Source organism: Petaurus breviceps, unplaced genomic scaffold (genome assembly GCF_028583685.1).
Source record: "Petaurus breviceps papuanus isolate PSGF00001 unplaced genomic scaffold, PetGlider_PUasm1.0 126, whole genome shotgun sequence".
Classification (NCBI taxonomy): domain Eukaryota; kingdom Metazoa; phylum Chordata; class Mammalia; order Diprotodontia; family Petauridae; genus Petaurus; species Petaurus breviceps.
In genome coordinates this window covers 44929004-45001092 of record NW_027185655.1, presented here as the reverse complement: position 1 = coordinate 45001092, position 72089 = coordinate 44929004, and the positions used below count along the sequence as shown (strand labels likewise).

Sequence of the window (72089 nt, the reverse complement as noted above, 5' to 3'; positions counted from 1 at the left end):
AAAATATCAAGGGAATGAATGGAAATAAATGCAAGGGATGGTGGACTGCTATACCAGATTTTAATCTGTACTATAAAGCAGCACTCTTCACAACTACTTGGTACTGGATGAGGAATAGGACAGTGGATCAATGGAATAGATTGGTTACATGAATCTCAGCATTCAATGCCTATAGTAAACTATAGTTTGATAAACCCGAAGACCCCACCTTTTGGGATAAGAACTCACTATTTGAGAAAAAACTGCTGGGAAAACTAGAATATAGTATGGCAGAACATGGGCATAGATCATTTTCTAACACCATATACTAAAATCAAGTCTAAATGGGTGCATGATCTGGGTATAAAGGATGATAATGTAAGCAATCTGGGAAAGCAAGCAATCGGTTGCTGTGATAGTAATGGAACATAAAGATTCCCCTGTATTGGCTTGGTTTTCAAATTGATTGTGTTAAAACCCAGAGCTTGTTAGTCCCACATGGGGGATGGACTTGTTGATGTCAAAAGAAAGTCCTGAACTGGGAGGAGCTGGTGATGTAGATTTGGAGAGACAAGAGAGAGGCAGAAGAACTTTTTGGAAGCAGCACCTGGTGGAGGCAGAGAGAGACTGATAGAATTGCTGGGGGCCACTTTGAATCACCCTGGACTTTTGAGACCTGCCCCCTGAGCTGCCAAGGACTGAGGAGACATGGCTGTTTTGCTGGTACTTTGTCTGTCTGTTTTGATGTTGTTTTGCCAGATTTGTCCAATGGTGAAAGACAGTCCTTTTGTTGAAGAAGTCCTGGAACCTGGCTGTTGGCTAAGAGTTCCTGAGACTGTCCTGCAGACAGAGAGTGAATACTGTCCACTGGTGAAGGACAGTGCTGTTGTTGCAGGGGTCTGGGAACCTTTCTCTTGGTTCAGAAGCCCTGAAGAAGGATTTTCTTGTTGTAAGTTTACAGAAATCCAGGGAGAGGGTTTTGCTAATGTTTTCAGGGGTTCTAGGACTGTTTGACAGACAGAGGATGAATTAATGAAGGTACTGGCAATGTATCTTGTGGCCTTGCTAAGCCTTGTCTCCCCAGGAACTAAGATTGCTGAGAACTTGCCTCCTGTCAAGATGAAGAAAAGACCTCCATTTGGGTATTAAGTGCTGTGCTTAAACTTGATGTAACTCTGGGGTAGATTCAATTGTGATCCAGGGGTGGGGAACTTTTGACCTTTTTGTGCTCTGTGATTGAACAAATGAAGGTACTTTACTTATGTTTGGAAACTAATCTCCATTTGAGAAGAGGGGTTTTGTGGTAGACTAAATGAAGTTACAGCCTAGGGGTGGAGAAGTATTTAGAACAGGGACTTTGTAATTGATTGAACCTGGGGTGGGGTAGTACTTGGAGATTGTTTAATCATGCTTAGTAAATGCTGTATTTTGAATGATGTCATGTTTTGATCTTCTCTGTTCTTGGTTTGTCACTGAATAAAATGGAGAGCACCTATGCTGGTATTTTGAACCTTGGGAAGTTGCCTTTCCTTGGCATTACATTACAGTTGCCTGTCAGATTTGTGGAGGGTGGGAAGACATTATGACCAAATAAGAATTAGAGAACATTATAAAATGCAAAATGATTAATTTTGATTATATTAAATTTAAAAATTTCTGTACAAACAAAGCAAATGTAACCAGGATTAGCAGGGAAGTAGAAATTTGAGAAAGAATTTTTACAACCTATGTCTCTGATAAAGGACTCATTTCTAAAATATATGGAGAATTGAGTCAAATATATAAGAATACAAGTCATTCCCCAATTGATAAATGTTGAAACCATATGAACAGGCAGTTTTCAGAGGAAGAAATTAAAGATATCTATAAGCATATGAAAAAATGCTCTAAATCAGTACTGATTAAGAGAAGTACAAATCAAAACAACTCTGAGGTACCACATATCACCAGTCAGATTGACTAAGATGACAAAACAGGAAAATGACAGATGCTGGAGAGGATGTGGGCAAATTGGAACAGAAATGCATTACTGGTGGAGTTGTGAACTAATCCAACCATTCTGGAGAGAAATCTGGAATTATGCTCAAAGGGCTATAAGTAACTTCATACCGTTTAACCCAGCAATACCACTTCTAGGGTTGTATCCCAAAGAGATCATAGAAAGAGGAGGAAGACCCATATGTACAAAAAAATTTATAGCAGCTCTTTTTGTGGTGGCAAAGAATTGGGAATCAAGGGGGTGTCCATCAATTGTGGAATGGCTGAACATGTTGTGGTACATGCATATAGTGGAATACTTTTGTGGTATAAGAAACGAGGAGCAGATGGACTTCATATTTACTGGGAGAGGCTTATACGAGCTGATACTAAGTGAGAAGAATAGAGACAAGAGAATTTATACACAATTACAGAAACAACATATGTGTAATGACTAACTTTGAAAGAATGGACTTTTCTCAGCAATTCATGGTTATAAGTTAACCCCCAAATTCTCATGATGGAGAAAGATGTCTACATCCAGAAAAAGAACTGAGTTGAATCCAGACTGAAGAAAACTACCTGCTCTATTTCTTTTTCTTGTTTGGTTTTGTTTCCTCTTGCCCATTGTTCATTACATCTGATAAAATCCTTCTTTATAACCTGACTAATGTCTAATATGAAAGTATTTGCAGATATTGCTTGATTGTATGATGCCATGGTGAGGGGTGGGAGGGAGAGAAAATTTGAAGCTCAAGGAATTGTGGAAATGAATCTTGTAAACTAAAAGGAAACAAATTGATAAAGACCAAAAAAATTAAAAAAAAATGAAGTGAATAGAAAAGCCTTAAAAAATTAACACACCAACAAACACACAAACCAACCAACAAACAAACAAACAAATAAATAAATGAATAAATAAGTAAATGAGTACATAAATAAATAAACTATCTGTGCTGAATCTATTTTCCAGGTCAGTGGATTTCCCAGTGATAAATTTCACATTGCCTTATATTTTTTCATTTAATTGGATCTGTGTAATACTCTCTTGATTTCTCACAAAATCACTAGCTTCCATTTGCCCCCCAAAATTCTGAAGGAATGAATGTCTTCAGTGAAGTTTTGAGATTTTTTTTCCATCTGCCAAATTTGGCTTTTTAAGGCATTCTTCACCTAATTACCTTTCTGAGCTTCTTTTGCCATTTGAGTTAGTCTATTTTTAAGTTGTTATTTTCTTCAGTCAGGTTGTTGACTCTCATTTCATAATTTTCTTGCATCATTCTCATTTATCTTCCAATTTTTCCTCCACTTCTCTTATTTTTTTTTCAAATCCCTTTTAAGCACCTCTATGGCCTCTAACCAGTTCATATTTTTCTTGGAAGTTTATGGTGCAGGAATTCTGACTTTGCTGTCTTCCCTTTCCATCCTTTGTTCCTTTTTGTCCCCAAAATAGGAGTCTAATGCAGGATTATTCTGTTTGCTTTGCTTGCTCACAAAACCACTCTATTACTTGACTTTTGAACTTTTCGTCACAGTAGAACTCTGCTACTAGAAAGGGGACCTTTATTCCAAATGCTGGGATTTTTGCAGTTGCTGGAGCTATTATTTGGCTGCCCTCTATGAAGCCTCGACACACTCTGGTAGACTGTTCATGCACCCCAGGACCTCCACGCTAAACAGCAATCCAAATCCAAGAAGGTTAAAGCAATAGTGATTTCCCCTCAGACAGAATGCTTTGTACCCCTATAATCTGTAGACCAGGAGCTCTGAAGAAGCCATGTGGCAGCTGCTGCATGGCTGTGGAGCCTCAGCTGCCACTCACTCTGGGAGCAAAGGCAGAATCTCACTGCCAATCTCCTTATTCCTTCAAAACTGACACTGACCTCTCACTTTGTCTTTGGCAACTATGGGTTGATAATTCTCGAAACCGCCTCAGCTGCTGGTGATCTGAAGTCTGTCCAGCAGATGGCTGGTCAGGCCTCCTCCAGTCTAAAACATCAGGCTCATGCGGGGCTGGGCTAGGCTCCCATAGTGTTCTGCTGGCCCTTTCTTGCAGGCCCTCTGGGCTGTCCTCAGGTGGAGGTTAGGTTCTTTGTGTCATTTTGGGGTTTTTGTAGCTCCAAATTTTGAATATAGTTATATTTTACGTGAATTGGATGTGGTGGGAACTCAAGCTGCACAGAAGTACTGTTTCTACTCTGCCATTCTTGACTCTTCCCCTGAGTCTCTCTTCTTTTCAATTTCCTTTTCTAGATCTTTATCTAGATCACATGTATGTCTCCAAAGACTCTGTCCTCGTCTCTCTTCTTTTTTCCCCTCTACCATTTTGCTTGGGGATTTCATCACCTCCCGTGGATTCAATAATCATCTCTTTCCATATTGTTTTTAAATTTATTTATCTAACTTTGTCTTACCTGAGTTCAGGTGTCATATCCTCCACTGCCTATGTGGCATCTGGAATTTGATATCCCATAGATATCACAAATTGAAATTGATATTTTCTAAAATCTCTTTTCTTCCAAATTCTCTTATTTATGGAGAATACCATCATCCAAAACAGTCACCCAAGTTAGCAGTCTTTTTATCATTCTTGACTCTACATTTTCCCTCAGTGTCCATATTCAATCTATTGACAAATCCTATTGATTGTACATTAGTAACATCTCTAAAATCTCTAGAATAGTCTTATTTTTCTCTCTGATATTAACCACTACTCATTTCTGGACTATGAATATACCCTTCTGCTTGTTTTCTAATCCCTTATGCTTTGTCCACTCCAGTCAATCTTCACTCAGCTACAAGCAAAATCTTTATAAAATGAGGATCTGATCATGTTCTCCCTCTGTCTCTGTCTCTATCTCTGTCTCTGTCTCTCTGTCTCTGTGTCTCTCTGTCTCTGTTGCTCTCTGTCACTCTCTCTGTCTCTATCTCTCTCTCTTTCTCTCTCAATGAATTGTTATTACCTCAAAGATGAAATATACAACATTCTCTTTGGCTTTGAAAGCCCTTCATAACTTATTACCCTCCTACCTTGATAACCTTCCTATAATTTATTCCTTTCCATATACTGAGCACAGTGACACTGGTCTCTTTCCTTGCCCAAGACATTCTTCCCAATTATTCTGTCAATTTTTCCATAGTTTTCTCTCCTCACTCTTGCATCCTGGCTTTTCTGAAATCTTTTAACTCTCAGCTAAAATTCTACCTTCCATAAAAATTCTTGGAAGAAGACTTGTATGGCAGGGATGGAGTGAAGATGGAGGAATAGAAACAGAACTTCCGCAGAGCTCTGGCTTCTACCTCCTACAATTCATGTAAAAAGTGTGTCTGAACAAACATTGGAGCTACAGAAACCACAAAATGACACAGAGAATCTCACCTCCCACTGAGGACAGCCTGGTAGGCTAGGAGGAAGCAGCTAGCAAAGCTCTCTGGGAGCCGACGACATCCCTGCAGGAGCCTGAGGTTTTATCCTCAGGGCAGCCACAACCAGGTAACAGCTTGAGGGACTTCAGGTCACCATCAGCTGTGGCAGTTTCCAAAATTATCAACCCATAGATGCTAAGGACAAAGTGAGAGGACAGTGCAGTGTGTACTTTTGGATCTGGTAGTTTGAAAGTATGGTCCAGCCTTTTCCCCTGGAGGGAGAAGCAGCTGAGGCACTGAGGTCATGCAGCAGCCACCATGTGGCAACATCAGCTCCTGGCCTGCAGATTGTAGGGGGGCCAAGCAACCAGTCTGAGGGGTAATCATTCTTGCTTTATCCTGCATGAATCTGGATTGCTGACTACGATGGAGGTCCTGGGGTGCTTAACCAGTTTGCCACAGTGTGTGGAGGCTTCAGAGAGGGCACCCAACTAATACCATTTGGAGATGAGAAAATCCCAGTGATTGGAACAAAGTTTCCCTGTCAGGTAGCAGAGCCCTACTGTGGCAAAAAAAAAGAAAAAAACCTCAAAATTGCAGTAATCAAGGGGCAACATGAGCATGCAAAGGAAGCAAACTAAGCAGAGCAATCCAACTTTACACTCCTATTTTAAGGACAAAAAGGATCAAAGCACAGAATAGGAGGAACACAGCAAAGACAGAACTCCTGAATATCAAGCAGCCAAGAAAAATATGAACTGATAATATACCATAGAGAACCTTAAGAAGGATTATGAAAACCAAATAAGAGAAGTGGAAGAAAAATTTGGAAGAGAAATGAGAAAAATGCAAGAAAATTGTGGAATGAGAGTCAACAACCTGACTGAAGAAAATAAAACCTTAAAAAATATACTAATTATGATGGCAAAAGAGGCTCAAAAAGGCAATGGGGAGAAAAATGCCTTAAAAAGCAGATTTTCCAGAAGGAAAAAAAGAATCTCAAAAGCTCATTGAAGAGAATCATTCCTTCAGAATTAGATTGGAGCTAATGGAAGCTATGGACTTTATGAGAAATCAAGATATTATTACACATATCCAAACAAATGAAAAAATAAAAGGCAATGTGAAATATCTCATTGGAAAAAACACTGACCTGGAAAATAGTTCCAGGAGAGATCATTTAAAAAACTTATTGGACTACCTGAAAGCCTTGATCAAAAAAGAACCTAAAAATAATCATTCAAGGAATTCTCAAGGAAAATTGCCCTGATATTTTAGAACGAAATGAGAAAATATAAGTTGAAAGTATCCACCAGTCACCTCCTGGAAAAGATACCAAAAAGAACACTACTAGCAATGTTGTAGCCAGGTTCCAGAATCCCCAGATTAAGGAAAAAATAATACAAGCAGCCAGGAGGAAACAATTTGAATATTGTGGAAATACAATCAGAATAACACAGGATCTGCCATCTTCTAAAATGAGGGATTGAAGGACTTGGAATTTGATATTCCAGAGGTCAAAGGAGCTGGGACTAAAACCAAGAATCACATACCAATCAAACCTGAGTATCATGTTTCAGGGGAAAATATGGCCATTCAGTGGAATAGAGGACTGTCAAGCCTTCTTTATTAATAACCAGAGTTGAATAGAAAATTTGACATTCAGATACAAGAATCAAGAAAAGCATGAGAAGGTAAACAGGGAAAAGAAATTATAAGAAACTTATCAAATTTGAACTATTTATATTCCTACATAAAAAATGATAAGTGTAACTTATGAAGCTTTTCTCAGTATGTGAATAGTTGAAAGGAATAGAAATGTGTATGTTTGTATATTTATACATACATATGTATGTCTATATAGGAGCATCTATGGTCATATCTATATCTATATATATATATATGTGTGTGTGTGTGTGTGTGTGTGTATAAATGAACAGGTATACATAGATAGAGGGCACAGGGCCAATTTAGTAGGAAGAGATGATACTTAAAAAGGTGAAATTAAGAGGTGAGAGAGGAATATAATGAAAGGAGATGGGGAAAGACAGAATGAGGTAAACTGTCTCATATAGAAGAGGCAAGGGAAAATGGTTACAATGGAGGGGAAGAATAGGAAAGCAAAAGGGAATGGGTCAAACTTATTCTCATTGAACTTGGTTTAGGGAGGTAATGACATATACACTAAATAGGGTATATCACCCTACAGAAGAGTAGGGGAGAAGGGCATGAGAGGGGGATGATTGAAAGAGGGGCAAGCTGGGGGGATGTAATTTGGAAGCACCCACTTTTAAAAAGGGACAGGATCAAATTAGAGAATAGAACAAGTGGGAGGTGGGATAGGAGGGAGGGAAATATTGTTAGTCTTTTACAATATATCCACTACTGAAATATTTTGCATAGCTACACATGTACAACCTATATTGAGTTGCTTATATTCCCAGTAAGGGTGGGTGACAAGGAAGGAAGGGAATGAACCTGGAATTCAAAGTTTTAAAATCAAATGTTTTATATATACTATTTTTATTAATATTATTTTACATGTAACTGGGAAATAATGTATACAGGCACTGGGTCACATAGATCCACCGAGGATCTAGAAAATAGGAGGGGGTATGGGAGAAGATATGGGAGATAGCAGATTGGAGTAGGGGATATCCAGTGTGATTGCTGTTTTCGGGTGGTGGGTAAGGAAAAAACAGGGAGAAAATCAGTAACTCAAAATCTAGTAGAAATGAATGATGTAAACTAGAAGTTAATAAATCATTTGATAAAGTAAAAAAGAAGACTTTTATAGAGAATAATCACATTTGTTAACTTTTGTAAATTTAAGTTTGGTATCTAATTTATTTGCATTTTGTCAATTTCTAGATTTCTAAACAGTTCAGTTTTCCATTGTATATTTTACTTATGTCACTTACCCAAGATGGTGGCTTGTTTCTCTAAGGACACTGTAAAGCTGTCTCATTAAATGATAAAGGTGGAAGAGTAGGCTATTCCAGTCATTTTCTGTTTTGTTCAGTTATTTCAGTTTTGTGCAATATTTTGTGATGCCACTTGTTTGTTTTTCTGTTTGTTTTTTGGTAAATATATTGGAATAATTTTCATTTCCTTCTCCAGCTCATTTTACAGATGAGGAAATTAAGACAAAGACATTAAAGTGACTTGCAGAGTCACATAGGTAGTAGTATCTGAAGCTAGCTTTGAACTCAGGAAGATGAGTCTTCCTGACTTCAGGGCTGGCACTTCATCTTCTGCCCATATAAAGGCATACCTTCCATCACTGATGCCTTCCCTGATTCTGATGTCAGTTTGGTAACAAGAAAAAAAGAACAGAAAACAACACAGTTCCTTTTGAAGTCCCTCACACATTTGAAAAGCAATTAAAAGAGAAAAATAAGTCAAAACCTCAAATATTGCATATATTTTAGAGCTCCAAGCCTTCATTGAATGCTCCCCAACACTCTCAGCATAATGATTATTCTCATCTATGTGCCTTGACTTTCACAAAATGCCCTCTCATTACCAACAACAGCAGCCTTAATTCAGTCTTTCAATTTTGGTGGCAATCGACAGACACTGGATTCAGCTGCCTCTCCAAACTTAGAGTGGTGGAAAAATGGGATATTGGAAATTTTTGTTCTGTTGGTAGTTCAAAGACCTGCCTAACTTCTCTTATGTCACTATTTCCTGCAGTTCCTTATTCTTCTTACTTTTCTTCCTCTCATTTTTGAAATGGAGAAGATAGCTTTCACATATTTCTGATAAATTGTATCTCAGAATATTCATACATATAAGCACTTCCTTCTACTTCACATTTAGAAACTTTTTAGAAAAAAAACATCCTTTACTACAGCTTAGAATTTTATTATATAATATATGATCTCTTGACTGTTTTATTTAATACATGCTGTCTAAGGAGGATGATGCCTTTACAAGTGATGCCATCCCATCTATAACCAGGCACTTTGTCTTTGTTTGACATATAATTTAAATTGAAGAACTATTAAAAAAGATGAGTAGGTCTATGAATCAAGCCCCTCATAATTTAAATGACTTAGTTCCAGTCTCCCTCGTATATTGATTATACTTGTACTAGCAGAGAAAACTAATAATAAAGCCAATAAGGGTAATAGTTTACATTTCCCAAAGGCATCTTTTGCCTATGTTAAAAGCAAATAATTCTTTTGTACAGAGGAAAATTTTAGAGAACACTATGCCACATTAAATTGATATCTTGCATCTCTATATGTTATGACCATAACAAAGAAAAATCATATATTAAACAATAAGCACATATGATACATTGAAGTTTGTATGGCATTTTATATGAATTATAGTATTTTTTCTTCTGAACAATTTTGTGAGACTATTAAAGATATATTATAATTACTCCTATTCTCCAGATGAGCAAACTGAAACCTGGCAGGGGTATTAGTAATAAGCTCTTTTTTTGTTTGTTTGCTTTATTAGAGGGGGGAGGACAGGGAAATTGGGGTTAAGTGACTTGCCCAAGGTCACATGGCTTGTAATGTAGTTGTAAGATGTATTTTAATTACTCCTATTCTCCAGATGAGCAAACTGAAACCTGGCAGGGGTATTAGTAATGAGCTCCATTTTTTTTGTTTGTTTGCTTTATTAGAGGGGGGAGGACAGGGTAATTGGGGTTAAGTGACTTGCCCAAGGTCACATGGCTTGTAAGTATTAAGTGTCTGAGGCCGGATTTGAATTCAGGTCCTCCTGAATTCAGGGCCAGTGCTCTATTAACTGTGTTACCCAGTCACCCCATGAATTCCCTTTCTTCCCACTTCCTTATTTCCTATTGTTCAGATGCCTTCTGCCTCTATCTCTTCCTTCAGTCCTACCTCATACAAAGAATTAACCTTTCTTCTTACCAAGGCCCAAACCTCCATGTACAAAAGCATTATTATTTCCTCCCATTTCCTTCAAAAAATCATCATTCTGTTATCTCCATTATATGATATCATTAATCTCTCTTTGTCTACTGCCTCTTCCCTTCCCTCCACCCTTTTTTTATTCTTTTGGTTTTATATTATTTTCCTGATTTCTCTTAAAGTCATTTGTTTTTATTGCTCAATTCTAATTTTAAATAATTATTTTCTTTGGCCAATTCTAATTTTTAATTTTTTTTTCCTTCAGTGAAATGTGTGCCTCTTTTTCCATCTGACCAATTCAGCTTTGTAAGGCATCCCAGGGAAAAAGAAAACCCACTTAAATTGTCCTTTATCTCTTCTGCCATTTTTGGCTATACAACTTGAAAAGGCCATCTATACCAAGTAAGAGTGTAGTTCAGTCCAGTGTAGCCCATACTAGGCCAGATCATGCCCCAGTAAACCAGGATTAGGCCTTGGAAGTGATTGAATCAGCAGCATTAGAGGCTTCTTCTGGAGCTCTCAGCCCATAAATGATAAGGGGGAAGGGAGCAGGATTTTGTTGCTTTGGCCATACTTGTATCTGGGTCATATTCCTACTGGTAGTCCTAGGGCAAAGAGGAGCACCAGCACAACAGAGCTTGTAGGTACAGTGGAATAGGGGCACCCATCACATTCCAGGACAGAAAAGAGTTCCTTTCAAACATCAGAACACAATCCAGGAGAGCATTGAGCACACCTCTCCTTAGATCATATCACCTAAGGACTGAAAAATGACATGTCCCAAGTATTAACTCTGATAATAGTTGCACAAAACACCCAAGTCTGGGACAGAGTGCCCTCCACCCTGGAAGCAGAGCCCTACTTTAGTAAAGGGTTAGAAGTCAAGAAATAGATTTTAAAATAAGCAAACAACAGGAAAATAATTCTTACTCTATAGTTATTATTGTGACAAAATCACACACACACCCAAAAGAAGATAATAAAGTCTAAAGTTCTAAATCCAAAAGAATTGAAGAAAAATATAAATTGGTCTCAGGCCATAGAAGAAATAAAAAGGAATTTTTAAAAATCAAATAAAAAGGTATAACAAAATTTGGGAAGATAAAAGTGGTTGATGTAAGAAAATAATGAAAAATGAATAAAAGAAAGTAAAGGAGCCCAAAAATACTTAAGGAAATAACATCATAAAAAAAAAGACCAAGAAAAATGGTAAAGAAGCCATAAAAAGCCAGTGGGGAGGAGAATGCCTTACAAAGTTGAACTGGTCAAATGGAAAAAGAGGTGCACATTCCAATGGAAAAAAAATGAAAAAAACAAACAATTTAAAAAGTAGAATTGGTCAAAGAAAAATGGGAATAGAAATCTATCTTTCCCTACAGAAAGGAAGGAGGGTAAGGGCATAAGAGAAGGGGATAGCATAAGGAAAGGCAGATTGGGGGAATGAATAGTCAGAAGCAAAACACTTTTGAGGAGGGAACACAGGGTAAAAGGAGAGAGAAAATTAAATAAATGGAGCAGGATAGGATGAGGGACAATATAGTTAGCAATAGTGATTGTTGAAAATATTTTGAAACTTTGTTTTCTGAAAAAAGGTCTCATTTCTCAAACATATAGAAAACTGAGTCAAATTTATAAAAAATAAGAGCCATTCCCAAATTTAAAAAATTATCAAATGATAAAAGCAGTTTTCAATAACATAACGAAACATACAATAGTAATATGAAAAAAAAAACTATTCTAACTCACTATCAATTGCAGAAATTCTAATTAAAACAATTCTGATGTACTACCTCATACCTATTATGTTGGCTATTAGAAGCACAGGGGGAACACAGTCTAAAACAGGAAGGATCTCAGCAAGCCTAAAGCATGTTCCACCTCAATAAATTAACACAAGATCCTGAGCCCCAGAGAAGTGGAACAGTTAAATGTTAACAACAGGATGCCACTCTCAAACCTTGTGCCTTAGCATAGCCAGAGGAGCCAGCAGACTCCAGCTTGGAGAACCACCATTTATGCTGGATCAGCCCTGGATAGTCAGGAATTTTCAAGCAGCCAGACCTCCCTGTGCTTCGTGCAGAAGCAGTTAACTCCCATGTGTTTCAGTGAAGCCTTGAGTGGGCAGGCATCCTTCAAGAGTCAGACCTCCATGTGCTTCAGCACAGTCATGGGTAGGCAAATTTGTTCCAGGAGCCAGATTTCCCCATGTTTCAGTGCAGCCCCGGGAAAATGCAAAAGTCCCCACCTGGTCCCAGCACATGCATGTCACCACCAACAGGATCTCAGTTCATCAAGAGATAAGCTTCCAGACCTCTACAGCCTCCAGTAGCCAGAATCTCTGTGCCAAGGGCACAAAGCCCATGGTCAGCAGACTAAGAAGCTTGGAACAGTGTCCCCTATGCTCCAGAAGGAGAGCTTGACTTGACTTTAAAACCCTTGAAATAAGCCAAAAAATGAACAAGAAGCAAAAGTCAATACTGACCACTGACCATTTCTATTGGGACTGGGAAGATTGAAACACAATTTCAGAGTAGAATAACATTGTTGAAATGAACACATACAAACCTCAAAGAGATATGAACTGGTCTTAAGCCAAAAACAATTGTTGGAACAGCGCAAGATAGATTGCAAAAAGTCAAATAAGATAGGTAGATGAAAAATGGATAAAAGGAATAAGAGACATGAAACAGAGAGTCAAAAGTTAGGAAAAGAAAGGACAAAAATTGAATAAAGAAACCAATTCCTTAAAATATACAATGGGTCAAATGGAAAAAAAAATCCACTGGAGAAAGCATTTCCTTAAAAAGCAAAATTGGCCAAAAGCAAAAGGAGGTGAGGAAGGAAATCCTGAAAGGAGGGATAAAGGTATAAACATAAATTACATGTAATAAAGGGCCATTGAAATACAGAATAAAAACGAATTAGGAATTAAATAATCTAATCTTAAAGACTGGGTCAAACAACAAATTTTAGAAACAATCAATAACTTCACCCAAGAGAATGACAATACTGAAGTAACATTCCAAAATTCATGAGATACATTCAAAGCCAGTCTTTGGGGAAATTTTTAACTCTAAATATGTGCATGAATAAAGCAGAGAAAAAGGAAATCAATGAATTAGGCATGTAACTGAAAAAGCTACAAAAAGAACAAATTAAAAACCCAAATTAGAAATTCTGATAATCAAAAGTGATATTAGTAAAATTAAAATTAAGAAAACCACTGAACTAATAAATAAATCTAAGAGTTGGTTTTATGAAAACAAAATGTAATAGATAAACTTTGGATTAATTTGATTAAAAAAGAAGAAAGCCAAAATACCAGTATCAAAAATGAGAAGGGTGAATTCACCACGAATGAAGAGGAAACTAATATTAATAATTAGGAGCTATTCTGTATGCCAATAAATCAGATAATCTTAGTGAAATGGATGAATATTTACAGAAATATAAATTGCCCAGATTAAGAGAAGATGAAAAAATACTTAAGTAATTCCATTCCAGAAGAAGAAATTGTACAAACCATCAATAAACTCTCTAAGAAAAAAATCTCCAGGACCACATGGATTTACAAGTGAATTCTAGCAAACATATAAAGAACAATTAATTGCAATACTATATAAACTATTTGGGAAAAATAAGTGAATAAGGAATCCTGCCAAATTATTTTTCTGCTATGAATTTTGTGATGATACCTAAGTAGAAAATAGTCAAAACAGAGAAAAACATATATATATATATATAAACCAATTTCCTTAATGAATATAAATACAAATATTTTAATTAAATGTTAGGAAAGAGATTACAACAACTTATAATGAGGATCATATACTATGATCATCTGGAATTTATACCAGGAATGCAGGACTGGTTCAATATTAATAAATTATCAGCATAATTGATCATATCAATAACAAAATTAAAAGAAATCACATGACTTTCCCAATGGATGCAGAAAAACTTTTTTTGACAAAATACAGTACCCATTTCTGTTTAAAAAAATACTGAAGAGCATAGCAATCAATAGAGTTTTCCTTAAAATGATAAGGAGCATTTATTTAAAACCAGCAGCATGCATTATATGTAGTGGGGATAGGATAGAAGGATTTGGAATCATATCAGGGATGAAACAAGGATGTCCATTATCATCATTGCTATTGAATATTGTATTATAAATGTTAGTGTTAGCTAAAGGAAAAGAAAGAGAAATTGAAGGAATTAAGATAAGCAGCAAAGAAACAAAATTATGATTATATTAAGATGATACGGTGGTATCTTTAGAGAATCCTGGAAAGTAAAATAAAATTACATTAAATAATTAACCACTTTAGAAAGTTCCTGAGTATGAAATAAACATATGTAAATTGATACCATGTCCATGTATTGCTAACAAAGTCCAGAAACAAGAGATAGAAATAAAAATTCTATTTAGAGTAACTATAGACAATATTAAAAAAAATTAGTCTCCCTGCCAAGACAAAACCAGGCACTATCTCAAAACAGTTACAAAAAAATACTTTTCACACTAATAAAGTCAGATATAAATAAATGGGAAACATAAGTTCCTCCTGAGCTAATATAATAAAAACAACTATTCTACTAAAGTTACTTTACTTATTCAATGCCATACCAATCAATCTACCAAAAATATATTTTAGAGCTAGAAAAAAATAGTAAGAGAATTCATCTGGAAGAATAAAGATATAGAATATCAAGGGGATTAATGAAAAGAAATGTGAGCCTAGCCATACCAGACCTAAAACAGCTTTATAAAGGAGCAATCATCAAAATTACTTGGTACTGGCTATGAAATAGAGTAGTGGGTGAGTGGAAAAGGTTAGGTATACAAGACACAGTAGTCAATGACTACAGTTTTCTTTTTGATAAATCCAAAGACTCCAGCTTCTGGTATAAGCACTCACTATTTGACAAAAACTACTTGGAAAACTAGAAAACAGTACAGCAGAAGCTAGGCATAGACCAACATCTCACACCAAATACCCAGATAAGGTTAAAATGGGCACATGACTTACATATAAAGTGTGAAACTATAAACAAATTAAGAGAGCAAGGGATAATTTACTTGGAGAATGAAAGAATTTATGGTCAAACAAGAAATAGAGAATATTATGAAATGCAAAATGGATAATTTTTATTTCATTAAGTTAACAACTTTTTACACAAAGGCAATGCAATCAAGATTAGAAGGGAAGCAGTAAGCCAGGAAGCATTTTTCCAGCCAGTGTCTCTGATAAAGAACTCATTTCTAAAATATATAGAAAATTCAGTCAAATTTATAAGAATACAAGTCATTCCCCAATTCATAAATGATCAAAGGATATGGATAGGCAGTTTCAAAGGAAGAAATTAAAGCTATAATATCCATGACAAAACTCTCTAAATCACTATTGATTTGAGAAATGCAAATCAAAACATATCTGATGTACCACATCACAGCTATCTTTTGAATAACTGTAATGGTAATGAAAATTGAAGATCCCTTTGTATTGAAAAGTCAAGAGGTACTTACCACCTAGTTTCAAATTAAGGCTAGGTTAACAAAACAGAATGTATGAACCCTTGTTGCTGATGTAACAGGAAGGGGCTGAAGAGGGAAGAGCTATACCATATTTAAGAAAGACAACAAACTTGAGAGTCAAAACTTCTTTTGATGAGCATCTGAAGTCCTGGCTGCTAAGGCTGGACTGGAACATTCATGGAGAAAGTGATTTTGATTTTGCAAACAAAGCTGCTGAAGACTTCTAAGGGCCAGCAGCAGCTGCTGAGGATTTCCAAAGGCCAGCTGGAGCTGATGAGCATTTCCAAGGGCCAGCCAGAGCTGCAGAAGAGTGAGGAAGCATGACTGTGTTGCCTGTATTTTGTACAAATGTTGTTGTGGTTTATTTTTAATATACATTTTATGTTTATTTTTACTTTAAAATATTAATTTCCACAAGATTTTGAGTTAAAAATTTTCTCCCCATCTTTCCCCTACCTTCTAGCCCAGAACAATGATCACACTGAATACCTCCTCCCCCAAACAACTCTCTCCTATATCCTGCTCCATCCCCCCCATATATATATATATATATATATACATACATACACATATATGATTTTTCTAAACATTTGATTTTAAAACTTTGAGTTCCAGTTGTTGTTTTTTCCCTTCTTGCCTTTTCACCCACCCTTGTTGGGAAGATAAGCAATGCAATATAGGTTGTACATGTGTGGTTACGCAAAACATTTCCATAGTGGGTGTATTGTGAAAGAGTGACTATATTTCCCTTCATCATATCTCACCCCCCACTTGTTAACTTTCTACATTGTCCCAGTCTCTTTTCAAAAGTGTATGCTTCTAAATATCCTCCCCTACCAATCTGCCCTCCCTTCTATCAGCCTCCCTCTTATACCATCCCCACCTAATTTCCTATAGGGTAAGATACCCAATTTAGTATGTATGTCATTCCCTCCTTAAGCCAAATTCAATGAGAGTAAGTATGACCCATTCCCTATGGCCTTCAAGTTCTTACCCTCCATTGTAACAGTTTTCCCTTGCCTCTTTTATATAATTTACCCTATTCTGTCTCTCCATATCTCTTCTCATTATATTCCTCTCTCACCTCTTGATTTTATTGTTTTACATATCATCCCTTCCTATTCAATTCATCCTGTGCCCTCTGTCTAGGTATACCTGTACACATATATACACACACTCACATATGTATTCATTCACACATATACCCTCCTACATATACACATATGTATGTATGTATGTATACATACACACATCTTTATATTCCTTTCAACTATCCTCATACTGAGAAGAGTTTTATAAGTTACAATTATCATTTTTCAATGTAGGAATGTAAACAGTTCAACTTTGATAACTTTCCTATGATTTCTTTTCCTTATTTACCTTCTCATGCTTCTTTTCCTTTATGTATTTCTTCTTGGCTACTTGTAATATTTTCTCCATGACCTGGGAACTCTGGAATCTGTCTATAATATTCCTATGAGTTTTCTTTCAGGCTCTTTTTCAAGAGGTGATTGGTGGATTCTTTCAACCCCTACTTTGACCTCTGCTTCTAAAACATCAGAGCAATTTTCCTTGAGAATTTCTTGAAGGATGATTTCTAGGTTCTTTTTTTTAACCATGGCTTCCAGGCTGTCCAATAATTTTTAAATGATCTCTCCTGGATCTATTTTCCATGTTAGTCATTTTTCCAATGAGGTATTTCACATTGCCTTCTGTTTTTTCATTTGTTTGGATCTATTTAATAGTATCTTGATTTCTCATGAAGTCAATAGCTTCCATTTGCTCCAATCAAATTCTGAAGGAATGATTCTCTTCAGTGAGCTTTTGAGATTCTTTTTCCATCTGACAAATTCAGCTTTTTTAGACATTCTTCTCCTCATTTGGTTTTTGAGCCTCTTTTGCCATTTGAATTAGTCTGTTTTTAAGCTGTTATTTTCTGCAGTCATGTTCTTGACTCCTTTCATGATTTTTTTGAATCATTCTCATTTATCTTCCCAATTTTTCCTCCACTTCTCTTACTTGGTTTTCAGAATCCTTCTTGAGCTCCTCTATGGATGGTTACCTGTTCATATTTTTCTTTGAAGCTTTTGGTACAGGAGTTCTGACTTCATTGTCTACCTCCCATTCCATGTTTTGATCCTTTTTATCCCCCCAAAAGGAGTTTGGGGTTTGACTGCTGTACTTGCTTTGCTTCCTTTGCTTCCTCATTCTTCCACTAAATTACTTGAACTTTGAGCTTTTTGCCACAGTAGAACTCTGCTTCCATAGAGGAGAGATATTTCCAATATTACTGTGGTTTTCAAAATTGCCAGAGCTATTTGTTGGGTGCCCTCTCTGAAGCCTTTACAATCTGTGGTACACACACACCAGCATGTCAACCAAAGACAGCTATGCAGATCCAAGTAGGTTAAAGCAAGAGGAGTTACCTCTCAGAATCGTCACTTGGTCTTCTTACAATCTGCATACCAGGAGCACTGAAGTAGCCACACAGTGGAGGCTGCATGGCCACAGCACCACCACTGCTTCTTGCCTTCTCACCCCTGGGGGCCAAGGCTGGACCACACACATGACCCCCTTGTTCCCAAATTCCACACTGACCTTTTACTTTGCCTTTGGCATTTATGGATACAAATTTTTCAGATTTATAATTCTGGTAACCCCCCATCTGCTGGTTATCCACTCTCCTGAGGTCCTCTCCAGCTGCTGCTAGTCAGGGCTACCCAGAGGCTAAAAAATGTGGAATCATGCTGGGCTGGGCTAAGCTCCTAGCTCTCTGTGATGGATGCTTCCTGCCAGTATGCCAGGCTGCCTTCATTGAAAAATGTGTTTCTCTCTGTCACTCTCTGGGTTCTGTAGCTCTAAGTTTATTTAGAATCATATTTTACAGGTTTTTGAGATGCTTCTGATGGTAGCTCACAGAGTTTTCCTGCTTCTACTCCGCCATCTTGGCTCATCCTTCTGTGGTTTTGTTAATGTGTATGGATGTTTTTGTAGCTTTTTAAAGATTTGTTTTCCCAGGAACAGAGACTGTAGGGGGTTTGGGATGGACTGGACTGTGTGAGCTTCGATAGGGAGCAGGAAATGCACAGAGAGTTGGACAAGAAATTGGGAGCTGTCTACCTTTGAACCCAGGTGACAGTTGGTTAGATTTGGGTTGTACCTGGGACCATGTGCCTCTGGTCAAGATGAAAAATCATCTTCATGGGTACTGAGAAGAGATGAAATTGATGTTAACTTGTGCCTGATGGGTAGATGGCCTGTGTATTTTCCACTACCCCATAAGAAGGTACTGAGTAGTGACTGATGGCTGAATTGTGACTGATTTGTAACTTCATGTGCCCCATGGGTGGAAGACTTTGAAGTTTTGTACTTTATGATTGAATGATTGAGTTACTAAGTGTTTGATTACTTAAATGATTATATTTTGTTCAAAACTATATGATCACTTTGGTGAAAACTGTGTGGCCATTTTAGTGATGAGTTGTTATTATGTCATTGTGAATGCTGTATTTTGATTTTCTGTGAATGCTTTCCTCTGGTTTGTTACTGAATAAATAGTGTTCACTATACTAAGTAATCACAGTCTTGAAAAATATTCACAGAAGTCATTCCCTGGAAAGCTGCTTCTGCTTGGCTTTATACTGGCATGACAGAACATGAAAATGATAAGTGCTGGAGAAGATGTGGGACTATGAGAACACTACTTCATTGTTGGTGGAGATATGAACTGATCCAACCATTTTGGAGAACAATTTGGACTATTCCCAAAGTACTATTAAACTGTGTATACACTTTGATCCATCAGTACCACTACTAGGTCTGTATGCCAAAGATCTCATTAAAACAGAAAAGGACAAACATGTATAAAAATGTTTATAAGAGCTATTTTTGTGGTGTTGAAGAATTGGAAATTGAGAGTATGCCCATCAGTTGGGGAATGGCTAAGCTAGTTGTAGTATATGAATTGAATAGTACTGTTCCATAAGAAATGGTTACCAGATAGACTTCAGAAAAACTTGGAAAGACTTGCATGAACTGATGCTGAGTGAATTGAGCAGAACCAGTAGAACACTGAACATCATTAACAGTCACATGGTGTGATTATCATATTTGTTAAACTTAACTCTTTTGAGCAATGCTATTTTCTAAGAGGATTCCAAAAGATTCATGATGGAAAATGCTACCCATATCTAGAGAAAGATCTATGGAGTCTGTTTTTCCATTGTTCTGATTCTTCTTTTATAACATGAGTAATGTGGATTTATGTTTACTATATTCATGAACATAAAGCCTATGTCAGATTTTGTGCTATCCTCAGGTGGGGGGATTGGCAAGAGATGGTAAAATTTAAAACTCAAAATCTTATAAAAGTGAATGTTGAAAACAATTAAAAAACAAATGTTAATATTGTTTTTACATGTAATTAGGAAAAATAAAATATTAAATTTAAAAAGGGAAAGAGAAGAAAAAAGGCCATCTACAAAAGTATTTCTACTTTCTTTCTTCTCCTTCCCTTTGAACAAGTCTTAAAATCCAGCTTATCTTCCATCTCCAACTGCCTTTCAGACTCCTTAAACTGGATGTCCAATAGACTTCTTATATGGAACATGACCAAAATTGAGCTCATCATCTTCCTGTGTAAATCCTGTCCCACTCCTAACTTGGATATTACTGTTGAAGGCAACACCATCCTCTGAGACCCTCAGACATATAAATCATGTGTAATCTTTGTCTCCTATTTCTCAAATCTTATGTTCATTCTGTTCTTAAGGGCAGTTGATATCATCATTTCCATTATTGGCAATTATATGTGTATATACAAATGCAGTAATGTATGATGTGTATAGATACATGTGATTATTTCACTTTTACTTTCAACAATATAATGAAATTATTACATAAATTATATGGATATGAATATGGATATATATGTAAATGTATGTGTATCTATACACATATGGGTACATACACAGTAGTATTTCATTTTTTAAAATGTCAACTACTCTGTAAGTTAGGGAGGGATTACCTCTTCTTGTTCATAAATCAACTGAAGCTTATAAAGTTCTTATTTCATATGACTTATCACTGTGAGAATCTAGTCAAATATCTAGTCTTACCCATTCAAATTGTACTTGCCAGTGACTTAATATTTTTCCACAAAGGGTCCCCCTCTTGTCTACATTGCACTCCCTTGGCCATCTTAGCTTCCTTCAAAGCACAGTTCAAGAGCAATGTTTGCACTCTGTCCAAATAACTTTGTAGGACTTTGCATTTAATTAAACTGAAATTTAAATGAAGGAAAAAAAAAGTTTTAGTCTACTTGAACCTGGATATGGCCCATACTATTTAAACTGCAAGGGTATGTTGGTACTTTCAATGTATATAGAATAGTTTATTCATACCTTCTCAAAACATTTAAGCCAATATACTATAGCATCTACCTGCACTCTGAAGGATTAGTTTTAGTAAAGGAGTTTACATAATACATTGACAAACATTCTGTTCTCAGAATTCATATGTGAAATTGAGTTAAATGATCATTTTTATTTGATAAACACAGACTTTGAGACCTAGAAGGATTTAAGAAATTTAGAAGTCACTCATTTTAGAGTGATGTCTAAGAAAATGAAAAAAAAATGCTGATGATCCAAAAGGTAGTTATTACCAGAGATGGTAGTTAAATCTAGATTTTTTGGCTCTATCACATAGACTATTCATCATATTTAGAGATGGAAGGGATGTTATAAGCTATTCAATGCAACTTTTTTGCTTTGCAAATGAAGAACCGGAATCCTTGAGTAATTAAGTGGCCTTCTCAGACAAATAGGCAGTGTCTTCCCATCAAAATATATTACATCATTCTATATGTAATATTTGTATGCCCATGAAAGAAGGTGTGTTTACATGTGTTATTGCAATATAAACCTGGCTCACAGGTGGCATAGATATCTAATGAATCTAGTCCCTCCCTGCCAAAGGATGACTTTGATATCCAACTTGAGGGGAGGAAAATGGCAATGAAGTATAGCTTGAGTCTTCCTCCCACAATAATGCTGAACTGAGGTATTGGACTAGAATTATATGTAACTGCCACCTCTTATATTGCTATATATAAGTCTAGTCCAGAAGGAATGATGATTCTGAATATGAATGTTGATATGCCTTACCTTATACATAGTATATTGACGAAACACAATAACAAATAGTGAATTACAGTTAAAACAACTTATTTAAGTAAATAGCAAACACAAATAGGAGAAATTGATTTGATTAAATATGTAAGCATAAATTAATTCTCTATTCTTTAGCTTAGAGAAATATGATATCTTAAATCACACCAAGGGAGAAAATCAAATTGTGAGGTGCATTTGTCATCTTTTTTCAGTGGGGCAAGATGTAAATCAAAAGCAAGTTATAGAACCAGCTTTCCTTACATATCCGTAGCCTTTCTCTCCAAGAATATCATTGCCAAAATTTATGAAATTGCATTTATCTCTCTCCCCAAAACCTAGCACTAACTCATTAAATCCCTTACCTTGGTGTGCTCTTAATATTTGGTCTGCCACCTAGGAATCACATCTTCACCATATTTAACATATACAACCAAAAGCTGCTTCAGATCTTGTGAAAGACTGGTTACAAATAGATGTTGAAATTGAACGTTACATAGCTAGATTGTGTCCGGGATCGCTATCTAGTCTATATCTATAAGTTGTTGAAGGCTTTAACACTGGCCTGACTGACGGCACTCTTCCTATCTACAATCCTGGTTCCATAGTTTTCATGGCTCAAACTCCAAGTCTTCTGGAGATCACCTTCAGAACATGAAATGGAAGACAAAAACAAAGAACAGAGATAAGTACAGTGAGACCCATTTCTAGTAGCTGAAGTAAAAGAAAGATAAGTAGTGGAAGGGAAATCCCTCCCCTAACAAAAGTTCAGTTTGTGAGATTACACACACACACACATATATATGGATGTGTGTATATATATTGTACACATATGTATATACATGTATATGTGTATATTATGCCCAACAATATGGAAGGAGATGCAGAGAATTGAGGCCTGAGTTGAAATTGTAGGGAAAGTATAAATCATGATAATTATGAAGACAGATAAAGTAAGAGATCACAATATCTAAGGAGACATGAACATATATAATACAAACCTTAGACAGGATGACAGCTGAAAGTATTTCCTTGAATGTGGCATCCTTGTTTTGTTAATATTTTTTAAAAGTTAATTTATATTTAAGAGTATTCTTGTAATATTTGACATTTAGTCTCATCTAATATCATAGCTTTGTTAGTGGGATTTGGGGCTGAATTTTTGAGACTAACTGATTTATTTTAAAAAGCATAAAATTTCATATAATATTCCTACTTTGTTGAATCAGACATATTACTTGAAATCTTCGTGATGTGTGATTTTGAAAACTCCTATATTTTGCTCTTCTGTTTACTTTAATAAAGTAAATGAAGATATATTTGTTAATGAGAAAATGATGATTTGCATTAGAAAATAGTTTTCTCTATGTAATATAATAAAGACATATATGCATATGTATATTCATATATATAATATAATAAAGACATATATGCATGCATCCATTATAAACATGTATATATGGATGTGGATATATAAATAATCAGGAGTAAAGCTCTTAAGCAATTATAAGATACTTTTTCTTTGGTTATTTGTCCACATAGGCGTAGATACAACATGGTTGAGTGACAGAGACAAGATAATGGAGTGATAAATAATACTTTTGATTTGGATTCTTAATGAATTCTTGTTAGGAAAGTGAAGAAAACACCACGGTGAATTATTTTCCAGGCCAAGGTAGCTTAGGAATATAGAAAAAGAAGTTTGTGGACACTGAGTTGGGGACTGACCAGGAGAACAATATAACAACAGCACCACCTCATTGGGAAAGAGCAACCCAATGCCCAGTGGCAATAAGGTGATTGAATAGCTCAGCAGAATGAAATCATAGGAAATTCTTCTACTAACACTGGGAGCAGAAATGATTGTTATCTGTCAGGTTTGTTCCCCATTGTCCAGTTCTGGATATCAGATTCAAGACAGAGAGGAGGGGTCAATTATCATGGTCAATAGGAAGGAATCAGGGCACCCACATATGTAAGAAAGAAGTAACAAATACCAGAAACCTAGCTGTGTGGTTCTTTGTCTAAGAATAGACTAGGACAAGAGTATTGAAGCTGTGGCTTTAAGGCCTCATGTGGACCTCTAGGTCCTCAAATGTGGCCTTTGAACCCAAACTTTAAAGAACATATCGCCTTAATAAAAGGATTTTTTGTGCAAAACATGCACTCAGTCAAATGTCACACCCAAGGATCTAGAAGGCCACATGTGGCCCTGAGGCCAATGGATTCCCCACCTCTGGACTAGGAACTTAGTTTTAATCATTAGTCCCACATTAGCCTAAAGTAGAATAATTCAGGGTCAAAGAACAAATGAAGGGGAAGCCAGAAGTTCAGAAAGTGAGACTGCAGAAACTCAAAGCAGGCTAATAGGGAATGAGCCCAGCAGCAGTGAACAGAAATTCAACAACATGAAAACCAACAAACACAAACAGAGTAAGGAAGTTACAGACAGTAAACCAGGAGGCAGTGACCAGAACTCTTTTCAGATGTTAGAAACACCAAAAACTTAGAGGCCACCAGAATGTGCTTTCAAAGGAGCAGACCGGCATAAAACACAGAAATTCAAGTGAGACACATACTCCCCAAACACCCCCAGATAAGTAGAACCTAACAGTAATAAAAAGATAAGAAGCAGAATGGGAAAAAAAATCTACTATGGTGAGAAAAACTGAAAAAAAAAAGTTGTGAAATATTTCATAGGATAAACAACTGACCTGGAAAATAAATCAAAGATAGATGATTTAAGATTCATTGGACTATGTGAAAGCTATGAATGAAAGAGGGAGGGAGGAAAAGAGACAGACAGAGAGAAAATATGACCTTACCCTCTTATTTCAAGAGATTTTATGGAAAAAGACCCAGATGTCCTAGAACAAGAAAACAAAATAAAAAATGAAGAATACACTGGTCACTTCATCAAAAAAAAAAAATCCAAAATGAAAAATCTTAGGAATGTAAGAGCCAGATCTATACATTCCAGATCAAGGAGAAAATGCACAAGTTGCCAGAAAGACAATTCAAATACCATTGAGCCAAAGTTAAGACCAAACAAACTTAGAAGGCACCATTATAAAGGAAGGGGGGACTTAGAATATATTTCAAAATACAAAGGAGCTAGTAATAAAACCAAAAATGACCTATCCAGAAAAACTAAGTATAATTATATTGGAGAAAAATACAAATTTAATTAAAGAGAGGATTTATAATCATTCCTGAAGAAAAGACTAGAGCTGAACAGAAATTTTAACATTCAAACACAAGATGCAGAAAAAGCATAAAGAGATAAACATGAGTGATAAAACTTAAGGGAATTAACAAAGTTAAATTATTTACATCCTTATATATGAAAATTATTCCTGACCCATCTAAGAACTTTATCTTTACTGGGGCTGTTACAGGGAATCTACACAAACTGAGAACATGAATGTAATTCTGTTATATGGAATGATATCGAAAAGAATGGAAAAGTAAGAAAGAAGAAAGCACTAAGAGAAGGGCAAAGTGGAAGTATGAATGGGAAAAATCATCTCAAATAAATGGAGATTAGAATATCAGAGGGAGTGTATAATACATGAACCTTATTTTAATCTGCACTGAAGGAAAGAGGGAAGAATTTGCATATTCACAGCTGGATTAAAAAATTAATCTTACTTAACAACTAAGTGGAGGAGGGAAAAGGATAAGAAAAAAAACAGGGGTTTAGGATGAACAGACTAAGAAACATAATGTTCAGAAGCAGAACACATTATTGAGAAGTGGATAGGGCTAAAAAAAAGGAAGGATGGAGGGAATATACATATTTAGAAATCCTAATTGGGAATATAAATGAGATGAACTACTTCATTAAATGGAAGAGGATGGCAGAATGGATTAGAAACTGGGATTCAACAAAATGAACAAAAATGGGAAGGAAGGATTGGATTCCTAGAGATATCAGTTCTTAAACCATAATACAAAGTTACAGTCATCAAATGAGTGCAGTACTGGATAAAATGAAATTGAAAAATAGTGTTTTTTTTTTTCCATGCAGCAAATTTGGCATGTCACATATAGAATTAAGTAAGCATGGTTACCTAGTGTTTGATAGACTCCAAAATCACAGCTTTTGTTCTGTTATTCTTAAAAAAAAAAAGCTACTGTGAAACCTAGAAAATAGGCATGAAATGGCAGAAAAAAAGGTATTAACCTCAAAATCTGTAAAGCAAGTCTAGCCCAAAACAGGTTCCCAATTTTGACATAAAGGGTGATAATCATAAGCAAATTAGTGGATCATGGAAGAATTTGTATATCAGTCTATACTAAGTGTAGAATTCTTGAAAAGAAAGAAATAGGGAAATTAATGGGCAGTAAAATAATGATATTAATTATATAAAATGAAAGGATATTTTGAACAAACCAACGCAATCTAGAGAAAACATTAGAAGAAAATCAAGAAAGTTGGAAAACAATATTTGTAGCAAATTTCTCTAATAAAGGTCTTATTTTTTTCCAAAATATATAAGAAAGATAACCATGTTTATAAGAATAAGAATTCCCCTATAGATTAATGGTCCTAGGATATGAAAAGACAGTTTGCAGAGAAATAAACTCTCTCAAAAATAATATTTAAAAATGTTTTAAATTCCTACTAATTAGAGAAATTAAAATGGCAACAACTCTGAAGTATCACATTATACACATCATATTGGTTAAGATGATGAAAAAGGTAAATGGAAAATACTTGACTTAGGAAAAACAATATACTAACAAAATGTTAGTGGAGCTGCGAATTAGTCCAACCCTCCTGGAAAGCAATTTGGAACTATGCCCCCAAAGTATTACATTGTGCACAATCATTCATACATTACTGTAAGTGTTATAGGAATTAATGATTTCCCATGCCCCTTGAATTTGCTGATGTGACTGGAAGGGATGGGACAAGCGAAGCAGAATCCAAGCTAGAGTGCATGTGGTGATTGGAAGCATGGCAGTGACAGCTGCAGGAGCTGTGGTAACACCTGCTTTTAAGCCAGCTAGAATTTCTGCTAAGGTTTCCTGTGAGTACTCCCAGAGATGGGAACTGCCTGGGGGGGGGGGGAGTGGGACAGAGATACTGGGAGCAAGCTGCATGGATGCTGAGCAGTTACCATGAATGGGAAGAGGAGGACCTTTGCCTGAGGTAGCCTGTTCTGTTTTGAAGGCTGGAGAATGTGGGTGTTTACTACATTAACTATGTATGCCATCTTCATATGTTATGGCTTTGACTTTCTGGTTTTGGGACTCAGTTTTCCGGTATTTGAATAAATGTTCTAGCTTTATCCCCCATGTAGAGAGCCTTGTATATTTTGTGATTAATAACCATATCAGCATATTTATAGTTACCATAGGCATTGTGGATATTGCATTGTTGATACAACTACTAGATGTGCACCCACAAGATATCAAAGAAAAAAAGAAAAAATAGCAATATGTACAAAAAATGTATATCAGCTCTTTTGGTGGTGGCAAATATTTGGAAACTGAGGGAATGTTTATCAATTATGGAATGGCTGAACAAACTGCAGCATTTGGATGTGATAGGATTATATTTTATTGAAATAAATGATACAATGGTTGGTTTCAGGAAAAAAACTGTCAAAACTTTTATTAACTAATAAAAATTGTATCAATCAGAAGAAAAATATTTGCAATATATTTGCCTAGACACTTGGCAAGCTCTCTCTCTCTCTCTCTCTCTCTCTCTCTCTCTCTCTCTCTCTCTCTGTCTCTCTCTCACACACACACACACACACACACACACACACACACCTGAATACAGACATACAAAACCTATGTATTTGTGTGTATAAATTTATATTATTTATTTTGGAACATGCATAAATTTGTTTTTTATGATTTTATATTTTAATAGCTATTCTCTATCTTGCTTTCTCAATGGTCAGGGAAAAGATTAAGGGGAAATCAGAATCTGGAACTGAAAACTATATAAAATTCAATGTTATTTGCCCAGTACATAAAAATAGAATATAAATATTCACCAATGCTTTGGAAATATTTATTTTTTCACTGAAAATAAAATCTTTTTCTTAGAATTTTCTATTCTTAGATCTCAGAAGAAGCTCATATTATATGTGCACAGCCTCAGTATATGTGATGGCAAAGTAAACACATGGGTACAACAATCGGAGAAAAAACTGGGAGAGGTTTTCTTTTTCCAGGAAAGAGTTACAGAGAAGAGAAAGTTGGGAAACAAGGATGGGTTTTAACATAAGGTTGTGATACTCATTTCCTTTATTTCTCAACCACCTTTATCAGTGACAATAAAAATACCAGGAGCTATAATTTCATTTAATGGAACATTATAGGTACTCAACAAATTGTAATTGATAAATATATTTTCTTTAAAAGCCACCATAATAAATATATATATATACACATATATATATATACATATATACACACACATACATATATAAAAAAAAAGAATAATATATCTGCTATGTGAGCACCTGGATTCAAATCCTAGATCTTATAAGATTTAACAAAACAAAATGTAACAAAAGAAAATACTTTTAGTTTATTTTTATCTTTTCTGATCATTTTAATAAATAAATAACTACGAATATTTTTAGTGTGGTGATGAGACAACAGTCATTATCGTCATCATCGTCATTTAGTTCTTTAAGATATGCAAAGTAACTTATAGAAATCTCATTTTATGCCTACAACCTTAGGAGATAGGTGCTCTTATTTTAATTACTTTGCAGGTGAGAGAATTGTAGCACAGCACAAAGAGGTTAAATAACTTGCCAAAGGACACATGGAGAGTAAATACCTGAAACTGGATTTGATCTCATGGTTTCATGACTCCAAATTCAATAATCTTAACCCATTGTAATGCTTACAATTTATCTTTGTACAAGGATTTTAAGTTCATCATGCACATTGCTCACATTTTGTGCAACAATATTTAGATATTTAAAGGCATATATTATTCTGCTATATTCAGTACATTGTATCACATGATCATCTTCTCTGCATAATTCCTCTGTTATACTTTCTAGTGTATATGGTATTAAGTTTGTCAAAACTGCATCTAGCTTTCTTCCTCTATCTGCCTAATTTCAAGTTAAATCCCTTTATTTGAGCTTCCCAAGTGTCTAGGCAAATGCAATTTTACCTGCCCTTTTTAGATAAAGTCTATCTTTGGCAATGATCCTATTATTCCTAAATCTTAAGCAGGGGTCAACAATTTTAAATTCACCTTTTTATACACCAGCTGTTCACTTCTAAATTCAGTCTTTTGTGATTTGGAGAAAGTTTCTTCCTTGACCTTTCTCATTCATGTCAAACTGTGATCTCATAGGCATATACTGTAGACATTTTCTGAAAGAATAGTAGACTCATAATTCATGTGATTGTAATGCACAATACCTAATGTTTGCTTATATCTAGTAGACTTGAGATCAGAAAAACAATTAGCTCTGAATTCTCTGTCTCTGTCTCTCTCTCTCTGTCTCTCTGTGTCTCTCTGTCTCTCTATCTCTCTCCCTCTCTCTCTCTCTGTCTCTGACTCTCTGTCTCTGTCTCTCTGTCATCCTCTGCAAATGTCCTAAGAATGATAAAATATACTTTATCAGCATTAATTATTAACCTCATAAGATTTTTTGGGGTTTTAAGTGTAGTTTAATTGCCTTTGATGATGGAAGTACAAAATATACTATCAATACAAAAATGTGTTTGGATTTCTAGTGTTATGATTATTTTTCTATTCAGGAAAAATATTTCATTTCATATTTCAGGATACAACATAATTGTCAGAAAATTGTCTATGTTAAACACCATTTGAAGTTATCAGAAAAATTCTTGCAGTTTAAGCAATCAGCAGAATTTTGAATAGTATTTCCATATTATGTGAACAATAATTTTATTATAGAGTGAAATGGTTGTGCCACTGGACTGGTTAAGTCGCAAATTTTGTAATGACAATACTTATCTCAAATGTGATTTGAGTTTTTTTTCTTTCCTGACCAAATTCCTATTGCACAGAAATCAATTTGTGCTTAGAGTTTTGTCTTTTTACTTAAAGTTGTTTCCTAGGAATTAGTCTCTCTTTGCATTTTGAAATAGATAAGAAAGTCATATATCACTTCACCAAGCTCCCGATTTTCTCCTGACTGTATGCAGGTCAGTACCAATTTAAAAAGTCTTCACTGGATGTCTTTTCTCATCCCAAAGGATATGTGTGTTGGTACACACACACACACACACACACACACACACACACACACACACACACCCTACATGCTTTCAAGAAACTCAGTTATATGGTAGATTTGTTTTGAGGGAAAGGGTCATATAAAACTCTTACTTCCATAGTCCCAGAATCACTCAAAATGGGAACCATGTGTGGTTGTGATTCTCAACTCTTTATCTACAAACTAATTCATACCAATATCTGAGTGCCTAAATTCATACTGATATTGAAGAATCTAAAATCCAGAGTTACACACAATTCAATGGGCACCCAATACAAGGCCTGCTTTAATTCATCTATGAGTGAAAATAATTGTTTATTAAAAACAATTCTTGTGTCTTCTTCCAAAAAAAAATTTTGCATCATTCTATAACCATTAAATTACATTTCTAAGTCATTTTTCCACCTTGTAATTAATAAACATAGAGGCTTTTCCAGCATCTTCCAGCATCCTATACCTCCAAGAGTTATATGAAATGGTGAAAAAAGAGCAAAGATCAAATGAGATGTCATATACAAATTGCTTTTCATACTTATAGCTCTAAATGTTACCCGTTTCCTTAATTATGAATTAATTTTAAAAATTTAAGAGATTTTGTTTATTGGTATAGCTGTTTTAGTTGTTGTTGGTGGTGATGGCTACCAACACCAGACCAAGGTAAACCGTGACTATAACTGAACATTAGAGAAGGCGATCTACATTTCTCAATGCATTGTATATCTTGGAACATTAGCAGAAAGTGAATTGTATCTATTTGGCTGTCGGTCAAATGAGAAGGGAAAGCTTGGGTGGACTATGATCTACATCATTATAGGGGATATCCTAATTGATTTAATTACAAATTCACTGGATATTTAGAATAATGTTTTTTTTTTAATTGTAATGCTGAGAAAGAACAAGTGCTGCTTCAAAAATCAGTATATTTCTTATACATTTGTAAAAGTAAATGTCAAGTTTTAACTCTATTAGATAATTTATGAGATTCTTGACCTGCCTGAAATCCATTTAACGGACTTTTATCCCCTGAAGGGAAAATAGAACACATGAAAAACAGCAGGTAGAAAGATCATTTATCACATTTTTATAAGAAAATAATGGGATTGAATATCTATATACAAGACCATGAGGAATGCAATTTTAAGCATAAAATAATTGTTAATTATAAAAATCATTTCTATTAAGTTAATGAGGAGGTTCCTTGTGCCTTCTTGAGTGAATTGTAAGTTTTACTTTGATCATATGGAATGGAATTATGCCAAAGAAGGATAAAGGAAAATTAGAGTTTAATAGCTTTGCTCACCATTGATTTTCAACATTTCCCAGGGCAACAGGAAGAGCAACATATTCTCCTCAGTTAAGAAAGTAAAACATGATAGAGGACACTGTATTAGAACAAATATAGTCTAATAAGGTCTACCACAATTAGTTCACAAGAATTTTCCTTCTCCTTTGACAGTAAGTCCAACTATTGAAAATCTTCATTCTCTCCAAAGCAATTAACTAAAAAAAATCAAATAAATTCTCTATTAATATCTCACTATGATAGTGAAAAAGAATCCACCCAAATTCTCTCCCCTCAGGAAAACCTGAATTGGTCAATTGATCAAGCTAATAATGAACTGAAAACTGTGGAATAAAGTCATATATTTGATCGAAGACAGAGCAGTATACTAATTGAATTTTGAAGCAGAGAACCAGGATTTTAACTCCAGTTGAGCTATATACTGCCTGTATTATCAAGAGCAAATCACTTAACCTCTCTGGGTCTCATTTTCTTCATCTGTAAAATTAGGGAGTTGGAGAATATAACTCCTAATTTCTAATCCACTTTTAAAACATGACCATATGATGACAAAATATAAATAACAAAAAAGTAGATATTTGACATAATTTTTTCACTTTTCAATTAATCCTCATGTCATGTTGGCATAGCCTAACTATATTTGGAAGACAATGATCTCATTGCAGTTCTGTGATGGTGATAAATTTTAGAAATATCTTCATTTTTTATTTTAAAATAAATTTACTCTTTTATTTTTTAAGTAAGGTCTGTTTTCTTTGGCACTCAATTGTTCATTCCACTAACTGCTCTCCACTTTGAAAAAAATTATGGGTGTGTGTGTTTGTGAATAGATCTATATCTACATCTAGGTATAGGTAAAGATATAGATACAAAGATACACATACATTATATATACATATATGTGCATACCTATTACATACACTCACATTGTATATGTGTGATGTGTGTGTATATATGTGTGTATACTCCATCAATTTTTTTTTTTTATATATAGTCCAGGGATACAAATCCTCACATTAACTGTATCGAATTGTACTTTTGAAAACTGTTTCCACATATCCTTTGACTATTTTTTTTCCTATTAGATAATGATTCTTACTCATGTTTCTAATAACAAAAATTTAACTACCATGTCTGACATACAAACTTATTATGTGATACTGGGTAAATCCCAGACTCTCAGTGTCTTATGCAATTCTGTAAGAATATAAATTGCAGAGAAGACATCGCTCAACATCGTTAGAGGGACTTCCCTTACCTGGGGATGCCATGAATTAGTAAAATCACAAGTGTTTTCCCTCTCCCTAACTTATATTTCTGTTACTTGGATCTGTCTTGCAGTTTAGACCTTTATCAGAGTTAATCATTATAGGCATTTTTTTCTTAGCCCATTTTTCTCTTCTTATTTTATTTGCTAAATTTTGTTAATGTAATTTTTTTAATTTCACATAAACTAATTATTATTTTTTATAATTATAACTTGTTTGGGTAAGTTATCACCCCTGAACATAGCAGTAAAAGATCCCTGATAAATATTTTTTTCTAATAATTTATGATATATAATCTTTCATTTACAACTTGCAAATAATTTTGAGTTATTTTGTCACATGGTATAAAGCAATTGTCTAAACGTAATTTGTGCCAGATAATGTTCCATTTTTCCAAGAATTTTTTACCAAATACACAACCATCTTTAAAGAAATTTACTTTTTCACTTTTAACTGGTTATTGGTTATTTAACTGGTTATTGATTTCAACCATTTTTAATGATTCTTCAATGTTTAAAATGTTGCATTAAGCAACTTTTTCATCTTATAACCAGAACCAAATCATGTATGTGAGTGTTACTTAATAATAGAGTTTAAAGTTCAGAAATGACAATTTATTTCTTTCACACTTCCACCTAATTATTTCTAAAATATCCTAAGACATTTATTTCTCCTCTGAGTGAAGCTTGTCATTTTTTTGAAAGAAAATATTTATGAGGCATGCTGAAGCTCTTCCTTGGATGTTAAGAGTATGAACTTCTTTATTCTCCTTTCAGATTATTGCAACTTTGCCTGAGAATGCAAATGATGACATTTTGCTCACACTGACAAGGTTTGGTTTTGTTCACTCCTATCTTATCTGCATATAACATCCTGTCATACAAATACATATATGTACATGTTTGTATATGTGTTCTCATGTACATATGTATATGTGAAAAGGGAGGGAGAGAGGGAAAATGTATAACTCAAAATCTTGTATGAAGAAACGCTTAAGATGTCTTGATATGTAACTGGGAAACTACCATTAAAATGAAAATAAGGTCATGAGACTTTGCAGAAGCATTTTTTAAATGAAAAATATACTGTTGTGAAGATATTTTTATTTGCTCTTGCAAGGAACTTGAGAACCTTAAATCTTTTGCTTGGACAAATAAGTGAAATGGAGTTGATAAAACAGATAAGTCTCTGAAATGAATATCAGAGGAGAGGATATGGATAATTATGAAGCCAAAGCAGAAAATGAGGAGGTTGAAGGAGATGTAGAATTGAGCAAGGAAAGGAGTACCAAGGTGAATGGTGAAATGAACCTTGCAATTAGAGTGAAGAAAACTACATTTAAATACTGCCTTTTATGCAACATTTATAACCTTGGTCAAGGTCAATCTGGCCATCAGCTGTAATATGAGGTGGGAGAACTAGGTGCTTTCAAAAATTATAATACAGAAGTATCATATAGACATTTCAGATTTTAACTTTTTAATGCTTATTAATTAATATATATTAAAATTAAGAGCTTAAATTATTTTTTAAATTTGTTTATTGTCTAGTTTCAAGAAAGTGATAGAAAATATTAGTCATGCAAATTAATCTTCAAAGTGGGTTATGCATACTTCCACCCCCAGAAAAGGAGTTGTGAAAAATTTACTAACACACTCCTACCTAACTATGAATTACGAATGCACTGCATTAAAAAAAAATATCAATCTTGGCCTTGATTTCAACACACCACCTTATGCGACCTCAAAATACTTTATATGGAAATTTTCACAGTTGCTACACAATTTTCAAAGTCTCAAAACATTTCCTTTCCATACTTTTTGAATAGACTTTAACCAGTTGGGGAGCAGTAGAATATAGAATATCAGAAAACATCAAAAATAAAATAAATCCTATTGTGGGTTACTTGAAAATTTGGCAGAACTTGCGTTTTGTTTTATATGTAGCTAAACTATTTTGATGAATTAAATTACCATTAAAAGTGAGTTGTCATCTTGAAGCGGAGCTATGTAGAGTAGGGCCAAGAGCTTCAGCCGTGGGGGGAGGGGGAGGGGCAGGGCAGAAAGGGAAGGCGGATCCTAGACCACAAAAGAGAGCGTGGGTTAGGCGGGGAGAAGCGGTGAGGTGCCGTTCTCCTCCGGCGCATGCACGCAGTCACCGGAAGGCCTGTGGCCGGCTTAAGGAGCCTGAAAAGGCTCAGGCATGGCGGCCACAGCGGAGGGCGTCCCTGCAGCCCATCGGGAGGGTCTGAGTCGAGACGATGCCGTGGTGGAGATGGCCGAGGAGGCCACGGAGCCCGCCGAGGCGGACATCACGGAGCTGTGCCAGGACATGTTCTCCAAAATGGCCACGTACCTGACAGGCGAGCTGACAGCCACCAGTGAAGATTACAAACTTCTAGAAAATATGAACAAACTGACTAGCTTGAAGTATCTAGAAATGAAAGATATTGCAGTAAACATAAGTAGAAACCTAAAGGACTTAAACCAGAAATATGCCCTTCAGCCTTATCTGGATCAGATCACTTTAATTGAGGAGCAGGTAGCTGCTCTTGAGCAGGCAGCTTACAAGCTGGATGCATATTCAAAGAAACTGGAAGCAAAGTACAAGAAGCTAGAAAGGCGATGAAAGGATTCTTTAGCACAAAGACTGAAACTACAAGAATGTTTTATAAGAAATATGTGGATGGGACTTTATCGATAGGCTTCAGTTCCCAAAAGGGAGTGGTGCTGCTGACCCAAGGAGAATCCCAGCCTCGCCTCTGGCTGGATGTGTAGCTCTGGCCACCCCCATGTTTTCCTCAACCTGTCCCCCTGGAACCTCATCTTAGCGTGTGCTTCCTTGTGTGCCCTGGACCAAGGCTCAGAAATCAGGATCAACCCCATCTGGAGCAGACACAGATGAGAGGCTCTAGGCTCCCTGTCTCCTCCCTTGCCCCACCCCCCTCATAACCTGTTCTTCAGCTTAAATAATAAATGCCAACATATGGAAAAAAAAAAAAAAGTGAGTTGTCATGATACTAATTGGGTGATCTGGACAATTAGGATAGAGTTCATTCATTCGTCTCAAAGAATAGAAACTAGCTGTATATCCTATCTTCAGGGGAACACATTCTACATTCATAGCCCAGGCTAGATCTCAATTGAACCTGGAAACAGGTTTTAGTCATATCCAAACTTGGAAGAAAGAATAAGAAAAAGAGAGTAGGCAACTCATGGTAATTAGGTGCTAGCTGGCAGTAAAATTATATACCTTCGCCCCTCCTGGTTATTTACATATGTAACATCCTATTCTTTCTGCAATAGAGAAAGCAGTGATACCAGCAAAGTATGCTTGCCTATAGGATTGGCAGCACCAGTACAACTCCAGGCATTTCATTATAATGTCAGATCTATTGATTAAAGAGACCTTAAACATCATATAAAACTGCATCATTTCCGTATCAATAATCTGAAATCTGGAAAGGTTACACAACTAGCAAATTGCAGAACTATACCTTTGATTCCAAATGCAATACTCTCCAATTACAATGAAGACCTTACCCTTTAGAAATAAGCATATACTACAAGTAAGGCCTTAATTTGCTGTTGTTCTAATTTGTTGGTTGTCTAGACTTTAAAAAGGGAAAAAAAAAAGTAGGAAAAAAGAAAGAAATATTGCAATAATGCAAATTAACCTTGAAAGTGTGTTATACAGCCTTCCTCCCTGGAGTCTGTTATTAAACATTTACCAGTGCAGCCCTACCCAATTATGAAATAATAATTCAAATACAAGGAAAGGAAGAAAAGAAAGGGATACTCATCTATATAGTATCTACTATGTCCCAGATACTACACTAAGCATTTTTTTTACAAATATTACTTTATTTAATCCCTCTCCTCTGCTCCTCCTCATCTCACATGCCTTACACATATTCCTTTCCTATCCCTGTTCTCATGTCAGGTGGAAAAGTGACCCTTCTTCTTTCCATGGTAACATACCTACAAATATTCCTTAACTCCATCCCTTCCAAGCCTCGCCAGGAATTTGTCCCCTCCATTATTCCCACACACACTCTCTCTCTTTTTTACAGTCCTTTCCTATTCACTATCTCCTTCTGTGTTGCCTAAGAATAGCACCATATCTCTCCTTAACAAAAATAACAAAATCTTCATTTTATCGTACAACACCCATTAGCTGGAATCCCATATTTCTATTTACTTTAATGCCTTAAATACATGAAGAAGCTATCTATGATCAGTGCCTTCACTCCCTCTCCTCTCCCTCTCTTCTGAAAATATTCTTCCCAAAGTTAACAGACATTCTCAAGTATAACCAATGCCCTTTTTCTCTATGATATTCCTCTTTGAGCTCTGAACACTTTAACATTGTCAATCACTTTCACCTCAAAGAAACATTCTGTGTTTTCATTACATTGCTTTGTCCTGGTTAACTTTTCTGCACATTCAGACTTTCATTTCTGGTTCCTTATCGATATTATACTTTTTTCTGTGGTTGTTTCCAGTGTTGTGTCCTGGGTCCCCTTCTAATTAAATCATAAGTAATTTCATTTGACTGTCTCATTAGCTCCCCATGTGATCTTTCTATAAATAATGATCAGATTTACATATATATATATATATATATATATATATATATATATATATATATAGACTGGCTTGGCTAAAAGCATGAGCATTGCCTTGATATATTCAAAATGGGATCTCCAATGATTTCTTGTTACTGTTAAGGTCAAGCCAAAAACATTCTTTTTGGCCATAAACTCATTCCTTCATATCTTTCTAACCTTAATATGCCTTACTCCCTCCTCCACATTCTATGATGCAATGATATTTGTCTACTTTCAATTTGTCAAAAAGAAAACTCTATCTGTTGTTTCCATGTGTTTGCATTTATTGTCCCCCATGCCTGAAACACTCTCACCCCTCATCTCAACCACTCAGTTTCCCTGGATTCCATCACCACTAATCATACCTTCTGAAGGAGGTCGTCTCCAGTTTATTTACCTTCCAATGAAGATTGTCTCAATTTCTTTTTGTGTATTTATTTCTTTATCTGCATTTGTATCTATATGTTCCATCTCTATATTTATATAGCTCTTTCTAAGTACATATCTATATTTCACAATTCTTTATCATGTTTTCTCTATCTCTGATCTATACCCATCTCTTTATCTCTATCATTTCAAACTCAATATTTGATTTCTAACTCTAATCAGATATTTTTATCACTATCATTACCTAGAGATGAAATATAGATAGTATGTGCCCAGATATTTGCATGTATTTCATTTATTGAATTAGAATTTCTGGAGGGCAGCACTAAACAAGGATTTATCAAGGTCCTGCTCAGTGCCAGGAAGTATGCAAAGTGATAAAGATACCATGAAAGGCAAGCCTTCAGAGAGTTTACAGTCTATCGGGGGAAGACAATACATAAAAAGAAGCTAAAAATTAGGGAAGAAGGGAGAGAGAGAGAACCCAGCATAAATGAATAATGAAGTTTTGCACCAAGTGGGAAAATATGAAGTATTCCCTTTGGACTTCCTAGGAAAATAGCAAATTTTGGAGGAGATCTCTGATAATGTCCTTTATCCACCCTCTCCAATTAGAATGAGGGGGTGTCCCAAATATCAGCAGTTAGTGATGAATTAAGAGCTTCAGAGAAGATTTAATTTTAGAGGAAGATGAGTTTCAGGACACAATGAAGAAGTGTAATGGAATAGCCAGATTGGAAGTGATGAAGTGTCTTCCTGGACCTTCTCTTTAAGTAAAAAACCTGGAGGGCACTCTTTGTTAATCTCCCCCCTCCACTTTCTCCAATAAGAGGGAGAAGCCCAAGACTCAGGGATACTGAGAGAGTGTCATTTGACTGCTTTAACTTTTCTTTGAGCCTCGAGTGCTTAGCAAATTGCCTGGCTCAACACTTAATGAATGAATGTTGACTCCTAATGATGTCCTGCCTGGCTGCTCAGTAACAAGTTTTCTAATACTATTTTGTTGTTGCAGTATGAAAATATATTACTTTGATGATGACAGCATACTTTTTCTTACAATTTTGATCTTTTTTTGTTGCTTTTTCAAGACCCAAAAAGAAACGTGCGTGACATTTGCAATCTTTTGCAACCTATATTTGCAATCTAAGAATATCAACCAATGACATGACCTTTGCAACAAAATCCAGCAATGAAAATATCATTTCCCCTGACAAAATTCAAGCAGCCATCACTGATATGAGAGACTGTGATTTCTTTCCTTTTTTTTATTTCTTTCTTTTATTTTGACCTTCTTAATTAAATGGACTAGACATCCATCATAATGTTAGAAAAAAGTCTCTGGTTTTTACTACAATGTTTTCCAAAGCAAACTCTTTTTCATGAAAAAAATTTTTGAAATAGATGAACCTTTGGGGAAGTACTCAAAATAACTTTGTCATTCTGTTTGCCATGCTGCTTTTGGTCTCTTCTGTAACTTCTGAGTTTTCTAGCTGTAGAAAGACCATGACCCTTACCATGTTGTAAATATCTCCACTCAAGTGAATAGAGAAAGAAGAAAACAAAGATCACTTTCATGTATTAATGATATGGTCTTTCTCCCCAAAAACCTATTCTTCATGTTGACCTTGCTATTTTTCTGAGAAATAAGGATTTTTTTTTTGCATAATCAAACAGTTCCTTCAAAAGCTAATGATGATTATATTCCCCTTTATTTCCTATTCAAATGCTTAAATAAATAATATTATTCTCTAATTGCTTAAAGTACTTACCAAAGAAAAACAACAGTTCCCCCTTTCAACAATTTTCCTAAAGTTGGACTTATCTCTCCTCTTCTTCATATGTAATAAATAATCGTCTTATTAATGCTCAGAAAAATCATTAATCTCTTACTGTACCACAGAATCCATTAAAGAAGGAACCATGGCTTTTCAAATGTGTATTTCTCTCCCTTGGTGCCTTTTCATTATACTGTCTACAAAGCAGGTACTTAAAATATTGAATGAACAAATGCATGAATATGTCACAATATTTCCATGTATCCTGCCTATGTTTTTTATTTTTATTTTTCCACATATATGAAAACTTTTATTGTGTTCATCACCCCCACCCTTTGAATCTCCTTTCCTCCCTCATTTACTGGAACAGTTCTAGAATGGCACAGGTCACGTGCTCTCATAAATATTTACTGACATCTTCTTCTGCTTTTATGTTCCAAAACAGGTCCAAACTTGCCTCCTCTAGGTCAAAATGATTTCCATCTTATTTTGATCATTACAATATCTAAATAAAATGTTCTCTACTGTGCTAATTTATGTAGACGAAAACTATTTCATCTAAGGTTTTACCAAGCAGAAATGTCTAGAAACTGCTGTTTCTTTGTTATTTTTAATTCCTACTAGTTAACATTACTTGACACTCAGTAAATGCTTAATTAAATTACTGGCTAGATTTATCTAACTTACAATATCTACATTCCATTTAGGTGTGATGAAAAATTAATAATTCCAAATTGTTATATTTATATTCTAAAGACTATTTTAAAACAAGGAATAAATGGAATAATGTAATTTCAAACAGTGGATTTGGAAGATTTTAAGTATATTTCTAGTGTAAATCCAGATTACATTGTATGATTTACAAAAAAAAAGGAATACACCTTTACTTTTTTAAAGACTTCTCTCACAAATAAAAGCAAAGGCTATGAAATGTCACATTATAGATATAAATTATACCAATAGCCAACATTTTTAGCATTCCATGAGCTGAATACAAGAGGGATTTGCTTGTAATAAATTTATCAGTGTCAGAACACCTTGGTAGAAATATGGGCTTCATTTTCCCCCATAAAAACATGGATCAATCAATGCTGCCCAGAACTATTCTTCCCAACAAATATTACATTTTCTGCTGAGTCCCTTGAGAAGTTTCAAAATCAGTTGGATACTCTACTCATTGGTCTCCTCTTCCTACTTGTGCAATATTTTATAAAGAGGACACAATTATCCATTTTTTTGAGACATAGATTACCCAAGCAATCTGGTGTGATCTTAGGAAAAATAGGATATGGATAATCTTAAAATTTAAGTATTATGGGATTAAAATCATTAATTCAGAGGGGAAATTCCTCATAATTTTGTATATGATAAAATTAATCAAAACAATATTCTGAAAAAATAATAATTAAAACATATATTTTGCCATCTCTATGGCCAAGGGGAGAAGTACAAAGAGGAAGATAATTCAGAACTCAAAATTAAAAAAAAAGAACAGTGAATGATAAAAATAATTAATGTAAAAAGGAAATAGATAACATTTATTATATTCAAAGTTTAAGATTTTACATAAAGAAAGATTATCTTCTATAAGATGGATTCTTCAGCTTTTGTCTATCACTGAGCTCTTTTGATAGTCTGGGAATTTCTACCAACCCTTTCCCAAAATAACTTTTTTTTTTAATGTTAATTGCCCTTTGTTTCAACTCAACGTTTGACTCCTTTGGGGGACTAAGAGGTTTTCTTTTTTTTTTTTTTTCTTTTGGAGGGCAATTGGGGACAAGTAACCTGCCCAAGGTCATATGTCTAATTGTGTGTGTGTGTGTGTGTGTGTGTGTGTGTGTGTGTGTGTGTGTTAAGGATCTGAGGTCACATCCCAACTCAGGTCCTCCTGACTCCAGGGCTGGCACTCTATGCACTACGCCACCTATCTGCCCCTCAACTTTCCATTTTTTTTAAGAATTTGAGTTCCAAATTTTTCTCTCTCCATTCCCCTTCCCCAAGACATCAAGCAATCTGTTTTAGGTTATACAACTACAATCATTTTAATCATATATCCACATTATCCATGCTGTGAAAAAAGCATCAGAACAAAAGACAAAAAAAATAAGATAGAAAAATAGTGAAAATAGAATTTGTAATTTGCATGCAGACTCCATAATACTTTTTTTTCTGGATAGCATTTTATATCAGGAGACTTTTAGATTTGTCTTGCATCATTGTGTAGCTGACAAAAGCAAAATTTATCATATTTGCAGTTATTGTGTACAATGTTCTCCTCATTTTACTCAGCATCAATTCATATAGGTCTTTTGATGTATGTCTGAAATACACCTGCTCATCACTTCTTATAATACAATAGTATCCCATTGCATCCATATACCAGAAATTATTCACAACTTCTCCAATTGTCAGACATCCCCTCAATCCTCCAATTATTTGCAGAAGCATAAGAAGCTTCTATAGATATTTCAGTATATGCGACACCTTGTCTAATTTTTATTATCTCTTTTGGATACAGGCCTAGAAGTTGTATTGCTGGGTCATGTAACATGCAGAATTGTATATTACTTTAGGTACACTTGCAAATTGCTTTCCAGAATGGTAGGTCAGTTCACAACTCCACCAACAATGTGTTCTATATTTCTCACATCTTCTCTAACATTTATCATTTTCCTCTTTTGTCATGTTAGACAATATGATAGGTGTGATGTGGTACCTCAGAGTTGTTTCCATTTGCATTTCTCTAATTAACAGTGATTTAGAGAACTTCTTTATATGATTATAGAGAGCTTTGATTTCTTCCTCTGAAAGCTGCATATTCTTAGACCATTGACCTTTGACATTTATGAATGGGGGAATGACTTGTATTTTTTTACATTTGAATCAGTTGTTTATATATTTGAGAAATGAGGCCCTTATAAGAAAAAAAAAAACTGGATATAATTTTTACCCCAGATTTCTGCTTTCCTTCATTTTTTAATTTAATGAAATAAAAATTACCCATTATCTATAATGTTTCCTATCTCTTGTTTGGTCATAAATCTTTCAGTTCTCCATAGATCTGACAGGAAAATTTGTCTTCTTTCTCCTAATTTGCTCATAGTATCACTTTTTATGTCTAAATAGTGTGCTCAATTTGAACTGATCCTGATATGTTGTGAATGATGATGAGCTATACCTAGTTTGTGCCAGACAATTTTCTGGCTTTCCCAGCAGTTTTTGTCAAAAGTCAGTTCTTAACCCAAGAACTATTGTCTTTGGGTTGGTCACACAGGAGATAACTATAGTCATTGACTACTATATCTTGTGTACATAGCCCATTCCGCTAATCCAACTTTATTTCTTACCCAAAACTAAGTAGTTTTGATGACTGTTACTTAATAATACAGCTTCAGATCTACCATGACAAGGTCACTTTCCATTGTATTTTTTTCATCAATTCCCTTGATATTCTTCACCTTTTATCCTTTAGATGAATTTTGTTATTGTTTTCTATCTTTTCAAAGAAATTTTGCTAGTTTTATTGGCATGAAACTGAATAACTCATGTAGAATTGTCATTTTTTTTTATATTAGCTAAGCCTAGCCAAGAGCAATGGATATTTTTTCCAATTGTTTAGATATTGTTTTATTTATGTGAAAAGTGTTTTGGAATTGTGTTCATATAACTTCTGACTTTGTATTGACAAGTAGAATCCTAAAACTATCACTGACCCTGGAATCAGGAGGACCTGAGTTCAAATTAAGCCTCAGACACAACACGAAAACAAGCCACGTGTACTTGGGCAAGTTATTTGATGCCAATTCCCCTCCTAAAAGGAAAAAAAAGAAACCCAAATATTTATATTGTCTATATTATTTCAAATGGAATTTATCTTCCCATTTGTTGCTGCAGGCCATTGTTAGCAATGTATAGAAATGCTTATGACTTTTGTGGGATTATTTTATATCCTGTAAATTTGCTATGTTTATTAACTATTTCAAGTAACTTTTTGGTAATTCTCTAGGATCTCTAAATATATACAAATCTATCATCAGCAAAGAGTGATAATTTTGTTTCCTCATTGCCCATTTTAATTCCTTTAGTTTCTTTTTTTTCTAAAATAGGGTTAATTATTTTATTCCCTCTTTTATTCTTCATAGCAATTAATATTTTTTTAAACATTCATAACATTTCACTAAGATTGTGAGAGTTTTGGCATACAATTGGGCAAAATAGCTCTTTACTTCTCTGATTTACTTTTCATTGGTGGGGAATTAATCCTTTTCATTTTTTATACTGGTAATTTGTTTTTTGTCTTTCATTTTTTAATGAAACTAAGCAAATTTTACTATGTTTCCTAAAACCAGCTTTTAGTTTTATTGTTTAGCTCAATTGTTTTCTTACTTTCAATTGTGTAAACATCTTTTTGATTTTCAAAATTTCTAATTTGATATTTAAATGGGGTTTTTGATTTAATCTTTTTCTAGCTTTTATTTTTTTGTTGCTTGCACAAACTGATCTGTTGTTTTTGTATTCCATTGATGTAAGAATTTAGACATATAAAATTTCACCAAAAAACTGCTTACATAGACTCCATAATTTTTTAATGTTGTCTCACTATTTTCATTTTTTTAACAAATTATCAATTGTTTGTATTATTTTTCTTTGACCCAAACATTCTTTTTGATTATATATTTTCCAATCAATTTTAGTTATCTTTACATAGTCATTTATTATGAATAATTTTGATTGCATCATTATCATGAAAGAAATGCATTTAATATTCTGCCCTTCTGTATTTGGTTGTGATATTTTATGCCCTAATGTTTGGTCATGTGTGTGTGTATGCAGGTGACATGCTATTGAGGAATAAAATGTATATTTCTTTCTATTCCCATTCAGTTTTCCCCAGATGTCTATCATGCCTATAATTTCTAAAATTCTCACAGCCTCTTTGGCTCCTTTTGTATTTGTTTAGTGATTAGATTTATCTAGTTCTGATGGCAGTGTAGAAATAGGACTTTTGATTGGCTCATGCTTCCACCTCCTCCAATTCATGTAAAAAATGACTCTAAACAAACTTTCAAGCTACAGAACCCACAAAATTAAAAAGAGAAGCTGTCCTCCTGCTGAAGACAGTCTGTCAGAAGGGCAGGAAGGGGCCAGCACAGAACTCTGGAAACTTAGCCCAGGCCTGCATGAACCTGAGGTTTAAGCTTCAGGGCAGCCACAAACAGCCCAGGCTAGCGAGACTTCAAATCTCCAGCCAGCAGGAATGGCAGTTTCCAAAATTATCAACCCATAGATTCTTAGGACAAAGTGAAAGGTCATTGCAGTGTATTATTTGGGAACCAGGAGTCTGGGAGAGCAGCCTAACCTTTGCTGCCTGGAGGAAGAAAAGCCTGAGGCTTGTCAGCCATGCAGCCATGTCCGGGTGGCTACTTCAGAGCTCCTAGCTTGCAGATTATATGGGACCAAGCAACCAGTCTGAGGGGCAATCACTCTTGCTGTAACCTGCTTGGATCTGGATCACTGTCTGTGGTGGAGGTCCTGGGGTGCTTGACCATTTTGCCAGAGTGTGTGGAGGCTTCAGAAAGGGCAGCGAACTAATACAACTGACAGCTGAGAAAGTCCCAGTGATTGGGACAAAGCTGCCCTCTCTGTTAGCAGAGTTTTATTGTGGCAAAAAGCTCAAAAGTCAAGTAATTGAGGGGCAAAATGAGTATGCAAAGGAACAAAAGGAGGCATAGCAAACTGACTTTACATTCCTATTTTGGGGACAAAAAGGATCATATCATGGAACAGGAGGAAGACAGCAAAATGATAACGCCTACATCAAACAATTCCAAGAAAAATATAATCTGTGCACAGGCCATAGAGGAGATTAACAAGGATTTTGAAAACCAAATGAGAGAAGTGTAGGAAAAATCAGATAGAGAGATGATAATGATACAAGAAAATTATGAAACCAGAGTCCACAAACTGAATGAAGAAAATCACATATTAAAAATAGAATAACTAGGGGCAGCTAGGTGATGCAGTGAATAGATCACTGGTCCTGGAATCAGGAGGAACTGAGTACAAATCCGGCCTCAGACACTTAACACGAAAACTAGCTGTGTGATCTTGGGTAAGTGACTTAACATCAATTAGCCTCCAAAAAGCAAAAAAAAAAAAAAATAGACTAACTCAAATGGCAAAAGAGGCTCAAAAGTCAATGAGTGGAAGAATACCTTAAAAAGCCAAATGTGACAGATAGAAAAAGAATCTCAAAAGCTCACTTAAGAGAATCTTTCCTTCAGAATTAGATTGGAGCAAATGGAAGCTATTGACTTTATGAGAAATCAAGATACTATTAAAAATATTCAAACAAATGAAAAAGTAGAAGGCAATGTGTAATATCTAATTGGAAAAATCACTGACCTGGAAAATAGATCCAGGAAAGATAATTTAAAAATTATTGGACTATCTGAAAACCACGATCAAAAAAAGAACCTAGAAACCACCATTCAAGAAATTCTCAAGGAAAATTGCAATGATGTGTTAGAACCTGAGGGCCAAATAGAGGTTGAAGGAATCCACCAATGACCTCCTGAAAAACATACCAAAACTAAATCTCCTAGGAATATTATAGCCAGGTTCCAGAGTTCCCAGATCAAGGAGAAAATATTACAAGAAGCAAGAGAGAAATGATGTCAATATTATGGAAACACAATCAGGATAACACAGCATCTGGCAGCTGCCACACTGAGGCATCAAAGGCTTTGAATATGATATTCTGGAGGTCAAAGGAGATGGGATTAAAACCAACAATCACCTACACAGAAAAATTGAGTATCATGTTTCAGGGGAAAATATGGTCATCCAATGGAATAGAGGACTTTCAAGATTTCATGATGAAAAACTAGAGTTGAATAGAAAATTTGACATTCAGATACAAGAAGCAAGCAAAGCATGAGAAGATAAACAGAGAAAAAAATCATAAGGAAATCATCAAATTTGAACTATTTACATGATTATATGTAAAAAATTGTAACTTTTCTCACTAGGAGAATAGTTGAAGGGAATAGAAATATATATATATATATATATATACACACACACACACAAACACGTATATACATATATATTTTTGTATACACACGTATATATATATATATATAGGAGGTTATATAGGTGTATGAATATATATGTGAGTGTGTGTATATATGTGTTGAGGTATACATAGACAGAAGTCTCAGGACCAATTGAATAGGAAGGGATGATACTTAAAAGGTGAAATAAAGAGGCGAGAGAGGAATATCATGAGCAGAGATGAGGAGAGATAGAATGGGGTAAATTTTCTCATAGAGAAGAGGCAAGAGAAAACTGTTACAATGAGGGGAAGAACGGTAAGGAAAAATGGAATGAATCAACCTTACTTTTAATGAATTTGCTTAGGAAGAGAATGGCATACACACTAAATATTGTATTTCTCCCTACAGGAGAGTAGGGGGGAAGGGGAAAAGAGGGGGGATAATGGAAGGGAGGGCAGACTGCGGTGGTAGGGAAGATGGAAGGACCCACTTTTGAAAAGGAAGAGGATAAAGGTAAAGAATAGAACAAGTGCGGGTGGATAGGATGGACGGAAATAGTCAGTCTTTCACCATATATCCAATTTGGAAATGTTTTGCATAGCTACAAATGTACAACTAATATTGAACTGCTTATATTCCCAAGGAGAGTGGCTGGTGAGGGAGGAAGGGAAAGAATCTGGAATTCAAAGTTTTAAAATCAAGTGTAAAATATATATTATAGGAATAATTATTATTATTGTTCATGTAACAGGGAAATGAGATATACAGGCACTGAGGCATAGAGATCAACTGGTCCCTACTGTAAAGTCAGAAGTGGGATGGGGAAACATATAAGAGACAGACTTTTGGGGAAGGAGATATTCAGTGGGATCACTGTTTTGGGGTGGTGGGTAGGGAAAATGGGTAGAAAATTTCTAGCTCAAAATCTTGTGGAAATGAAAGATGCAAAGTAAAAAAATTAAAAGACACATTTTTAAATGGTACACTTAAAGGGTGGTTAGGTGGCATAGTGAATAGTCCTGGAGTCAGGAGGACCTGAGGTCTAATATGGATTCAAACAATTAACACACACACACACACACACACACACACACACACACAAACCTAGTTTGATATTTACTTTTAGTTTACAACATAAAGTTCCACAAACCCTTGAGTTTCCAAATTTTTCCTCTCCCTCTCCTTTCCTCTCCCCACCACAGCAACATGAAATCAAATGTAGGATCTAAAATACCTTGATATTAAACATTAATCAAGTGTTAAAGAAGGATTATAACCAAAGGAGAGAACAAGGAGAAAGAAGAAGCAAAACATAGACATCCCTTTACATTATGAGTCTTTTGAAGTTCTCATAACCCTGCATTGCTGAGAGAAGCTCAGTATATCAAAGTTAGTAGCCACACATATGATGTGTCTATAATTGTGTACAAAGTCCTCCTGGTTCTGTTCTCATCACTCAGCATCAGTTTATATAAGTCTCTCCAGGTTATTATGAAATCTTTCGGCTCCTCATTTCTTTTTTTTTTCTCTTTTTTATTTTTTAGTTTACATCATTCATTTCCACAAGATTTCGAGTTATAAACATTCTTCCCATTTTTTTCCCTACCCACCAAGGCAAAACAGCTTTCCCACTGAATATACCCTCCCCTAACCTGCTCTCTACCTTATCTTCCCCTATCCCTCCTCCAACTTTGCTGTAGGAAACAGTGGATCTCTATGCCCCAGTGCCTATATCTCTTATTTCCTATTGATATGTAAAATAATAACTATATATATATATATTAAACATATATATATATATATTAAACATTTGATTTTAAAACTTTGAATTCTAGATTCTTTCCCTTCCTCCCTCACCAGCCACTCTCCCTAGGAAGATAAGCAATTCAATATAGGTTGTATATGTGGAGCTATGCAAAACATTTCCATAGTGGATATATTGTGAAAGTCTAGCTATATTTCCCTCTTCTACTTTGATACTCGCCCTCTTCAAAAGTGGGTGCTTCCACATTCCCTACCCCCCAGCCTACCCTCCCTTCCATTATTCCCCCTCTCATTTCCTTTCCCACTACTTTTCTTTAGGGTGAGATACTCTATTAGTGTGTATGTCATTTCCTCCCTAAGCCAAATTCAATGAGAATAAGGTTGGCCCATTCTTTTTTGATTTCCTGTTCTTCCCCTCCATTGTTAAGAGTTTTCCCTTGCCTCTTCTATATGAGATAATTTACCCGATTCTGTCTCTCCCCATATCCTCTCATTATATTCCTCTTTCACCTCTTAATTTCACCTTTTAAGTATCATCCCTTCCTATTAAATTGATCTTGTCACTTCTGTTTATGTATACCTTTACACAAATATACACACATAAGTTTTCATACTCCCATATATCCTCCTATATAGACATATGTATGTGTCCATGTATGTATGTCTTTATCTCTTTCTATTCCCTTCAATTATTCTCTTACTGATAAAGTTTCATAAGTTAAAATTATCAATTTTTTTCCATATAGGAATGTAAATAGTTGAACTTTGATAAGTTCTTTATAAATTATTTTCCCTGTTTACCTTCTCATGCTTCTCTTGCTTCTTGTATCCAAATGTCAAATTTTCTATTCAACTCTTGTTTTTTCATCAAGAATGCTTGAAAATCCTCTATTCAATTGAATGACCATGTGTTCCCCTGAAACATGATACTCAGTTTTCCTGGATAGGAGATTGTTGCTTTTAATCCCATTTCCTTTGACCTCCACCATTCGAAGCCTTTGATCCCTCAGTGTAGCAGCTGCCAGATGCTGTGTTATCCTGATTGTGTTTCCACAATATTGAAATAGTTTCTTTCTTGTATTCTTGTAATATTTTCTCCTTGACCTGGGAATTCTGGAACCTGGCTATAATATTCCTACGAGATTTCTTTTAGGCATGTTTTTCAGGAGGTGATTGGTGGATTCTTTAGACCTCTATTTTGCCCTCTGGTTCTAAAACATCAGGGCAATTTTCCTTGAGAATTCCTTGAATGATGATCTCTATGTCCTTATTTTTAATAATGGCTTTCAGGTAGTCCAATAATTCTTAAATTATCTCTCCTGTCTCTAATTTTCAGGTCAGTAGGTTTTCCAATGAGATATTTCACATTACCTTCTATTTTTTTCATTTGTTTGGATATGTTTAATGGTATCTTTATTTCTTATAAATGCCCTAACTTCCTTTTGCTCCAATTTTCCAATTGCTCTAATTCTTAAGGAATAATTCTCTTCAATGAGCCTTTGAGATTCTTTTTCCATCTGGCAAATTTGGCTTTTTAAGGCAGTCTTCTTCTAATTCCCTTTCTGAGACTCTTTTACCATATGAGTTAGTTTATTTTTAAGCTGTTATTTTCTTCAGTCAGGTTGTTGACTCTCATTTCATAATTTTCTTGCATAATTCTCATTTCTCTTCCAAATCCCCCCTTCTTGTATTTGATTTTGAAAATACTTGTTAAGTTTCTCTATGGCCTGTAACCAACTCATATTTTTTCTGGAAGATTTTGGTGCAGGATTTCTAACTTCACTGTCTTCCTACTTTTCCATGCTTTGATCCTTTTTGTCCCCCAAAAAGGAATCTAGTAAAAATTGCTGTGTTTCTTTTGCTTCCTTTGATTCCTCATTTTGTCCCTCCATTCATTGAATTTTGAGCTTTTAGCCACATTAGGACTCTGCTACCAGAGAGGGGAGTTTTGTCCAAAATAGCATGAGTTTTCTCAGCTGCTGGAGCTATTAATTTTTTGTCCTCTCTGAAGCCTCCACACACTCTGGCAAACTGGGCACCCACCCCAGGACCTCCACCCTAGACAGTTATCCAGATCCAAGCAGGTTAAAACAAGAATTATTACCCCTCATACTGGTTACTTGGTCCCCCAACAATCTACACCCCAGGAGCTCTGAAGCATCCACATGGAGGCAGCTGTAGGCCTGCCACACATCAGCTGCTTCTCTCTCCAGGGAACAAATACCAAACCACTCTCCTGGACTCCCAAATGACAAAGCCCACATTGCACTGACCTCTCACATTTTCCTTAGATTCTATGGGTTGATAATTCTGAAAATCACCACAGCAGCTCGTGATCAGAAGTCCCTCCTGCCTGGGCTGCTTGTGACAGCCCTGAGGCTTAAACCTCAGGATCATGTGGGGCTGGGCATTGGCTCCCAGAGGGCTGTGCTGGCCCCTTCCTGCAGGCCTGCTGGGCTGTCTTCAGTGGGACGTTACCTTCTCTCTGTCATTTTGTAGGTTCTGTAGCTCCAAAGTTTGTCATTTTTATGTGAATTGGAGGAGCTAGAAGCAGGAGCCTCATAGAAGTCCTGCATCTACTCCATCATCTTTACTCTGCCCCTGCTCCTCATTTCTTTTTTTTTGTTGTTGTTGCTTTTTGGAGGGCAATTGGAGTTAAAGTGACTTGCCCAAGGTCACACAACTAGTTTTTGTGTTAATTGTCTGAGGCCAGATTTGAACTGAGGTCCTTCTGACTCTAGGGCCAGTGTTCTATTTACTCTGCCACCTAGGCTCCCCTGCTCATTTCTTATAGCACAATAGTAGTCCACTACATTCATATAACACATTGTTTAGCCATTCCCCAATTTATGGGCATCCCCCTGATTTCCAATACTTTGCCACCACAAAAAGAGCTGCTGTAAATATTTGTGTACATGTGGGTCCTCTTCAAACTTCAATGATATCTTTGGGATAAAGTCCTAGAAGTGGTATTACTAGGTAAAAGGGTATGCACATTGTTATAGCCCTTTGGGCATAATTACGGATTGCCCTACAGAATGTTTGGATCAGTTCACAACTCCACCAACAATGCATTAGTTATCTAATATTTTCAGATCTCCAGCATTTAGCACTTTTCTGTTTTGTCATCTTGGCCAATCTGACCAATGATATGTGGTACATCGGCATTCTTTTGATTTGCATTTATATAATCAATAGTAATTTAGAGCATTTTTCATATGCTTATAGATATCTTTAATTGCTTCCTCTGAAAAATGCCTTTTCATATATTTTGAGCATTTATCAATTAGGAATGAATTGCATTCTAATATATTTGACTCAGTTTTCTCTATATTTAAAAATGAGTATTTTATCAGAGACACTGTTTATAAAAATTCTTTCCCAATTTTCCACTTCCCTTTTAATCATTGTTACATTGACTGACAAAGTCTCTTTTGGCCATTCTTTCCAGGATATCCAGGCTTTTCCTTAATTTCTTTAAAGAAGCTGTCCAGCTACTCCTCTTGACTATGACTTTCAGGAAGGCCGATAATTCTGATATTTCTCACCTGGACCTGTTTTCCAGGTCAGTTTTTTTTCCCCCATGTGGTAGTTTTTTTCTTCTATTTTTCATTATTTTGAATTTGTTTGGTTTATTTTTAATGTCTCTTAGATATATTACCTTAGAGTTGCCCAAATCTAAATTTTAAGGGGTTGTCTTCTTCAGTTAGCTTTTTTACTTCTTTTTTCTATTTGGCTAATTGTACTTTTTAAGAAATCACTTTCTTTGTCCAAGCTGTCAACTCACTTTGTTTCATAATTTTCTTTCATCTCTTTTATTTGTTTTCCCAATTGGTCTTCTACCTCAGTTATATGATTTTAAGCTCCTTTTTGAGGTCTTCCATGAGTTCTTTATGGACTTGATACCACTTTTTACATTTTGACGCTGTTTCCATCTTCAGAGTTTGTGTTCTGATCTTCCCTATCACCACAATAACTTATTAGTGTCAGATTCTTTTCCCCCCTCTTTTTTAGCTTCTTTCCTTTCTTTTCAAATTGAGGTCTGATCCTGGTTTGGAAAGGACATCATCTCAGACTTATTCTACCAGGGGCTATAGGACCTGGCTGTTTATCTGGAGATGAAATTATGTTGCCTTGAGGTCAACAGGGGACCCTTTTGTGTTGTGCTGCATTGAAGGCCTGGGACTGGGGATGGCTTATATCTTTAAAGGCAATGGGGGTTTGGCAGCCTACCTGGTACTGATCTGGTATATAAGTGTTGGTGTCTGGCATGTGCTAAGGCTGGTGAGGTATTTATCTCTGTGGCTATACTGAAATTCATGTCAGTCTGGTTATTGGGGGTTGCCTGATTGCTTAGACTATGCTGAAGTATGTTATAGTACTCAGATCAAGAAGAAAAACCTCATTTCTAAAATATACAGAGAAATGAGTCAAATTTATGAGTATAAAAGTGATTCCCCCATTGATAAATTGTCAAAGCATATGAATAGGCAGTTTTCAGAGGAAGAAATGTAATTTATCTATAAATGTATGAAAAATGCTCTAAATCACTATTAACTAGAGAAATGCAAATCAGAACAATTCTGAGGTAACACATCTCACTGGTCAAATTTGCTAAGATAACAATACAGGGAAATTAGAAATGCTGGAAAGGATGTAGAAAAATTGAAACATTAATGGATTTTTGGTGTACTTGTGAACTGATTCAACCATTCCAGAGAGAATTTTGGAGATATGCCCAAATGGATATAATAAAGTGAATACCCCTGGGGGGTGGAGGCAAGATGGCGGAGTAGAAGCACAAACTTCCCACTGCTCTGGCTATCACTTACCTCAATCCATGTAAAAAGGGGACTCTAAACAAACTTTGGAGCAGCAGAACCCACAAAATGACACAGAGAAGCTAACAATGCACTTAGGACAGACTGGCAGGCCAGAAGGAAACAGTCAGTGCAGTGCTCTAGGAGACAAGCCCAGCACCATGCCAAGGCTTTAGCACCAGGAAGGGCTTGACCAGCCAATGGCCACAAGGACTCCAGATCTGCAGCAGCTGTGGCCATTTACAGATTTATCAAAATGTAGATGTGAAGGACAAAGTGAGAGGTCAGTGCCGTATGGACTTTGGGACCTGATAAGTGGGAATGCTTGGCTTTTCCCCAGGGTGAGATGCCACTGAGACACCAGTACAGCCAGCCAGCACCACGTGGAAGCTTCATTTACTGGCCTGCAGACTGTAGGGGGACCAAGCACCAGTCTGAGGGGTAAAGGCTCTTACTTTTACCTTTTGGATCTGGCTTGCAGTCTAAGGTGGAGGTTCTGCAGTGTGTGTCCAGCTTGCCAGATCATGTGGAGACCTCAGAGAGGGCACCCATCCAATACCTTGGGCAGCTGAGAAAAACCCAGTGATTGGGATGAAAGCTCCCCTATCTGATAGCAGAGTCCTACTGTGATAAAATGCCCAGGGGTCAAGTGACTGAGGGGCGACATGACTAGGCAAATGAAACAAAGAAGACAGAAGATTCCAGCATTCAACTCCTATTTTGGGAACAAAAAGGAGCAAAGCATGGAACAGGAGGAAGACAGTGAAGTCAGAACTCCTGCACCAAAATTTCAAAGGAAAATCGGAGCTGGTTACAGGCCATAGAGGACCTTAAGAAGCAGATAAGAGAAATGGAGGTAAAATTGGGAAGAGAAATGAAAACAATGCAAGAAAATTATGAAATGAGATTCAACAGCCTGACTAAGGAAAATAACACCTTAAAAATAGACTAATTCAAATGACAAAAGAGGCTCAAAAAAGCAATGAGGAGATGAATGCCTTAAAAAGCCGAATTTGCCAGATGGAAAAAGAATCTCAAAAGCTCAATGAGGAGAATCATTGCTTGAGAATTAGATTGTAGCAAATGGAAGCTAATGAATTCATGAAAAATCAAGATGCTGTTAAACAAATGCAAACAAATGAAAGACTAGAAGGCAATGTGAAATATATCGTGGGAAAAAACACTGACCTGGAAAATCGATCCAGGAGAGATAATTTAAAAATTTTTGGACTACCTGAAAGTCATGATCAAAGCAATAACCTAGAAATCATCCTCCAGGAAGTTTTCAAAGAAATCTGCCCTAATGTTTAGAACCAGAGGGCATAATAGAGGTTGAAAGAATCCATTTATCACCTCCTGAAAAATACCCCAAAAAGAAAACTTCTAGGAATATTATACTCAGGTTCTGGAATTCCAAGATTAAGGAGAGAATATTACAAGCATCCAGGAAGAAACAATTTGAGTATTGTGGAAACACAATCAGGATAACCCAGGATCTGGCAGCTTCTACACTGAGGGATTGAAGGGCTTGGAATATGATATTCCAGAGGTCAAAGGATCTGGAATTAAAACCAAGAGTCACCTACCCAGCAAAACTGAGTATCATGTTTCAGGGGAAAATATGTTCATTCAGTGGAATAGAGGACTTTAAAGCATTCTTTTTTATTGTTTTTTTTAAATTATTTTTGGTTTATTTTAGTTTACAGGATTCAATTCTACAATTCGTTGAATTTCACATTTTGTCGCCTTCCCTCCCCTCCCCCACATGGCGGCATATAGTCAAGTATAGGATGTATAAATACTTTCATATTATACATTAGTCAGGTTATAAAGACGGATTGTATCAGATGGAATGAAAAATTGTAAAGAGGACATAAAACGAAAAAATAAAAGGAAAAAGATGAGTGTAATGTAATGCCAAGCAAAGGCAACTTCCCAATGTTCAAATTACCAGCATATGTTCTCTCCATTTTATTCAGTGAAAAATTAAGAACAGAGAAGATCAAAATATGACATCATTCAAAATACAGCATTTACTAAGTGTGATTCAATAATCTCCAAGTACTACCTGATTTAATCAAGTACTACCCCACCCCAGGATTTTACATTCATTTAGTCAATTGCAAAATCCCTCTTCTAAATACTACTCCACCCCTAGGCTTTACATTCATTTAGTCCCTCATAAAACCCCTGTTCTCAAATGGAGATTACTTTCCAATCATAAGTAAAGTGCATTCATTTGTTTCATCATATAGCACAAAAAGGTCAAAAGTTCGCCACCCTTGGATCACAATTGAATCTACCACAGAGTTACAACAAGGTTAAGCACAGTGCTTAACACCCAAATGGAGGTCTTTTCTTCATCTTGACAAGAGGCAAGTTCCCAGCAATCTTTGTTCCTGGGGAGACAAAGCTTAACAAAGCCACAAGATACATTGCCAGTCTCATTATTAATCCATTTTCTGTCTGCAGAACAGTCCTAGGACCCCTGAAAACATTAGCAAAACACTCTTCCAGGATTTCTGTAAACATTCAACAAGAAAATCCTTCTTCAGGACTTCTGAACCAACAGCAATGTTCCAAAACTTCTGCAACAACAGCACTGTCCTTCACCAGTGGACAGTATTCACTCTCTGTCTGCAGAACAGTCTCAGTAGCTCTCAACCAAAAGCAACGTTCCAAGACTTATGCAATGAAAGGACTATCTTTCACCAGTGGACAAATCTGGCAAAAAAAACATCCAAACAGACAGAAAAAATGCCAGCATAACAGCCATGTCTCCTTAGTCCTTGGCAGATCTGGGTGGCAGCTCTCAAAAGTCCTGGGCAATTCAAAGTGACCCTCAGCAATCCTTTCAGTCTCTCTCTGCCTCCAAAGTTGCTGCTTCCAAAAAGTTCTTCTGTCTCTCTCTGCCTCCAAAGTTGCTGCTTCCAAAAAGTTCTTCTGCCTCTCTCTTGTGTCTCTCCAAATCTATGTCACCAGCTTCTCCCAGTTCAGCCCTCTCTTTTCACGTCAAGAAGTACATCCACCAAGTGGGATTAACAAACTTTGGGTTTTAACACAATCAATCAAAAAACCAAGCCAATGCAGGGGAATCTTTAAATTACATTACTATTACAATCAGGTATTTTGTTCCATCTGGATATAAACTCAGTTCTTTCTAGCTCTTTCTCTGGATGCACACATTTCTCTCCAACACGTGTCTTTTGGGATTGACTGACATCACTGCATTGCCAAGAAGCATCCAGTCTATCAATGTTGGTCATCACCCATACGTTGGGTCTGTAATTGTGTACAAATTTCTCCTGCTTCTACTATTCTCACTCAGCATCGGTTTGTATAAGCCTCTACAGGTAAATATGAAGTCCATCTGCTCCTTGTTTCTTATAGCACAATACTATTCCATAAGATGCATATACCACAACTTGTTCAGCCATTCTCCAATTGATTGGCAACCCCTTAATTTCCAATTCTTTGCCACCAAAAAAAGAGCTGCTGTAAACATTTTTGTACATATGGGTTTTCCTCCCATTTCTATGATATCTATGAAATATAACCCTAGGAGTGGTATTGCTGGGTCAGAGGATATGAAATTATTTATAGCCCTTTGGGCATAATTCCAGATTGCTCTCCAAAAAGGCTGGATCAGTTCACAACTCCATCAGCAATATATTAGTGTTCCAATTTGCCCACATCCTCTCCAGCATTTGTCATTTTCCTGTTTTGTCATCTTAGCCAATCTTACTAGTGAGATGTGGTGCCTGAGAGTTGTTTTGATTTCCATTTCTCTAATCAGTAGTGATTTAGAGCATGTCTTCATGTGCTTATAGATATCTTTATTTTCTTTCTCTCAAAATTGCCTGTTCATATCTTTTGACAATTTATCAATTGGGGAATGACTTGTATTTTTTTTTAAATTTGACTTTCAAGCATTCTTGCTGAAAAAAAGCAGATTTGAATAGAAAATTTGACATTCAGATACAAGAAGCAAGAGAAGTATGAGAATTTAAACAGGGATAAGGAATCATAAGGAACTTATCAAAAGTGAACTATTAACATTCCTACATGGAAAAAAATAATTGTAACTTATGAAACTCTTCTCAGTAGTTGAGGGCAATAGAAATATATATATATATATATATATATATATATATGTGTGTGTGTGTGTGTGTGTGTGTGTGTGTGTGTGTGTGTCTGTGTGTCTGTGTGTGTATGAGGGTATATTGGCATATGAATACATATGTGCATGTGTGTATATATGTTTACAGGCATACATAGATAGAGGGAACAGGACCAATTTAACAGGAAGGGATAATACTTAAAAGGTGAAATTAAGAGGTGAGAGAGGAATATAATGAGAGGAGATGGGGAGAGACAGAATGGGGTAAACTATCTCATATAGAAGAGGCAAGGGAAAATGGTTACAATGGAGGGGAAGAATAGGAAGCTAAAAGGGAATGGGTCAACCTTATTCCCATTTAATTTGGCTTGAAAAGGCAATGAAATACACACTAAATAGGGTATCTTACCCTCCAGGAGAGTAGGGGTTGGAAGGGGATAAGTGGGGGGATGATGGAAGGGAGGGCAGACTGAGGGGAGAAGTTGGAAGCACCCACTTTTGAGTAGGGACAGGATCAAATTAGAGAACAGAACAAGTGGGAGGTGGGATAGGAGGGAGGGAAATATAATCAGTCTTTTACAATATATCTACTATGTTATTGTTTTGCATTAGCCACACATGTACAACCTATACTGAACTGCTTATCTTCCCAGCAAGGGTGGGTGACAAGGGAGGAAGGAAATGAATCTGGAATTTAAATTTTTAAAATCAAATATTTTATATATATATACACTATCATCAATGCTATTTTACATGTAATTGGGTTATGGGAGAATATATGGGAGAGACCCGATTGGTGGAGGGTATATCCTGTGGGACTGCTCTTTTGGGGTGGTGGGTAGGGTAAAAATGGGGAGAAAATTTTAACTCAAAATCTGGTGGAAATGAAATATGTAAATCTGAAGTTAATAAAACATTTTAAAAATAAAATAAAAAATTGCATACCCTTTGGACCAGCAATACAACTTCTAGGACTGTATCCTTAAAGAGATCATGCAAGTGAGAGGAAGACCTGTATACAAAATATATATATATATATATATATAGCATCTCTTTTTGTGGTATCAAAGAACTGGAAATCAAGGGGATGCCAAACAATTGGGGAATGGCTAAACAATAAACATTATGAATGTAATGGAATACTATTGTGCTATAAGAAATGAGGAGCAGATGGACTTCATAATATCCTGGAGAGACATATATAATCCAATGCTGAGTGAGGAGAACAGAACCAGGAAAACTTTGTACACAATTACAGACACATCATATGTGTGATTACTAACTTTGATAGACTGGGCTCCTCTCAGTAATGCAATGTTATAAGACAACTCCAAAAGGCTTATGATGAAAAGAGGCATTCATACCCAGAGGACATAACTGTGGAGTTTGAATACAGATAGAAGCAAATTCCTTGTTCTCTCTCTCTTTGTGTTTTGCTTTGTTTAGCTCTTTTTTTTTTTTTTTCGGTGCTCACTTCATTGCTTATAATTATTCTTTACAACCAGACTAATGTTTACTGCCAAGATATTTTTGGACCTGTGTGTGATTGCATGCTGCCATGGGGGGAGGGAATTGGGAAGAGAGAGGGAGAAAATTTGTAACTCAGGGGATTTTGGGACTAGATGTTCTAAACTAAAAGCAGATAAACAATTTTAATAAAATAAAATTTTATAAAAATGAAAAGAAATGACAAAGCAAATATAAATAAAAATAACTGTAATAATATATCATGCTACATTGGCCACCCTATACATACCCATTAAAATCAGGAAACGGTTTCCTTCCCAAAGAGATGTACAGAGTGTTTGCCTGCATTTGGTTTCAGAAAGGAAGATAAGACAAGGCAATTAACAATATACATAGGACAAATTTACATTGTTATAGATATGGTCTAGGGTCATTCGTGGAATGTTCTACTTAGTCAGAAGTCAAACTCCTCTTCTATGGTTACCACACTTATGTAAAGGAAATGCTTCTATAAAGTTATCTTTGGCATTTATAAACCTGATTCCATTGGGCAACTTTTCATCACTTGTGGTAACAAGCTTTAGTGATCTTTATGTCCTTGCTTCTGAAGCACTGGAAACTGTGATTAGAAGAAGTTCCAGTATCCATTCTACCAAAGGAATAAAGAAATCAGACATATTCATGGAGATATGAGAAAGAGCAGGGATACTGCCAGTATGATTATCATCTTGACTCTACCACACTATCTCTGGAGTATTTCATTCACTCCTTGGTGACACAATTTAAAAAGAAAAAATTAAAATAAAACCTTCATAACATCCAGAGAATGGTCATTAAGGTGGCAAAGGTTCGTGCCACTTCACGACTGATTGAAATATATGGGCATATCAACCCTAAAGAAGAAAAGACTTTGGGAAATGGGGAGGTTTTATAGCTGCCTTAAAACATTTGAAGTGAAGAAGGATTCTACTCTTTCTTCTATGTTGTTGAGGAATAAATGAGAAGCAAGTTGTTACATTTGAAAAGGCAACATGATGTTATCCTGAGATATCAACATGATGTTATTATGAGTTATCACCAGATATGGTTCTGGACATGAAATTTGGAGATGTGCTAGACTCTTCCTTCAGATATGCAATACTGAAGTGAACAAATATGAATCATTAAATCTCTCAGGTCAGTCTCTACATTTGGAAAAAGGGTATAATGAACAATTTATTTTTGACTAAGAAGTAATTTGTGAGAAAAATTCTTTTAAAACCTCAAATTTATTATTAATGTATTATCATTAATATTATTGATATTAATAATAACAATAATATGCATCTAGTGTATTATGGTCTACTATAAATATACTTTAAGTATATTTAATACAAATAATAAAAATTTACCATATTACAAAATATAATTAAATATGCTTTAATGCCATGTATTCTAATCCAATATACGTTTGTGATGATTTGTTTAATTTTTTTAAGATATGATATATAGTATGATATGATGTAATATGATATGATGTTAAATAAATTATTTTATTTGGTATGGTAATATGATATATTGTGAAATATGATACAATATAATAAAATTCAATATTTAATTTTAAAATAAATATTATACAATATCAAAAGTTAGATTTGAGGAGACAAACACACTCCGTAATACTTTGGATAGGGATTTGTACCTTTTTTGCCATTGAACTCTGATGACACTGGAGGATAGAATGAGAGAATTACTTTGTATAATTCTGCCTTGTTTAAGTCCAGTTCACACACAAGTCAAGACATCACAGTTATGATGTTAGTGGATCTCTTCAAAAACAAAACATCAATACAGAATACCAAACAATATAGTTACACACTAGAGATGTCTAACAGTGACCCCGCCAAAAAACAAGAAGCAAAAGGTCTCCCTACACCATCTCTGTACAAACATGCCTTGAAGAACATTAAAAAAATCCTGAAGTTCCTGTCAGTTTTGGAGAATTTCCAAAGAGGTGTTCAGAAATAAGGAAGAATATGTCCAAAAAGGAAAAAAAAATACAAGTCTGATGAAATGTCAGAGAGTGATAAATTTCAATATGACAGTGAGAGGAAGGATTATGGACCAGTTAAGGGGTGGGGGGCGGGGCGGATCCTAATGCTCCAAAAAGCCCATCTGGCTTCTTCCATTTTTGTTCAGAATTTCACCCCAAGATGAAATCTACAAATCCTGGAATATCCATTGTGGATGTAGCAAAAAAAAAAAAATGGTGAAATGTGGAATCATATGAGTGACAGTGAAAAGCAGTCATACAACATTAAGGCAGTAAAATTTAAGGGAAAGAATGAAAAGGATGTTGCTGATTATAAATCCAAAGGAGAAACAACTAAAGCTTCCTGGGAAAAGGTGGAAGAGGAAGAAGAGGTGGAAGAAGAGGAAGATGAGAAAGAACACAATGAAAAAAAATTATTATAATTTGTATTACATGACAGAGTTGGAGAAATACTAAAGCATCTTTATTAATACAGTGTCAACTACATTTGTAGCATTTAGCTTTTAAAAGTGGAAACAGGTGCTCTAGACATTTTACCTTGTTTATGTGTCATAGATAAAGGTGCTATGAGCACCTTGAGACTGTATGAAGTTTGTATATATTATCCAAACATATGTAAAATGAAAAGGAAGTTTAGTGTTTTCCTCTATGCATTTTAATATAACAAAATATATTTTTTAAAGTTATGGAATTTTACATGTGATAATTATGGTTATTGGTTAGAAATCCCAGATTGTAAACTTACACTCTAAATATGGAGGAGAGGGGGTATGTAAATATTTCCACACACCCAAATAAACATATACCCACATGTACATACACACACACAGACACACATGCACACACTATTTTTCTATCTATCTGTCTAACTATCTATCTGTATATTGTATTTGTGTATTTTTATGTAGTAGACAAATTTTGCACATAAATATTTGGATTAGGACACCTTAAAATGTGAAATTAATATGAATCTTTCATTATGTACCATGGCTCAAAGCATGCAGTTAGAGTAGTTTTATCTGATGATTGTCCATCTAGCTTAAAGTTGTCAGTTTGTAGATAGTGAAATAGCAGCGTATTGCCATGTTTATATATGACAAGGGGGCAGGGTTTCCATTGGCATGAAAATATTGTTGTTTTTGTGGTTGTTATACGTTGTCATTTTAGAAAGGAAACTTAAAAAAAACTGAAGGGACAATGCAGTAATGGAAGATGACATTCTATACCTAATATTGGAACATTTTGTTGATTTGTTTGTATGTTTAGAATGCTAAAATATTTTCCAAACTAAATAAACAGTATTAACATTTTAGTTTTTTTACAAGTATGACAATAGATGGCAAATTTTAAAGAAACATCAAAACCATTTACAAGCTCATTGTAGAAATTTTAGTAGAGCAGTAAGATGTTTTCGAGATCAGTTATGTAAAATTGAACTTATAATAAAAATATTACAAACATTAAAAAGAACAAAAATAATAATAGCAGCAACAAGAGATAGGATTAAGAAAAAAAACATATAAAGGAAAATTTCAAAACTAGAACTATCCAAAAGGGGAACAAGTTTCTGTGACAGAGTGGGTTCCCCTCATAAGAATTCTTCAGGTAAAAGCTAATAAAACATTTGTTACTAGGATGTTTATAGAATGACTTCTTTTTTTTTTTTAAGCAATTGGGGTTAAGTAACTTGCTCAAGGTTACATGGCCAGGTTTTTCTGGGTGGGTGCTAAGTGTCTGAGCCTGGATTCGATCCCAGGTCATCCCGACTCTGGAGCCAGTGCTCTTACTCACTGTGCTACCTGGATGCCTATATGGAATGATTTCTTGTTTAAGTTTAGGTTGGGTAACTGTACTGTTCAGTGTTATCATTTTCTATCACTGGCTCTGTTTATTTCTTTATCTGACAGGAATGTCATGCCAGCCATTTCCCCAACCCCTTCCACTCCAGTATAAGCTGATCACAAAAATTACACAAATCAGCTCAGGTTTTGATATTTCATACTGTTTCCTCTCTCCTCTGAGAAGAGGGCTGGAGGATAGGGCATGAAACTCCTCACAAAGTCTTCTTTTATACAGATCTCACTACATTTCTGGTAACTGCATTTTCCATCTGTAGTTCTGTTTGATGTCCGGGGGAAAAACATGTCCTAGGATGTTAAGCTCCTTGCAAGCAGGATTGTCTCTTTTTCTTTTTTGCATTCCCAGAACTAACCTGACACTTACTCGATGCTTAATAAAGGTTTAATGAATTTAATTGAATTTTTCTTAAGTCTTTTATTATGTGCAATGATGAGGAGACCTCCCAAAAGAAATAAAAACTATACATAAGAACCAGATTTCATGATGATGGGCTATATTCATATAACAAGATTTTCTTCATTTATGATTCAAATTCATCTATGATTCAAATAAATCGTAGACTTTGATATTCTTCTTTGGAAGATTTGTGCTTGACCAATATCAAAATCATCAGTAGCCTCCTGATGCTAGGAATTAAATTTAATACTGGGTCCAATTATTGGGTTGGATGGGAGAGAATTCCCTGTAGGTGCTCCCAGAAAAGGATAACTTTTTTACATGCATTGTTGTGCATGTTTCCTCCCTGACCTACACGATACCCAGGTGTGAAGGGCATATCACCATACTATTGACACTGAGCATTGAACTCCTTGACTTTCACATAATTAAGTGATTTGGGGGTGGAATATATAATCAGATGGAATGTGCTGTATTGAGTACCTGCTTTTGTCCTCATCTCTGGCTGTTATTCGACTAAAGTTATCTAATATGAAATATATATATATATATATATATGTAAAGGAAAAACATATACCATCACATCTGATATTAAACTCCCTCTTACACAATGCATAGTAGTTTGCCTATTCCTTTAAACTATGAGTTCTTTGATAATAGAGACTGTATGTCTTTCTTTGTATCCCTCGTGAGATACAAAGACACTGCATTTGGTACTTATTGAGTGTTTAGTAATTTTTTTTCGTTTGTTTTTGACCAACAGGAATTGGAATTTAGTTTGGATATCTTTGGTAAACATACATCACCAAGTCCAATAAAAAATGGAATAACCTGCTGATAAAAAAATATGCTGCTTTACTGAGTCTGAGTTTGAATGATACCACATTAAACTTAGACATGTTTTCTGTCATATTAGTTATTAATTATTTGGAACTTAGTATTGTGTAATTTAAAAAAAAGTTATATATATATATGAATATTTTTGTCTGAAGAAAATTAGCAAACTTTTAGAACAGATATATGAAATATTTCTCTAATGAAGTAATTATTTAAATAGAGAAACAAGCTAAGATACCCATTTTAGTGATTGTCCTACTAGTTTCAATATGGAATTATCATTATCTTTTCTTATTAAAAGTGAATTTTCTTGTACAGTTTTATTATATAGCTATCAGAAATAAAATATTATTTTCAATCATATGAAAAAGAATTTTTTTTTCCTTAAAATCAAGGGAAGAATTATAATGCCCTGTAAATTTATTACTAGGAAAAGGTGAAAGAATTGAGGACATTTAGTCCAAAAAAACATACAATTTAAGGGGAAAATAACAGTTCTATTTTAAGAACAGTTGTGAAGAAGAAGGAATGGTGATAATTTCCAATGGGTGGTAAATGTTGACTTGATTTAAGGAAATTCTTCCTGTTTATAATTAGTGTTGGCCTGGCTGTTGTAGAGTTTATTACTCTTCAAATGAAGGATGGAAGGCCATTTGTTGGGGATAATGGAGATCAGACAATTAGTAATTACATTTTAGTTGCACTTAATGTCCTTTTAGGTTTCTTCTAGCTAAGATATTCAATGATTCTTAGATAATTATTGTTTAAAACAATATAGATTTCTTCTGATTTCTATCTTAAGTCCACATTTAAAATAAGCAAATAAAATTTTCTTTCCATAGAAAGCACAGGAGGTACATTAGATTATCTTCAATTTCACATTTTCTTTAATATCTTAAGAATGTTTATTCAGTCATTCAATAAGCATTTATTAAGTACCTATTATTTGCTATTTAATGTCTAAGATCCTTGGAATAGAAGTAAAAGAATAAAATGATCCTTGCTCTTAAGGAAATTACACTCTAAAATGGAATACTTAGGGCAGTAATGGGGCACAATGATCAGAGTTCCATGACAGGAGTCAGGAAATATCATCTTACTAATCAAATATTTACTAACTGTGTGATCCAAGCACTTGATTTAACCTTTTTTGTCTCCGTTTCCCCATATGTGATCTGGAGAAAGAAATGTCAAACCTCTTTAGTATCTTTTCCAAGAAAACCCCAAATATGGTCACAAAGATGTGGACACATCTGAAATGAATTAATGACCAAACAAAAATTGTGCACATATAAATATATAAAGAAAAATAATGTGGAAATATCTCAAATATTTCATATACATAAACAAAAAAGCAAAATGCAACACACCTTTCCCCCAGTTTCTAGTTGAGTGAAGTGGCACAGTGGATGGAGTACTGAGTCTGGAATCAGGTAAATCTGTGTTCTAATCTAGTTGTCCTACTTTTGTGAACATGAGCAATTCACCTAATCTTTATCTTCCTCAGTTTCCTCAGTGGAAAAATGGGAATGATAAACATACTTATCTCCCAGAGTTTTTGGAGGGATAAAATGAAATAATATTTATAAAGCTCTTAGCACAGTGTATGGTACTTAGTAGACTATATAAATGCTTCTTTCTTTAATAATATGCTTCTCTTTAATAATAAATGCTTCACTTTAAAATATATGTTCACTAAGAATCCACATGAAAAGTGTCCAACACTTGTTTTAAAACCACATGTTTAAGAAAAGATATTGCACCCAATACCACCTTAGGTGAACTTTCCAATTTTTGGATTGGGAGAAATATGTGGATTTGCATACTCATTATTCTCTATAATATTAATAATAATAATAACAGTAATAACATAGTCATGTAACAGATGTAAAAACCTATTACTGTATACCAAACTGTGACTGATTAAAATGCACACATTCCCTGGGACATTTGAAATGTGTTATTTATGAATCCTCCAGGCAATATAAGAAAGGAAACAGCAATGAATCCTGGAAGATTTTCACTTCTTTTATGTATGTGCTAATCTCAAAAGACTGATCAGTAATTAAAATAAATATTACAATTTTTAACCACCCTAAACTTCTTGGATTAGTTTCTGCAATTCTGTATCAATCTGAAATCTTCCCATGGATCTTTTAAATGAAGATATGTACTTCTCTTTATCCATTTGTCTTTGCTATAGATTTCAAATATTAAATCACTTGTCCCATTACCTCATCCTCCTTGATTTGCTTAATAAAACTGGGTCTCACTGAATTGGAAGGCATGGTCTCAGACAACTTTTTCATTTGCAATTTGGAGGTTCCATTTAGACTCTCAAGGCATCCCATACCCCCAAATCAAGCAAAGCCCAAAAGGAAGATAATATTTCGCATCACATAAATGACTGGAAGTCATTGTGCTAGGAACAATGCCACTCTCAGTCTCAGGAGAATATCATATTCTCAAAATTTTATTCTCTCTTTTCATGCTCTTAACTTCTCTCCGAATTTCTATGGATTCTTTTACTTTTCATGAAATTTTAATCCTCTATATGACTTTGAGAAAGACAGTGAATAGAGAGTCAGCCATGGAGCCAAATATGTGTTTATCTGATATTTCTTATGTTTGGTAGGAGTGTGACAAGAGGCATGTCAGAAGCAAAGGTGACCATGTCCTAAACCTGCCCATTGAGTTGTGAGTCACTGCCTGAGATCACCATAATTAGAGAAGTTCCTGGCACACTTATCATTTTATTTCCAGATGACTATCAGGCCTACTCCATTTCCATACCAGCTGTCTTACCCTCTATGCCTTCTTTTTTCTTATCTTGCATTTTCCAGCTCATATCTATAGTTTGTCTTTATTGAATATAAGCACCATGAGAGAGGGGAGGTAGTTTCAATACTGGGAGTCCCAATACTCATAAAGTCACAATATGGTGTCAAATGAATGCTTGACTAGCAGAAGGAGTTCTCCTTTGAGGAAATACGCTTTACAGATGAATATTAACAGCTGTTCTTCAATTTATCTTCTTCTTAGAAGGTTGCCTGAATCACTGAGTGTTCATATAAATGGCCTGACATCTTGTCAAAAGAAAGTTAGGAACTTAAGTCTTCATGACCCAGAACCTATTCTCTATCCACTCTGGCACACTGCCTCTCTTAAATAACAAGTCGATATGTAACTCTGAGTTTTGTATTATGACAAGCACTTTCATATAGGGGTTACAAAACTTACATTGGAATTAGAAAGCTTATGCTCAAGTCTTGATTCCTGCATGCTATATATGTGATCCTGAATAAATCAATTAAAGCCCCAGTGTACTCTGCAACTCTTGTTTTCTCCTCTGATAGACTTCTTTTCTCACTGACAGTCATCTTAAACAATGAAATAAAATGTATGGATGAATTGAGATAATAAATGTAAAGAACTTTGTCTTAGCTTAAGGCCTGCATAAATTTTATATATATAAAATTTATATATATAATATATATTATTTATATATTATTTATTTATATATTATATATTTATATATTATATATATTATTTATATAATTATTTATATTATATATCTATTATATATATAAAATATATATATAAAATTATACCTAGATAGGTATAAATAGTTACAATGTGGATTATATTGTTCCCTGAGTTTTCTTATATATTTAGCAGATTATTAGCTTTTGAGTGCTTTCAATTGATTTGAAACCTCAGTCCCCCAGTAAAATAAGTCCAATGTGTTTTAAAATGTGGTCTACCCAGGCTTGAAGGCACATATTTGCTATCAGTTCTGTTGGGAAGATTGAGCCTGGAGGATTGTTTCAGCTGACATTTATTTTTTATATGTTTTGTCTTTATTAAGTTGTTTGTTTACTTTTATTTTACAAGATTCAGTTCCATCATTCCTTGAGTTTCAAATTTTCTCACCCTTGCTTCCCTTGTGCCTTTCCCCACCCCCATGGGGCATATAATCAAGTGTAGAATCTGCAAATACTTTCACATTAGACCTTATTAAGGTTATAAAGAAAGATTGTATTGGATGGAATTAACAATGGGAAAGAAGAAACAAAACCAAACCAGAAAAAGAAATAGAGCAGGTAGTTTGCTTCAATCTGCATTCAAACTCTGTTCTTTCTAGTTCTTTCCTGAATGTAGACATCTCTCTACATCATGAGACTTTGGGAGTTGACTTATACCCTGCTTTGCTGAGAAAAGTCCAGTATATCAAAGTTGGTTGTAACACATACGATATGTCTGCAATTGTGTACGAATTTCTCCTGGTTCCACTCTTCTCACTCAGCTTCAGTTCGTATAAGCCTCTCTTGGTAAAAATGAAGTCCACCTGCTGCTCGTTTCTTATAGCACAATAGTATTCCATTATATTCATTTAACAAAAAAGAGTGCTTTTAAATATTTTTGTACATATGGGTCATCTTCCCACTTCTATGATCTCCTTGGGATACAACCCTAGAAGTGTAATTGCTGGGTCAAAGGGTATGAAATTATTTATAGCACTTTGGGCATAGTTCTATATTACACTCCAGAATGGTTCCCCAGCAATGCATTAGTGTTTCAGTTTTTCCAAATCCTCTCCACCACTTGACATTTTCCTGTTTTGTCGTCTTAGCCAATCTGACCAGTGAAATGTGTTACCTCAGAGTTTCTTTGCTTTAAATTTCTCTAATCAATAGTGATTTAGAGCATTTTTCCTATGCTTATAGATATCGTTAATTTGTTCCTCTGAGAACTGTGTGTTCATATCCTTTGACCATTTATCAATTGGGGAATGACTTGTATTCTTACACATTTGACTCAATTCTTTTTATATTTTAGAAACGAGTCCTTTATCAGAGACATTGGTTGCAAAATTCTTTCCTAATTTTCCACTTCCCTCTTTATTTTGGTTACATTGGCTTTGTTTGTACACAAGCTTTTCAATTTTATGTAATTGAAATGATCAATTTTGCATTTTACAATGCTCTCTAATTCTTGTTTGGTCATACAGTCTTCCCCTCTCCATAAATCTGACAGGTAAACTATTCCTTGTTTTCCCAAATTGTTTGCATTATCATCCTTTATACCTAGATCATGCACCCATTTAGACTTTTGATTTTGGTATACAGTGTTAGATAACAGTCTATGCCCAAGTTCTCCCATATTATATACCAGATTCCTTTGCAGTTTTTATCAAATAGTGAGTTCTTATCCAAAAAACTTGTCTCTTTGGGTTTATCAAACAGTAGATTACTACAGTCATTGACTGCTGAAGTTTTGTGTATGCAATCTATTCCACTGATCCACTACTCTATTCCTCAGCCATTACCATGTACTTTTGAGGATTGCTACTTTATAATACTTTGGAAGCAAGCACCCCAAGCATCCTCAGGGTTTCCTACCAACACAGGTTCTTAGATCTGCTTTGTTAAAGGAAAGCAACTCAAAATGGGTTAACAAGCTTACTTTAATCAGTCAAACATATGTATTGTTTACCTTGTTCAGGAGAAAAAGGTCAGCACCCTGAACTTCAGAATACACAGACAGTATTATCAAGACAGAAACAGATCAAGTACACAGCTTTCCAAACTGTGCAACCATTACATCCATACCAAACAACATCTGGGTTTCAAAGCCGGGGGGCTCTGGACAACGGCTAGCCCAGAGTTTCATCAAATCACAGAACACTTCTCAAAATGAGCCCCAAAACAAAGCCTCAAATCAGGGTTTATATAGCCTTCTTCTGGCTCAGAGAATGTAACAACCTTATTGACCCACTAGCCAATCAAAAAGTATCTACTGAAAAACAAGCCTCCCACCACAGGCTTCAGGTGCACTTCAGCCTAGGGGCAGGGAAGATCTTCAAAATTTACATTCCCATTACAAATACAGATTAAAATCTGGTATGACTAGACTACTTTCCCTAACATTTCTTTTCATTAATTCCCTTGATATTATGGACCTATTTTTCTTCCAAAGGAACTTTGTTACTATTTTTTCTAGCTGTACAAAGGATTTTTTTTTTTTTTTGGTAAATTGATTGGTTGGCTCTAAACATGTAATTTTATTTAGGTAAAGTTCTCATTTTATTTTTCATTTTTTTTTTTATTTTATTAGCTCAAGCCAGCCATGAGCAATTTATTTAACCAATTAGTTAGATCTGAATTTATTTGTTTGAAAAGTGTTTTGTAATTGTGTTCATAGAGGTCCTGGGTTTGTTTTGGCAGGTAGATTCCAAAATATTTAGTAATGTCTACAGTAACTTTAATTTTTTTAATGCTTCTTTTTATTAACTTATTTTTCTCTCTCTTTTTGTATGTTTTTGGTTTATGACATTCATTTCCACAAGATTTTAAGTTACAAATTTTCTCCCCAATATTCCCTACCCACCACCCCAAAACAGCAAAAGCTGATGCACTCTTGTAATGGGAATGTAAATTTGAAGATCTTCCCTGCCCCTAGGCTAAAGTGCACCTGGAGCCTGGGGTGGGAGGCTTGTTTTTCAGTAGAAACTTCTTGATTTTCCAGTGAGTCAATAAGGTTGTTACATTCTCTGAGCTAGGAGAAGGTTATATAAGCCTTGATGTGTAGCTTTGTTTTGGGACTCACTTTGATAAGTGTTCTGTGAATTGATCAGATGAAACTCTGGAAAGCAGTTGTCCAGAGCCCCCCGGCTTTGAAATCCATATGTTGTTTGGTATGGTAATGGTTGGACAGTTTGGAAAGCTGTCTACTTGATCTGTTTCTGTCTTGATAATTCTGCCTGTATACTTTGAAGTTCAGGGTGCTGACCTTTTTCCCCTGAAGGAGGTAAACGATGTATGTTTGACTGATTAAAGTAAGCTTGTTAACCCATTTTGAGCTGCTTTCCTTTTTCAAAGCAGATCCAAGAGCCTGTGTGAGCAGCCACCCTAGGGACACCAGCGTGCTTGCTGCTACAACACTCAACTACTGGGTCCCAAAGTCCACAGTGCACTGACCTCTCACTTTGTCCTAGGCATCAAGTATTGATAATTCTAGACTACCACAGCTGCTGGTGATCTGGACACTCCATCTTGTGGCTGATCAGGCCTGCCCTGGGGCTAATACCTTGGCGTGGAGCTGGGCTCAGTTCCCAAAGCCCTGTGTTAGCCCATTCCTGCCAGCCTGCCGGGCTGTCCTCAGCAGTAGGTTAGTTTCTCTGTGTCATTTTGTGGGTTCTGTAGCTCCAAAGCTCGTTCAAAGTCCCCTTTTATATGGATTGTAGATTGTGAGAGCTGGAGCCATTTGGAGGTCCTGTTTCTACTGCGCCATCTTCCCTTATGTTTTGTTTTCCCTGTTTACCTTCTCTATTCTCTTGCTTCTTGTATCTGAATGTCCAATGTTCTATTCAACTCTGTTTTTTTTTTCATCAAGAATGCTTGAAAGTACTCTATTTCACTGAATGTCCACATTTTCCCCTGGAACTTATACTCATTTTGTTGGGTAGGTAATTCTTGGTTTTAAAACCAGCTCCTTTGTTCTCTGGAATATCATAGTCCAAGCCATTCAGTCTCTCAGTGTGGAAGCTGCCAGATGCTGGGTTATCCTGAGTATGTTTCCACAATATTGAAATAGTTTCTTCCTGGTTTCTTGTAATATTTTCTCTTTCATCTGGGAACTCCAGAAGGTGGCTATGATATTCCTAGGAGATTTCTTTTTGGCATGTTTTTCAGGAGGCAATTGGTGTATTCTTTAAACCACTTTTTTGCCCTCTGGTTCTAAAATACCAGGGCAATTTTCCTTGAGAATTTTTGAAAGATAATTTCTAGGTTCCTTTTTTGATCATGGATTTCAAGTAATCCAAAAAAAATTTAATTATCTCTCCTGGATCCATTTTCCAGGTCAGTGGTTTTCCCACTGAGATATTTCACATTGCCTTCTATTTTTTTTTATTTGTTTGGATCTGATTAATAGTTTCTAGATTTCTCATAAAGTCACTAGCTTCCCTTGCCTCCAATCTAATTCTGAAGGAATGATTCTCTTCAATGGGGTTTTGGCATTCATTTTCCATTTGGCAAATTTGGCTTTTTGAGGCATTCTTCTCCTTATTTCCTTTTTCATTCTCTTTTGCCATCTGATTTAATCTATTTTTAAGGTGTTAATTTCTTTAGTGAAGCTGTTGACGCTCATTTCATAATTTTCTTGCATGGTTCTCATTTCTCTTGCCAATTTTGCCACCACTTCTCTTATTTGATTTTCAAAATCCTTT

General features: G+C 35.3%; 1 pseudogene; it reads left to right on the top strand.

The window, feature by feature from the left end:
- The first annotated feature begins 34773 nt into the window (after positions 1-34773).
- Positions 34774-35737, top strand: LOC138170110 (biogenesis of lysosome-related organelles complex-1 subunit 2 pseudogene; annotated as a pseudogene).
- Positions 35738-72089: the final 36352 nt, after the last annotated feature.